The sequence below is a fragment of the Petaurus breviceps genome, unplaced genomic scaffold (assembly GCF_028583685.1).
Source record: "Petaurus breviceps papuanus isolate PSGF00001 unplaced genomic scaffold, PetGlider_PUasm1.0 90444, whole genome shotgun sequence".
Classification (NCBI taxonomy): Eukaryota; Metazoa; Chordata; class Mammalia; order Diprotodontia; family Petauridae; genus Petaurus; species Petaurus breviceps.
The window spans coordinates 124,476-196,564 of record NW_027187256.1 but is presented as its reverse complement, the minus strand read 5'-3'; the positions used below and the strand labels follow the sequence as shown (position 1 = coordinate 196,564).

Genomic DNA, 72,089 nt, shown 5'->3' with positions numbered 1-72,089 from the left:
TCTATCTAAATTAATGTATTCATTCAGTTCCATGCCAATCAAACTACCAAAAAAATATTTTATTAAGCTAGAAAAACAACAAAATTCATCTGAAAGAACAAAGATCAAAAATATCAAAGAGAGTTAATGAAAAATGTGAAGGAAGGTGGTCTAGCAGTACTAGACTTCAAACTGTATATTAAAATAGTAATTATCAAAACAATCTAGTTCTGGCTAAGAAATAGAGTGGTGGATCAGTGGAATAGATTAGGTACACAATACATTGTAGTAAATGATCATATTAATCTAATGTTTGATAAACTCAGTTTCAAGCTTTTGGGACAAGAACTCACCATTTTAAAAAAAAATCTGCTGAGAAAACTATCAGTTTGGCAGAAACTAAGTGTAGACCATCTCACTCTATATGCCAGGATGATGTCAAAATGGTTGTATTCAGATTTAGGCTGATACAATGGGAAAATAAGGGGAGAATGGAATGATTTAACTGTCAGATCTATGGATAAGGGAAGAAATTATCACTAACAAGAGATAGCATCATAAAATGTAAAATGGATGATTTTGATTACATTAAATTAAAAAGGTTTTGTACAAAGAAAATCAATTCAACCAAGATTAGAAGGAAAGTAGAAAATTGGGGGATTTTTTTTACAAATGTCTCTGATAAAGGATTCATTTCTTAAATATATAAAGAACTGAGACACATTTATAAAAATACAAATCATTCCCAAACTACCAAATGCTCAAAGGATATGAACAAGCACTATCCAGATGCAGAAATAAAAGCACCTGTAATCATATTAAAAATTCTCTAAATCAACACTTAATAGAAAAAAATGAAAATTAAGACAACTTTGAGGTATCAATCCATGCCTATTAGACTGGCTAATTTGACAGAAAAAGAAAATGATAAATGTTGGAGGGGATGTGGGAAACTTGGGACTTTAATATACTGTTGGTGGAGTTGTAAACTGATTCAACCATTCTGGAGAGCAATTTGGAACTGTGCTCAAATGGCTATAAAACTCTGCATACCTTTTGACCCAGCAATACCACTACTATGTCAATATCCCAAAGAGATTAAAATAGTGGGTGGGGAGAACTTATTTATATAGCTCTTTTGTGGTGGAAAAGAATTGGAAATTGAGGGAATGTCCATCAATTGAGGAATGGCTGAACAAATTGTGGTACATGATTGTAATGGAATATTATTATGCTATAAGAAATGATGAGCAGGATGTTTTCAGAAAAAGTTGGATTAAGTGAGCTGATGCAGAATGAAGGGAGCAGTAGCAGAACATTGTATACAGTAACAGCAATATTATACAATGACCAATTGTTCGTGTCTTGGCTATTCTCAGCAATACAATGATCAAAGACAATTACAAACGACTCTTACCTCCAGAGAAAAAACTGATAGAGTCTAAATGCAAATAAAGCATACTGTTTTCACTTTATTTTTTCATGGTTTTTTAAATTTTTGGTCTGTTTTCTTTTACAACATGGTTAAAAAAATGTTTTACATGATTGTACACATATAACATATCAAATTGCTTGCTATCTCAGGGAAGGGGGCAGTGGGGAGGAAGAGAAAATGGAACTCAATTTTCTTTTATAATGAATATTAAAATGTTTTTACATGCAATTGGGAAAAATAAAATATTATTTAAAAAAAAGAAAGTTGCAGAGATGCTAACCACCATTTGGAAAGGAATTTTCCTCAAGTGCAATTCTCTATACCAATGAAATCACACGTCAAGTCCTAAGGACAATTTATTAATGCTAGTGAACTTCTGGTGCACAATTATTGCTATGACAGTATCTTTCTAGATATTAAGGAACTTCTACTTAGTTTTGCAAGCAGTACTGATGTTGCAGTTTCTACATCATCGTTATTATTATTAGTTGTACAATAATAATAGGAGCGGTAGAAGTCACAGCAAGAGCACTGACAGTATTCATATCATTGAATCATATGTCTATTATCTCAAGACCACCATAACTACACCTGGAAAATCCCATGACCATGTTTATTTCAGGACAGTGAAATTTTCAGCTATAGCTACTATCAAAGAACATCTAGGAAGTACCCACACCAGCAAGATCACAGATAAGCAGAGTATACCTAGCAAATCTAAGTCAGACAGCTGTCATATGAATGTGTGAATTATTTGTCAACTTTTAATTCTAAGATGACAAAGAAAAATGAAGAAATTTAGAAATTTAAATTCTTGGAAATTTCTTGCTCACAAGATCAAAATTTTATTAAGTGCCTATTATGTGCCAAGCCCTGGGCTGTGTTTGAGATACCAAGAAAGGGAAAAACACAAGACCAAGCTCTCAGTGAGCTCACAGTGTGAGGAGGGAGACAATGTAAACAACTACATACAAACTACTTACAAGATAAAATTGGAGAGAATCATGGAGAGAATACATGAACATTAAGGAGATTAGAGATCACTTTCAAATGGGCGGTGGTTTGTATAGACCACTCATTCAAAAAGTCTGGTAGATATGTGAGGGAGAAAAATGCAACTATAATTGAAGGGGGAAGAAGGGCATAAAGTAGTCTTTATAATTTGAGAGAAACCTGAAAATTAATGGAAAGGGATTGATTATAAAGGAAATTCCCAGAAAAGACTAAAACAAGTCCTTGTTCATTTCAGTCATACATTTAATGACTTGATAACTTTCATATTCCCTCTTCCCTCTTAAGAGTTTACATTTATTTCTTGATTATTTTGGTTGTGCTTGTCTGGTTTTCTTTAGTTCTGCTGTGATGAAACCCTGGAGTAGCATCTTGGATTTCAGGAATAGACATATCATAACTTCATACACAGATAAGGTAAGGTTTTAAATTTGTTCATTCAACCATGCATAATATCATTAAAAGGTTCAAAAATCAAAAGACCTAGATTTTCGTTGCAGTTTTGCCACTAATTTAATTATATGAAGTTGTGCAAGTTATTTTTGTCCAATTGCTTTGTTATAGCTATAGTTAAGTTTCCTTCCAATACAATCATTTTAGGATTCAATGCCTTGAACCAGCAGGCTGAAGCCTAGCATGGTAAATAGCAGTTTGAGTGCCAAAATCAGAGACAGAGCTTCAATGAAAGAGCTATTAAAAATCAAATAATTTAATCATGTTCTTCCTACTGTCAGATTATAAACACCAGGAGTATATCTTATCCAAAAGGAATATATCTAGTTACACATATTTAGATAAACGTATGAATGTGTGGGTATGTGTTCATACACAGGGACACACAGACACAATATATATTGTGAAAGTAGAATTAGCATGAATTAGTAACTAATTAAATATGAGGATGAGAGAGTGAATAGCTAAAATAAATAGCAAAATCTGCACATTGTGAGGAAGAGAATTAGCCTTGCTTCATATATATATATATACATATATATATATTTACTTAGAGTCACATGACTAGTAAGAATTTACATTTGGATTAGAATGCATATTGCAATAACTCTAAATACTAATACCCTGTACTAATGGACCATTTTGCCATAAATACATGTTGATAAGTATGATATGAATAAAAACAATATAAATAAATATATTTGTACATACATGTACAATTCTACATATAATATATGTGTGCATATAATATGTATATGTGGGTATGGTCCCGCCTGCATCACTGCTTTGTTATGGGGGAGGGCCTTTCATAGCTCAATAACAGACAAGTTTGACTTTGGAGTACAAAAGGAAGCATGACAGAGACTAAATAAGTTTTGTCAAGATGATTCACAGGTCATAACAAACTATTTTTTTCAACAGCTCGTAGGGTGACCCTCCACATGGGCATCACCAGATGGATTAAATTGTTTTTTTTTTTTTTTACTGATTTAAACTGGTATGAATGAGTTTGAATTGAATTAAAATGGCTTAAATGAATTTTTACTGGTTTGAATGGGTTTAAAATGAAGTGAAATGGTTTGAACTGATTTTTAGTGGTTTAAACAGGATTAAAATGAATTTAACATGTTTTAACTGGTTTGAACTGTATTAAACTGGTTTTTATTGGTGTAAACTGATTTGAACTATATTTTTTTCTGGCTTTAACTGTACTAGTTTGAATTGGGTTTTACTGGTCTGAGCTAGTTTTAATCTGATTTTAATCAGTTTGAACTGCTTTTTACTGGTTTAAACTGGTTTTAGCCATATGGGAATGTTTTAAACTCTAAATTGTTTTGTACTAGCTTTTACGAATTTGAATTGGTTTAAACAGTTGTTGTTGTTTTTTTCCCACTGGTTTAAACTGTTTGTTTTTTTCCTGTTTTTAACCCTGATGTCAGAAACAATCTAAGGCAAAATTAAAAGGAAGAGCAAATGATGTGCAGGATATCATGCAAACAGCAAAAATGAACTTGGACAGACTTCAAGAGATAGTGAAGGATAGAAAGACTCAGCATGGTATGGTCCATGGGGTCACAAAGAATGGGACACAATTGAACAACACCAACAGAATGTGGTTTTTAGCATGTAAATGCACATGTGTTCAAGTGTATATGGATTTGCACACACATATGTATAGTGCATGTGGAGAAATATATGTATGTAGATAATGCACTTACATTTATATCATCTATCTCTATCTTTACTGCTATCTTTATTTATTCACACTTCATTCTTCCCCTCTCCCATAATACAAGCTCCCACTTTGCAAGCTGAATTAAGTTAGATCCTCATTGTTGACATTTTGTAAGGTTCTGGTAGGATGAGGTTCAGTGACTGCGCTCCCACTTGTGGGACCTTGATGTCCTAAACAAATTAAAAGAATTACTGTCCCTCAGCCAACTCCTATGCCTTTCCATGAGGGTCACATTAACTATCTATCTATCTATCTATCTATCTATCTATCTATCTATCTATCTATCATCTATCTATCTATCTATGAGTCTAATCTATATATCCATCTTTCCTTCATCTATGTATACATAGACATTATGTATCTATATGTACATCTATTTATGCATGTATATTGTACATATTTAATACATATGCATAGGTTTTAGCTCCATGGTCTTCTATAATTAAATATTGCCCACCTCTTTAATTTAATTTGTTCCTTTTGAATAATCAGTCTCTATTTGGAAATTCATGTACCAGAGTAGGGGTGGGTGATGGATACCCTTTTTTTTTCAGAGTGATTAGAAAGGAGAATAGAAGCAATATTGAACTCACTGTATTACAAAAACTCACCTTGGTAAAAGGAGGCAATGAATAATGAGTCCATACCTTCATTCATTCAACAAGTGCTGAGTGCTGGGGATAAAAAAAAAAAAAAACAAGAAAAATAACAGCAACAACAACCATTTCTTGCTCATGAGGATGACCCATTTTGGGAGGGGGTGGAGAAATAGTGGGTACATAGATAAGAAAACATAAAATACACAGAAAGCAGATATAAAGTAATGTTGGGGATGAGGAGGTTGACCAGGAAGAGCTTCAAGTAGGAGTCAGCATACATGTCAGTCCTGATGGTGGCCAGATTTTAGGAAGAATATTGACAACTTGATGAAAAATCAGGGGATCATATTATTCAATGGTTTTAAGTATGTTTAACATGTTTAACCTGGTTTTAAGTATGTTTAACCTAAAGAATGTTTAACCTAAAATATTTAAAGAGATTTCACATAGAAGAGGGAAAGGAATTGTTCTGTTAGATCAAAGAGGGGAAGGGCATAGATATTTATATAACACTTACTACATTCCAGGCACTATGGTAAGCACTTTACAAATATGTTCTCATTTGATCCTCACAAATACCCTCGGAGGCAGATGCAAATATATATTTTACAGTTGAGGAAAGTGAGGCAAAGGGAGATTTAGTGACTTGCCCAAGAGCACAGAGCTGGTAAGCATTTAAGGCTGAATTTCAAATCAGAACCTTCTGATTCCAGGTCCAGTGTTTTATTTATTTATTAACTACCAAGGCACAATGAGTATAAAGTTTATGAGTTATTAATGAAAAAACTGTAATGGTTGCTGAAAGCCCAAAGTGCAGTGGGACAGCTTGGATGCTATACTTTACTTTATATCACTGTAGGTCTAGAGACTAGAAAAAGAGTCAAGGATGTTATAAAAGAGATTCATCTTTTATCCCCATACATAGTAAGTGCTTAGAAGGACTTGTTGAATGAATTATGGAATTTATTAATATCCAGGTACCAGTTGGATTTGATAAAAGCTAAAGTTCAAAATCTACTGCACAAGTACAGGATAGGTTCCATGTGACAACAGTTCATATTAAAAAGAACTTGGATTTTAGTAGACTCTAAACCTGGAGTTAATAACTCCATATAGTATAACATAGCAAGCCAAAGAACTGATATATTTTGATACTGCATCATATGAACAGAAGTGTAGGTTGTATAAAGAGGGAAATGTTAGCCCTGCTGAACTTTCTCACCATTTCTTAGTGTTTTTGAGCATTGGGTTCAATTTGGGAAACAAATAGTAACAATTGTTAAGGGCCCTATATATACACAGCATTCTTCTAGGTGCTGGAGAAGATGCAAGTGACTTGGTCCCTAAGCAGAAGGAGTCTAGAGTCTAGTAAGTGCAAATGATGCCTGAACAATCCCATATGACACAAATATTATGTAATAAGTACATTAGATGATTACAAAACAAAGAATTATGTAAAGTTTGAGAGGGAAATTTATCAAATGGGAATAGGATGCCAGGCAAGGAAAGTTTTTGTTTTCGGTTTTTAGAGAAATTGAAATTTGGTTTAATTTTCAAAATGTGAGCAGAAATTCAAGAGGTCTTGAGAGGGACAGGGGGAAGGAATTTGAGGCCAACAGAACTCTTGGAGAAAGGCATGGACCTAAGAGATTATATCATGTTTTCAAGGGATGAGGAAAGATGCAGTTTGGTTTGTTTGTTAGTGAGTCATATGAGACAAGACTTGGAAAAGTACAGTTTTACTGGACTGTGCAGAGCTGTGAATGGTCAGTGGAGGCACTTGAATAGTTTTGAATGAGGTACATCATGAATACAACTCTGTATAAGACAGATTCTTGCAGTCATAAGAAAAATGGTCCATTGAACGGAAAGACAGTGGAGTCAAGAAGGCCTATAGATTTGCCATTACAGTAGCCTACATATGGGTGTAGATCAGGTCCTCTACCATTGTGGTGCCAATGAAATGAGAAAGGAATGGCATGTCATAATTGAGTTAAAGCTAGAACAGTACTTAGAGGGAATGGAATCCAATGACCTAATTTTAAATTTGAGGAAAATTAAGCTGAAGACATGTCCAGGGTCACACAGATTGTAAATGTATGAGGCACAATTTGAATTCAGGTCATCTTCCTGAGTTCAAATCTACCCTCAGACACCTACTAGCTGTGTGATTCTGGGCAAGTCACTTAACTTTTTTTTTGCCTCAGTTTCATCAGTTGTAAAATGAGTTAGAGAAGGAAATGGCAAACCAGTTTAGTGCAGTTCTTTGCCAAGCATATTCCAAAACGGGGTCACAAAGAGTCACACATGATTGATGTATCATATTCTGTGCCACCTAGCTTCTCCCAAAAGTGGGAGATATGATATGGATGGGGAATTAACAGACTTGGTCATTGATTGAATATAAGAGTTGAGGCCAAATCAAAAGCCCAAGATCACGACAAGGTTACCAAATGGGAGACTAGGTGAATGTTAGTGCCACAGAGAAAGATTGAAAGGCAAGACAGGTCAGAAGGAGAATCCTTACTTACTCTGTGTGTGCTAAACACTAGGGATATAAGGAAAGGTAAACACAGACTCTGACCTTGAGGAGCTCACAATCTAATGAAGGAGACCAGAGTTTCCTCACTAGGTGGCTCCTATACCAATTAGCTGGAAGAGAGTGACCGAGAACTGTGAAAGAATGTGAAAGCATGCCCCATACATATCATTTGGGCAAAATGGAATATTTAGCCTCTCAAAGTGAAAACTTTCAAACAGGATCACTGCTGGATTCTGCAAGATGGGGATTTCCTACTTTGTTATCTCTCCTCTCAAGGGAACCCTCACTTATACATGCCTCTTTCTCACAATTCACACTTCTTCATCCCTAACCATGACCCTACCCCCCACACCTCCACTTCCTAAACTGAGTTAGCCAAGTCCTCATTGTTGTAACATTGTAAAGTACAGACAGTGCCCCCCTTTGGAACATTGATGTTGTAAGATGTTAGCCTTCAAGTAACTACTGCAGCAAACTGCCTTTTAACCTTTGATCCTTACTAATTTTATCATCTCTGCTCATTAGATGACAAGACCTATCCCGTCCTCTAATTCCTTAAAAAGGCTTTCCACTGGGCCTTTGCTCAGACCATGTCTCCTCCTTGCAACCTTCTTGCCTATGTTTTCCACCAATTTAATACTTCTTTGGAAACAATATGTGCAAAGCTCACTTTATTAAGCCTCTTCTATTTAAATGCACCTTTAATCTAGAGGCTTTAATCTAATTTTTTTTTATAAATAGCCATATAGTGTTAGAGTTGAAAAAAATTAGAATTCAGTGAGTTCTGCCCAATAAAATCATTTTATAATAGGAGAATATGTGACATATAATGTTTAAGGGACCTTCCCTAGGTCACAAAACTAATCAGTGACAAGATCGGGCCTAGAACCTGGGCTTCTTGACTTCTAGCCACTTATTCCTTACATATTATTGTGTGTGTATTCCTGTATCTGTATGTGTATGTGTGTGTGTGTGTGTGTGAGAGAGAGAGAGAGAGAGAGAGAGAGAGAGAGAGAGAGAGGAGGAGGAGGAGGAGGAGACAGAGACAGAGATAGAGAGACAGAGAGAACATTTCCCTTTTATGCTATTTTCCACAACAAAATAGATCAGCTCCTATATTTTTTACATTCTCCCCAGTGCCTACAACAGGGCTCAATTTACATTTATTGTACCTGTAACTATTTTGACTCAGTGATAAAGCAGTGAAATTCTCAAGATTATAGCTACATTTACTGGATACAGACAGTAGCACAGTAGGAAAGAACTGAGTGTCAAGGTAGTTGATTCTGACCCATCTCTCCTACTTCTTCAGTTGCCCATTGGACTGTATCCCCTTCTCTGATCTGGAAGATTATAAACATGGGGGAGAGGAAATAGCATCTGATGACCCATAGCTATCAAATGGCACCACAACATCCTTGAAAAATTATTTCTGAAAGATACAGGGGAAGGAGAGGATCGGGAAAGACAGCAGATGGAGATACTTCCCTTGTCAGATTCTCTTGAACAGTAAAAGTATGCTGAAGATTTTTAACATTTTTCTTCTGTTTCTCCAGGACTTCAGAAGGAGATGGTGAATTATCACTCTGGATGGAAGATACTTCAGGAATGACCATGGTCTTTGGTAGCCCCCATAAAGATGTCCTCTTTGAATGACACAGAGTTCCATCCTTCCTTCTTCCTGCTTCTGGGAATCCCAGGGCTGGAAGGTGAACACATCTGGCTTGGCTTCCCCTTCTGTGCCTTATACCTGGTTGCACTTATGGGAAATATCACCATCCTGTATGCAATTCAGACTGAACAAAGCCTCCACCAGCCCATGTTCTACTTCCTGGCCATGTTGTCAGGAATTGACTTGAGTTTGTCTACAGCTACTATCCCCAAGATGCTGGGAATCTTCTGGTTTCACTTGAGGGCTATTGATTTTGGGGCCTGTGTCACCCAGGTGTTCTTCATCCATTTTTTCACGTTCATGGAGAGCGTTGTCCTCTTGGCTATGGCTTTTGACCGCTATGTTGCCATTTGCAACCCCCTCCGCTACAGCATGATCCTTACTCACAAAACCATTGGTTTCATTGCTCTGGTGGTTTTCCTAAGGAGCTTGTGTATGGTAGCTCCTAGTATATTTCTCCTGCTTCGACTCCCTTACTGTGGGCACAGAGTCATCCCCCATACCTACTGTGAGCACATGGGTGTGGCTCGACTGGCCTGTGCCAGCATCAGAGTCAATATCTTTTTTGGCCTGGGAAATATTTCCATATTATTTCTGGATGTGATTCTGATCATGATCTCCTATGCCAGGATACTCCAGGCTGTCTTCCACCTTCCCTCCCGGGATGCTCGACTCAAAGCTCTCAATACTTGCAGCTCCCACATCTGTGTCATCTTGGCCTTCTTCATGCCAGCCTTCTTCTCCTTCCTGACTCATCGTTTTGGCCACAACATCCCCCATTACATCCACATCCTCCTGGCCAATCTCTATGTAGTTGTGCCACCTGCCCTCAACCCTGTCATCTATGGGGTCAGGACCAAGCAGATCCGGGAGAGAGTTTTGAAGATTTTCTATAAAAAAAGAATGATGTGACAGGGACAAGGAAGTCTCAGGGACTTTTTCTCTTCTACCACAGAAAATGAGCCCACTTGGAAACTCAAAGAGGTGATGGGGCATGGTGAATAGAGACCTGGCCTTAGAAATGGGAAGGCTTGGCTTCACATGTCCCTTCTTATCTTTAATCTCTCCCTATGTACTAGCTCATCCTCTCCTGCCTTGAAACACATCCATTTCTCCTATCTTTAAATCCTTATATCTCCTCCCCTCAAATACTCTTCCCTTATTTCCAACTTCCCTATTATTATGGAGAATACTATAAGCTTTCCAGTTGCCCAGACTCACAAGTAGGGTTTTCCTCACTTATTTGTCCCACACACTGCTATGATTGTCACAACATCTTCCCTACATGTCTTTTATCCACCCACATAGCCAACATCCTAGTTCAGGCTCTGCCTACCTCATGCTTTAATAACAGCAATAGCCCTCTGATCAGTCTCCCTTACTCATATGTGTCCCTATTTAAATCCATCCTTCACTGAGCTCCCTATTCATTTTTTTGAAAGTATAGATAGGTAGTATGTATAGATTCAGAATCAACTAACCTGCATTAGAATTCTGACTATAGCTCTTTTTAATCTGTGTGATCTGGGTTTTTGTTTCTTCATATACAAAATGTAGGGGTTGTACGGTACCATTTTGGTGGACATGTCCTCAAGGTGGTAATGCGCAATACCAGTGAGAAAATTTGATATTTCTCTTTGAGTACTATTAAGAAAGGAGGATTATAGTGAATTGTATTAATATTATAGTGATGAGGGATCAATTATCTTGATTTTGATAATTATGTCTTTTGCCTTATGAATTTTTACCTCTAAGACTCATGACTAGGATAATGATTTGATTAGGAGTTTTGTGACTTTGTGGATAGGGTGCTATAATTCATCTAAATGGGCACAGATAACCTTGATTATGGCTTTCTGAGTGTTAAAAAAAACTGTCATTAGACTAAAATGCTGGGATTCAGAAGGAAGAAAGAGACAATTGAGTGAAGAGAATGGCATAAAGGGGGTCCCTAATGGGAAAAGGTGGTCATCAGTGATCACTCTCCTAGGACTCAGCATGGTACCACATGCCATAAGGTGACCTATATATGCATTAGAAGTTTTTAAGCACAGGCTAAATGATTTTCTGTAGATGACTGTCATCTTTTGGTTAGCAATGACCTTAATGTCTTTTGAGTCCCTTTAGAACTCTTAGGATGTAGAAGTGTCTGATACATAAGGTTGTCTTGCTTAGGATAGGATAGGCATGTTCCCTTGGAAAGAAAACATCACAGTGTTTTCTTAAGTCAAAACAGGAGATGAAATCCCCTAAACTATCTAATTGTCCTCCTCCTTCACTTTGACTCTATTACTTCCCCTCCAGCAGTTATAGTGTTAATCATAGAGTTCCTAGGGTCAAAGAAATGTACCCAGACAAGTGGTAGGAGTTGAGTGTGGGGGAGAAGAGCCCCATGTGTGAATGAATACTGGCAGTAATAACATTTCTGTGTCTGGAGACAAGCATTCTCCCATCCCCATATTATAGTCTACCAAGAGACCCAATAAAGTTCCCCAAGGAGTTTCAGCTTTAGGGAAAAAAGCATTCTCTCTCTTCAAAACAAAGGAAATTTTAACCTCAGATACTGGATGAAAGCAGTCAAGTTCTGTCCTTGAAGCAGACACTAAGGTAGGCAAATCTGCTCCAAAACAAAGGATGGTAGAGTGGAGGAATAAAGAGAAAGACAGAGTCTGTATCTAGATCCAGGGTAGGCAATATGGGTCATAGAAGTTTTAGGAAGAATGACTGATGGAATCTCTTCTACTGAAGAGGTATTTAAGAGCAAATATTTTGTTTGCATTAAGCTAATTTGTCTCTATGTTGTGTGTCTCCAATCCTCCAGTAAAATGCAAGGTCCTTTGGAGATTCCTAAGTACCTGTCAAAGTACTTGAAATATTTTAGCACTTAAAAATGTTTGTTATCAAATAATTAGCAAACATAGCCTATAGGCAATGGTAGTCAAAAGGAAAGGATGAAGGGAACTAGGGATGAAAGTCAAGAAAGTGTATCCCCATAAGAGTTACAATCTCTCCCTCACTATTCCCTTATTCTCACATTCCTATCAATATATTCTGGTAGGTAAGAGTTTATTTATAATCCCTAATAATCTTCATTGACTTTTCAATCCCATCTAGTCATTTCATCTATTTCCTTTCTTTCAACTCTAATAAAAATATTTTTTGCCCATTGATTCTACTTCCTCCTTATCCAGCATCATCTTCAATTTTGTTTTACTCTGGCTTCTGTCTCCATCTATCCCCTTACCATCATCCTATCAAAATTGTTCCCTTAAGATCTCTAATGACTCCTAATAAACAAACAGTGGATTTTTCTTAGTCCTCATCCTTCTTGCATTCTGGAGCACTTAACATTACAAGAAATAATCTATAATTCTCCCACTATATACCATCATTTTAGTTTCTAACCTTTTGATGCAGATATACCCTGATGATATGTCTGATGAACATTTAAATTTATTACTCTCTTCTCTTCCTTAGAAATCTCATTCACTTCTACAACTTCAATCATTGATTTTTTTTTCATATTAAGTTCTAAATCTATAATTTCAAGTCTTTATCTCTCTTGAGAGTTCCTGGTCTGCATCTCAAATTGCCTGTAGGATATCTTCCCCTTAATTTCACAGTAGTATCTCAAATTCAACGTGGCAGGCACTGACTCTGGAGTCAGAGGACATGGACTCATATCCTCCATCTTTAACTTACTATCTGTGTGGCCTTGGGTAAGCCACACCTCACTGGGTCTCAGTTTTCTCATCTGTAAGATAAGAGTGTTGTATTAGATAAACCCTAAAATACCTTACAGCTCTAGACCTAGGATCCCTTATTGCTCTAAAATATAAGATCTTATTCACCATACCAAGCTTAATCTCTTTTTGCTTAGGCCTGATCTTTTTTTTTTCTGTTTATGGTAACCCTATTCCTTTTATCTCAAATATTAGAAACCTTCATATTATATTCAATTTTTATCTCTATTACCTTACATATCCAATTATTTACCAATATCTGACAATTCTATCCTTGTAACATCTCTGGTATATGCTCCTGCTTCCCTTTCCTCTTCCATCACCCTAGTATAGACCCAGATTACTCTTTACCTGAATTATTGCAATAGTGATATACCAAATCTTCATCATTTCCCTTTCATCTCTAAGCTATGATATTTCTTGTGCATCAGTACTGGTTATATCACTCTTTAAATCTGAGGTCATTAGTGTCTCCCTAATGACTACAGGGAAAAAAGAGGTTCAAACTCCTTTTTATGGCATTAAGGTTTCTCTGCATCTTACATTACACTATTTGCCCTTCCTATCTCATATCACTTTCCTCCATGCACTCTACACTCCTTACACGTGAACTACTTTATCCCTCTACCAAATCATCCAACATGCCTGTGCTGTTCCTGCTCAGCATCTATTCCCTCCCTCCATCTTATCATGTGTTAAAATTCCAACCTTTCTTAAAAATGCAACTAAAATTCACTCAGGAAACCTTCCTGGTTGTTCATTTGATAATAGTTTTCCATTTTAGATGAAATTTCCATTTGTTTTTAAATTCTCTAAAGTACTTGCTCCTTAATGTATATAGTATGCATTTTCCTCCAATATCAGAGGAAAATAATATGTGTAGAGTGCTTTGGAAACTTTAAAGCACTATAGAAATGTTAGGAACTTATTGCCATTACGACTCCAACTGAGTTGATACTCTCCATTTGAATATACCATGAACATCTTAAACTTAACATGTCCAAAACTGAATTCTTACTTTTCTCCAAAATCTTCCCTTCCCCTTTCCAAACTTCCCTGTTATTTATTTGTCAAGGACACCTCCACACTGCCAGTCACCCAGGTTCACAACCTAGGCATCATCCTCAATTCCTCTCTCTCTCTCTCTCTCTCTCTCTCTCTCTCTCTCTCTCTCTCTCTCACACTCACACTCTCACACTCACTCACTCTCTCACACTCTCACTCTCACTCTCACACACACACTCACACACACACACACACACACACCCTCTGCCATTTCCAATCCATTGCTAAATCTTGTCAATTTTGTCTTTTTAAAATCTCTCATATATACGTTCTCTTCTCTCCTCTGATACTGTCACCACTTTGGTGATTAATTCTTGCCTGCTCTATCACATTGGCCTTCTATTTGGTCCCCCTGCCTTGTTTCTCCTTACTCTGGTCATCATTCACTCAGCTGTCAAAACATCTTCTTACAGCACAGATCTAATCATGTCACCTCTCCCCCCATTCAATAAACTCCAGTGATTCCCTATCCCCACCATGATAAGATACAAAATCCTCTATTTTACATTCAAAGCCTGCTTCCTCCTGATTTTCAGTCTTCTTATAGCTTACTACTTAGCTCCAGAATACACACACATCCTCACATGCACATATATTCTATGATCTAGTGACTCTGACTTCCTTACTGTTTCTCTCACAAGACATTTCACTGACTTTGTCCTTTTGTGCTGGTTGCCCATCACACCTAGAATGCTCTCCTCCTCATTCCTACCTCTGTGTTTCCTTCAGGGCTCAGCTAAAATCCTACTTTCTACAGGAAACTTTTCCTGATAGCCCTTAATATTAGTGTATTCCCTCTTTTGATTATATCCAATATATCCTGTATGTAGTTTATTTGCTCATAATTGTTTGCATGTTGTTTCCCTTGTTAGACTGTGAGCTCCTTCAGATCAAAAATTATCTCTTGCCTTTGTTGGTAGGCCCCTGGCTTAGCAGAGTTCTTGGCAAATAGTAGACACTTTAAAAATGCTTATTAGATAATGAACTGAATATTATTTTTTCATCTATGTCTTATATTCCTCTACTCACTCTTAGGCATGATAATGCAGCCAAAAATAAGATTTGGATCTGGATTGGGAGAATCTGAGTTCCAATCCTAACTCCAGAATAAGTGGAAGCCCTTTAAGGTCAAATAATGTTTCATCCTTGCACCTACAATGCCTAGAAAATGGGGAGGATTTAATAAATGCTTGATGAGTTGAACTGAATTAAACTGTTTGACTCTCTGTTCCTTCCTTCCTATGTGATACTAAGAAAATTTCCTAATGTGTATGGTCTTCAGCTTCCTCATTTAGATGAAAAAGGACAAATGGTCTCTAAAAATGTTTCATTTTACAAAGTCACAGACTGAAAACTTCCTAGGACAGGAGACCTTCCTAGAGTGGGACATCTTCACATTCCTATGATTGATATTTAATTGAGGTACTTTCTTTTCCCCACCCCCCAAGCATGAATGTCTCCAATAGTGCTTATGTTAGCAACTCTTCTGGATCAGGGATGGTGTTTTCCAGTACTTTAAGTACGTATATTCATATAATATCTAATATATGTATATTCAGGTTGCACAGTAGATAGAGAGTTGGACCTAGAGTCAGGAAAATCTGAGTTCAAACCTAGCCTTAGACACTTAAAAATTGTGTGACCCTAGGTATGTCACAGCTTCTGTTTGGCTCAGTTTCCTCATATGTAAAATGGGGATAATAATAGCACCTACCTCCCTGGGTTATTGTGAGGATCAAATGACATAATATTTGTAAAGTGCTTACCACAGTACCTAGCACATAGTAACTGTTACACTAATGTCAGCCTATTTATACATAAACATGTGTATATATGCACGTGAGTATGCCCAAGGTTCCCGAAGAAGATTATGTCAGACGGTCACATATATGTACAGGGCCTGTGGTACATAATGTGGAGGGGAGCCTCTAGATATAAGGTGCTTCCAGTAGAAAGATACTATGCTTCTCCTGCACCAGAGACGATCTCTTTCTTGGGCAGAATGAAATTTGGGATCACCAGGAAATGAGCAGAGTAAGGAGAAAATAATAGAGCATTGAATAGTGCAGTGAAAGAAAGGAGAGTGATGGATCCAGCTGGAGAAAGAACACTGAGCAAGAGATACCAATGCAGGGCAAGTATGAGAACTAGAGACAGCCACCCAATTATCCTTGTACTTGATAGTCACCACCTTTACTGTTATATCCACCATTAAATATAAGAAAATACTGTAGAAGATATAGTCGCTATTTTGGGGAAAACCTGGATACCTTAAGGTATTGATGTCTGATTTCTCCTCATCTCTCCCTTCCAAAAAGTCAAACCAGCCTTATTCCCATCCATTCTTCTCAATGCATATGGCAGCCCATTTTGAGCATAGTAGGATTGATGCCATTTGTCTAGGCTGAAGTTTGCTACTGACTCTTTGTTATCTCTGGGATTCTGCTCAGGAATATGTACAGTCCATTCATTATTGAGCCTGTTCCTCTCACTGCCTCATCTTTTCCCCCATATTCCTTGAGCTAAGGTAACAGAAATGAGCCATTGGCCATCAGTCTTTCAATCACTCTCTATACTACTGGCTAACAGTTTCTGTATATGACTCTGTCCTGAGCTCCCTATTAGGGAAAGATAAAAAGGGAACTAGAAAACTCAATCTTTGTCCTGGAAGAGATGTCCCCCTAATAAGAATACTTACATCAAGATTTTCTCATTTTTGTCAGGTAGGTTTTCTCAGTTCTTCCACTGATAAACATTGAAATCATTCTCTACAATTCATTAAATGGTATCAAATAATTGTTGGGGCAAAAAAAATTAAATTAGCATTGTCATCATCATCAACCTGTGGCCAACTTTGTAATAAGCCTCTCCAAAGTTAGATAAGAGGTTTAGTTGATGGATTGTTAGATTTGAAGTCAGGAAGATCCCAATTCAAATCATACCCTCAAACACTTAGTAGATGTGCAAGTTTCTTAATCTCTCTCAGTATACCTGCTTCCATAGTTGTTGAAAAGATCAAATGACACAGTTGGTAGAAAGTGCTTTCCAAACTTTAAAGTACAATGTAAATGTTAGCTATTAGCTAAGCAATACCTCAGAAAATACATTTAGACTTCCTCATTGTGTCTTCATCCAAGGTCGGTTAGAACTGTCAGATCCCGTCATCCAAGAGCATCGATAAAAACTTAGGTTCACCTCTATACCAGGATGTAACATTGTGTAGGAGTTATTAGAAGTAATAAGAATAATAGGTAAACAATATAGATGTTAATAATAGGCAAAGAAAGCTAAGTACATACACTATGTGAGGGAAGTTCAGTGCCCTAAGAATGGAGAAAGAAATTCTGTCAACTTTTAAAATACCTATTTACTCTTGAATATTAAGAGATGTAGTGAATAGCATATAATATAATAATAATATATGTGTAATAATAATGCTTATAATAATATACATATTATATTAATATATTTTGTAGAATACAAGTGTACAGTAATAACTCATATTTTCATAAAGATTTCAAGAAAATGCTTTCCACACAACAGCCCTATGAAGTAATTAGTATAAATAATTTTATTCAGGATGAGGAAACTGAAGATCATGGAAGTTAAATAAGTTGTCTACTGCCAAGAAACTACTATGAATTTAAAAAAAAGATTTGATCCCAGCTCTTCAGATTGCAAAATCTGGAGAAGGAACATTAGGTTTGCAGTCAAAATATTTACATTTGAACTCTGTCTCTGATACTTATATTATTTGGAAAACTCTCAAAAATTAATTTAACTTGTCTTAAACTCATGTTCTCCATCTGTAAAATGAACAATAACCAAATTTTTTCATTCAATACCACATTGAGTTGTTGTGAAGGAAAACATTTTGTAAACAATAATGTATTATGTGAATGTAAGTTATTATTATTATTATTTATTATTGACTGAAGCTTATGTATTTTGTGTCTCTCCAGGTACTGGTTGCCAGAAGGCCTTGGAAGAGAGGCAAGCCCTCCTGCTTTCCCGTGGGCGATTATTACTGCCCATCAGTATGTCTTTTATGAATGACACTGAATTCCATCCCTCATCATTTCTCCTGCTAGGGATCCCAGGACTGGAAGGAATACACATCTGGATTGCCTTTCCCTTCTGTCTTGTATATTTGATTGCACTTGTGGGGAATGTCATTATCTTATTAGTAATCAAAACTGAACGGAGTCTCCACCAACCCATGTTCTACTTCTTAGCCATGCTGTCAATGATTGACTTGGGTTTGTCAACATCCACCATTCCCAAGATGCTGGGCATCTTCTGGTTCAGCTTGAGGGAAATAAGTTTTGCTAGTTGTCTCCTCCAGATGTTCTTCATTCACATGTTTACAGGCATGGAGACAGTACTTTTGGTAGCCATGGCCTATGACCGCTTTGTGGCCATCTGCAATCCCCTCCAATATACTATGATTCTCACCAACAAAACAATTATCATATTAGCCTCAGTTGTTGTCGGAAGGAATCTAATCCTGGTTACCCCATTTGTATTTCTCATTCTGCGACTGCCATTCTGTGGGCATCATATCATTCCCCACACCTATTGTGAACACATGGGCCTTGCTCGATTGGCCTGTGCAAGCATCAGGGTCAATATCATTTACGGGTTGATGGTGATTTCTAACATAATAGTGGATGTGATCCTGATAGCTGCTTCCTATATGCTCATCCTCCGTGCTGTCTTTAGGCTCCCTTCTCGTGATGCCCGGCTCAAGGCTCTCAACACTTGTGGCTCCCATGTCTGTGTAATGCTGTGCTTCTACACACCTGCATTTTTCTCCTTTATGACGCACCGGTTTGGCCGGAACATCCCCCGATACATTCACATCCTCTTGGCTAATCTATATGTGGTTGTCCCACCTGCACTCAACCCCATCATCTATGGAGTTAGGACTAAGCAAATACGAGAGCGCGTTCTGAAGATCTTTGTTCAGAAAGAGTAACTTCTATACAGGGAATGGAAGATACTTTCCCCTATGTGCTCTCTTTATCTCAGTGGTTTTCTTTATCATCTCATAAGACCCAAGACACCATAGGGTAGTTACTGACTCAGAGTTTTATGGGAATAACACTGAAGGCTAAATAAGCCAATACCCTGCTCCTCAGTTAAAGAATTTTGGAAAGAGATGGATTCTCTGGGGACAGCTAGGGTGCACAGGTTAAATGGCAGGGGGTTAGAGAATGATAACTTTCTTATTCTGTTTCCCAGCTTCTTATCTCCTGTTTTCACCTGTATAGAATTTGCAACTGGAACGCTCCTTCTAACTTTAAGTCCATCTCATTTCAGGTCCATTCTCCTAAAATGAGAAGCCCAAAAAGATAACCAGCAATTTTGCGTTGGAGAAGCAAGTAGGATGTAGGTCTCATGACTCCCTGTGCAATTCTCTTTCCACTATAGTCCATACTACTTTATCTTCCTTTCCCTTCATGCTTTTTTTTTTACAGTGGTCCATCTGTCTTGATGCTACCTCCCTCTAGTTACAGATGTCTTCATATTCGCAAATAAATTGATATCATTTTTATGAATCTAAAACCCAAGTTCAGATTCAGACAGATGTCAAAATGGAATTTCTATTAAATAGTTCACTGACATTACAGAGCTCTACAATTCCAAGTTTTCAGACTACATTTCTGAAGCAAGCAGCTAGCACAGTGGCTAGACAGAGTATTTGACTTGCAACAGGGGAAGTTAGTTCAAATCCTGCCTTAGACATTTATTAAATTTGTAATCCTAATTTAGCCAATTTCTGGCACTCTTACACATGTTTCCTTATGTGCGAAATGAAGCGATTGGAATCTATGGCCCATTAGGTCCCTTCCAGCTCTAAATCTATAATCATTCAACCTATACCAGTTTCAGATGAAGTTCCTACATTGGTCTTCAAATTCTATTCCCAGAATTAGCTAAGGATATTGACTGAACCACAACAGTATCCTCTTTGTCCCATCCCCTCCACATTATGATCTGGTGGCTGGCTGGGACAAACAACAAAAAATCAGAAAGATCATTGCCACTAGGATGTCCCCAGTAATACCCTGATGTCAATAACCAAAAGGTAGGAGGAAAAGGCTAGAACTTATCCAACGTATGATACCTACTTTAAAGTCTGTGAAGGTTGTCATTTGAAAAATTGATTAGATTTATTTTGCTTCTCTCTGAGAATTAAATTAGGAATAAAAGATAAAATCTATGAAAAAAGCAGATTATAATTAGATAAAATGCAAAACCATAATAACCAACAGAGCTTCCAGAAATTGAAATGGGATATCCCAGAAAATATTAGAGATTTTTAAGTAGAGGAAAATGATTAGGAATATTTGTGGAAGTGATTCTTGCTTGTATATATGGATCACACTAGACGACCTCTCAGATTCATTTGTCTAGAGGCAACTAGGTAGTATAGAGGATAGAGTACTGCCTCTAGAGTCAGGAAGACCTGAGTTTAACTCCACCTTCAGACCCTTACTAACTGTGTGACCCTGGGCAAGTCATTTAGCATCTCTGTGCCTCAGTTTCCTCAACTGTAGTAATTTGGGATAATATTAACCTCTATCTCACAAAGTTCTTAGGAGAATCAAATAAGGTATTTGTAAAGCAATTAGCATAACGTCTGCCTCATAGAAGACACTTAATAAATGCATCTTCCTTTTCCCCTTTTGTTTTGAACCCTGAAAGTTTATTACTCTATATCTCTATGAATAGATGAAAAAAAGCATATTAAAATGGACACTACCAGAAATTACTATAGTCAAGGTCATGCAGTAGAGGTATCAAATACATAACATCACTGATACCAAATAATGGATCAGGGAGATTCAGGGAAAAAAATAACTGAAGATGTAATCAGTTACCAAAGTAACTCAATGGGGGGACATAGAGGAGAAGGTAGAATAAAAGTACTATAGGTCTCTTTAGCCACAGACAACAGATTACCTCAATTATTTTCAGTTCCTTTTAGAGCAGGATAAACTTTGCTGTGATGTCTACAATCTTGCTTCCTTGTGTGAATAAAGGGGCATGGAGACTAGAGTAAGAAGTACCTCAGAATACAGACCTGCAAATTGTGAGGCCCAGAACACAAAGATATAGAGGAAAAGTAGCAATGTGGAAAGGGAAGTGACATCTATACTGCCAAGACCAGAGAATAAAAGGATAAATCATCTACTGTCCACATAACATGCTAAGTCCCAACCAGAGGTGGGGCAGAGGGGGGAAGGAAAGAGACACAGGTAGGGATATAGAAGGAAGGACTACAGAGTAGCAACCACTTAAGAAAGTTTTCTGTTCAAAAACTTTCCAAACTGGCATAACCTTCATAGCTAATTGATCAATTGTAGAGGGCCCAGAGGGCAGAACTAGATGTGAGGGGAGAAAGTCCCAGAGAAGTATATTTCACTTCAATATAAAAATGGCTTCTTAACAATCATAAATGATTAAAAATGGCACAGGCTGTTGTTAGACAGTGTGCTCCCATTGCTGGTATTTGTCAAGTGGAGCCCAAGTAATCACTTGTCTGGAGTATTATTAGAAAGGACGTTTGTTCAGATATGAGTTGGGCTAGATGATCTCTGAGGTCCCTTCCAACTTTCAGATTCTATGAATCTGTCATTTTATCTACAATTTTTATATGTCTTGTAGCAATTAGTATCATATTTCACTCATTCCATATGAACTAATTATAAAGTTATATGTTATTGATAATAAAAATTAGATTTATTACTCAAGAAAATACTTATTACTATATTTTCTCAAATTTCTTTCAAGAGAAAAGAGATGAGACTAAATCAGATGTCACCTCTGTTGTTAACAATGGCTGCCTTTAAGAACTCAGTCTACTGAAAAAAAGGAACTAGTATCATTTCACCTATCAATACTTAACCTTCCATTTCCTCCAATCTACCTTCTGGATAGCTCCATCTGAGTTTTTCACTATTTTCTCAAATCCAACATGTCCCAAACACCTCCGTCTCTTTCCCCAAACCTACTCCTACTTCCATTTTCTCTGTTTCTGTGACTAACACCATCATCCTCCAGGTGACCAGGGCTTGAAGATGTGGAGTCATGTTGAACTCTTACTTCTTCTTCACACCCACCTCCACATTCATTCACTTGTCAACTCGTATTAAATCTAACTATATAACATATTTGCCATTCATTCTCTTCTCTCCACTCCCATTGATACCATTGCAATTCAGACCTCGTTATCACATTTGAATTATGATAATACCCTTAGACACAATTTCCCTATCTCTTCCCTCCAATCTATATTTAAGCTTCCTAAGCTTTGCTCTGAGAATGTTGCTCTCCTAGTCAAAAGTCTTGAAAAGTTCCTGATTACCTGCAGGACAAAGCAGAATTACCTTACTCTAGCATTCAAGAGCTTCTATGTTTTGGTTTCAATCCACCTTTCTAGGCTTCCTTCATCCTACTTTCTTACCTTCAATTTATGTTCCAGTCGGTTTGACTGCTTGAGTACATGTATTTCTTGACCAGAATAATAGAACTCCTATTCTAGCTGACAAATATTAATATTACAAATCCTAATGTTCCCAAGGATATGTTTGACTTCTCCTATGCATTTTTCCCATTCAGATGTATTATATGTATTTTTCTCATGTTTTATTCTCCTACTAAATTTTAAGCTCCTTTAATGCAGACACTATGTTTTTGTAGCACCTGGGGTGACCACAAAGGCTACCTAGGACAAAATTATCCCAAGTTCAAGGTATTGTGTAAGTGGACATATGCAAAAATCATAGATCATGAGCCCTCAGCAATGTGTTTACCTTCACAAGTCAGCCAGAGGACATTTAATTGAAAAGCGAAGGTATTTAAGGAAATAGGAATGTGGAATAGGAAAAGTAGAAATAAAGCATTTCCCTTGTATTTGAGGTACACTGTCTCATAAATATGTGCAGCATCACTGCTGCATATAAGAGTGTACAGAACAGGCATGCTAGCCCATGGAACCTCCCATTTCTTGTTTGGCACAGCGAGTTCCCTGAGGAAAGGTTGCTTGGAATCAGGGTAGGCATTTTCCATCTATCTCAAAGGAACTATTTTGCTCCGTACCAGGACAAGGCATCTTTCACCTCCTGCTGCCAGTTCAATTAGCCCAAATGGGACATGGAGAATTTGAGTGTAAAGCAGAGCAACCCTCCCTTTGACTTTAGACCTTCCATTTTTCCTGCTCTTGTCCTTTGAGAGCACCCTTCACTTAATGATGAACTTTCTCACACCTTATCATACCCTTCACATCCTAGTAACTCAGAACTCTTATAGATCATCATCCAAACTCATTCCATACTTCTTAATTTCTCATTTCCATCCCCCTCTTTTCTCTCACCCGTAACTTTCCACCTACCTTTTCCATTGAGCCTTCTCCCAATGCCTGTTCTGTAGGCAACAAACTTCCCTTTATCTTGAATCTATTCCTCTCCCACTACTTCCATATACTAGCTCTTACTGAAACCTGGCTTTAACCTGATGATACAGCCTCCTTGGACACCCCTTCCAGTACTGATTGCACCTTTTCTCATTCTTCTCAACTCACTGGTCAAGGCAAGGGAATTGGAATATTCCTAGCCACTTCCAGGTTCTCCCCGTTACTCAGTAACCTCTCTTTCTTTGAGATTCATGCTACTGCCCATCCATATCCTCTACCCAATTGAAATCCTGGTAGCTATTGTCTATAGACCTCCAGGTCACTCCTCTTCCCTCCTCAATGAGTTTGATACCTAACTTACAATTTTTCTTTCCTACCCTCATATTAGGGTACTTCAACATACATATTGATTCTCGTTTAAACACCTTAAATACTTAGTTCCTCAAGCTACGCACCTCCCAGGAGCTACTCCTCCACTCCACCTCAGACAAAAACAAAGGTGCTTATGCCCTTGATCTTCTCATCACACACAAATATACCGCCTTCATGTTTAAGAATTCCGAAATCCGGGGGCGGCCAGGTAGCACAGCGAGTAAGAGCACCGGCTCCAGTGTCAGGATTGACCTGGAGATCGAATCCCGGGCTCAGATACTTAGCACCCACCCAGAAACACCCGGCCGTGTAACCTTGCGCAAGTTACTTAACCCCGAATGCTTAAAAAAAAAAAAAAAAAGAATTCTGAAATCCCCTTATTTGAATAAAATATACCCATTTTGATTCCTTGGTAAACCAATTAAACTCAACACTGTCTTCCTCTCTTGAACCCTCATCATACTGCTAAGTACAGCCAGATATGTCTCAGTCTTGGATCACTACTACTATTCATTGCTTTTATACCTACACACATGCTACTGAATGAAAGGGGAGAAAAGTGTGTGACTGTATTGACTAGGTCCACTACAAATTTATGCTACATAAGCTCCATTGGGCTTTACTACTGTTAGGCAATCCTACTATAGCTCATTTATCAACTTGTTATCCCATTCTCCATAGTGATTCTTCCAAATATTTTCATCCCTTCTCAAATTTCCCATGGTTTTCACTCCCTCCTACTCTTTTAGCTGAGAAATTTGCTCCATATTTTACCAAAAAATATTGAGACCATTTACTGCGAACCCTCTTTCCTCTCCCCTTTCTGGTCTCCTATCACTCAGGTACTTTCTACCATTTTCTCCTCCTTTACCCCTGTTTCACATTATGAAAAGGCGTTTTTCCTACCAAGGCTTTCCCCTCTATTTGTTCAGGCACTCTCATTCCATCCCATCTCTCCAACAGACTGTTCCTGTGTCATCCCCACTCTTTCATTTAGTTTCCATCTCTCCCCTTCTACTGGCTCATTTTCTGCTGCTTACAAACATGTCCATATCTCCCACATCCTGAAAAAGAAAACCTTCACTTTATTCTTCCATTCCTGCTAACTATGGTCCTATATTTTTCTGTTCTTTGTGGCTAAATTTTGTGTGTCTTGATTACTGCAATAACCTGCTGGTGAGTTTTCTTGCCTCGAGTCTTTCCCCACTCCAATCCATTCTCCATTCAGTTACTACAATGATTTTCCTAAAACTCCAGTGTGATCATGTCACCTCCCTACTCAATAAACCCCAGTGGCTCCCTATTGCCTCTAGGGACAAATACAAAATACCATGTTGGTCATGCAAAGCCCTTTATAACATAGTTCCCTTCTCCTTTACCAGTTTTCTTACTTCTTACTCCCTGCCACATACTCTTCGATCAGTGACACTGGGCTCCAGTGACACTGGCCTCTTGACTATTCCACAAACAAGACACTCCATATGTCTCAGTTCCAGGCATTTTCTCTGGCTTCTCCTCATACCTGTAGTGGTCTTCCTCCTCCACTCTGACTACTGAACTCCCTGGCTTCCTTTCAGGCCCAACTAAAATCTCACTTTCTGTAGGAAGCCTTTCCTAACCCCTCTTATTTCCAGTACTTCCTCTTTTTAAATTATTTCTTATGTATCTTGTATAGAGCTTGCTTTGAACATATTTGTTTACATATTATCTCCCCAATTAAACTGTGAACTCCTTGAGGGCAAAGACTGCCTTTTGCCTCCTTTTGTATCACCAGCATTTAGCACAGTTCCTGACACATAGTAGGTGCATAATAAATGTTTACTAATTGATTGCATATCTAAGGAATGTTTGTAAAGGAGCGCCATTGGCTTACATGCATGTCCTGAGCACATGTTGGATGGGTAACTCTATTCTCAGAGATACATGATCTACAATGTCACCTTGTATTTGGAAAAATCTTTAGTCACCAGGACCCTCCACTTCTTTCCTTTCATTCTCTTCTTACCTCTTCAATCTCAGGTCTTATCTTACCATTCCACTTAAACTTCTTTCTCCGTAGTTATCAGTGATCTGTTAAGTGTCCAAATCCAATGACTTTTTGCTAATCTTCATCTTCTTAACCTCTCTGCAGCATTGAATACTTGATGGCCTTCTCCTTAGATATACTCTTTTCTCTCACTTTTTATGGCACTGTTCTCTCTTGGTTCTCCTACATGTTTGTCCGATCAGTCTTTTTTTTATTTATAGCATTGCCTTTAATGGTGGGTCATCCCCAAGTTTAAAGTCTGAATCCTCTGTTTTGTTCATATAGTACTGTACTCGGTGACCACATCAACTGCCATGGGTTCATCAACCATCTCTATGAAAGAATTCCCAGATTTTTATGTCCACCTCTCTTGAGCTTTACTTGTACATGACCAATTGCATTTTAAAGTCCATTTCTGCTGTAAATTGGGTTAATTGAGTCAGTTAATTGCCCTGGACATTATCTGATTAATGGGGTCTCAGATTTGCTAATCACTCCCTATAAGCACTCTGAGTTGAGTCAGACAAAGCCTTAGGTTGGCCCTTCACCATAACTTTCAATTCAGACCCAGCTTATAAGAGACAGCAGTTTTGAGGTATACCAGGAAGGATCCCATGAGCACTGGTGACCTTAGCTCTTTGGCAAAATACAACCAGACTAGTCCTGAAACTTATGGCAGGAAGACAGCACATAGCCCCTAAACCAATTAGTGAGTGGTAAGCCCCAGGTAGATCCAAGAGTTGGCAGGGGGAGCTCAGAACCCCTGTGACAAGGGTGAACCTCTAGGCAAAGCACAATTGGTGGAGTTCTAAACTGATCCAACCATTCTGGAGAGCAATTTGGTACCATGCCCAAAGGGCTATAAAAAGGCATACCCTTTAATCTAGCAGTACCATTACTAGCTCTGTATCCCAAAGACATCCAAGAAAAGGGAAAAGAACTTATTTGTACAAAAATATTTATAGAAGTTTTTTTTGTGGTGGCTTAGGAATAGGAAATCAAAGGAATGCCTATCAATTGGGGAATGGCTAAACAAACTGTTTTATATGATTGTAATAGAATATTATTGTGCTATAAGAGTTGACAAGAAGGATGATTTCATAAAAACCTGGAAAAATTTACACGAACTGATGCATAGTGAAGTGAATAGAACCAAGAGAATGTTGTACATAGTAACAACAATATTGTTCGATGAAGAGCTGTGAATGGCTATTCTCAGCAATACAATGGTCCAAGACAATCCCAAAGGACTAATGAAGCGTACTATCTCCCTGCAGAGAAGGAACTGATATTGACTGAACTATGCTTCCTTCACCCCTACCTCCTATAGGAGTAAGTGGCAGCCTGGTAGTGGTGGGGAGGGAAGAAAGAAATTTGGAGGTGATTTCCATTGTTCTTGTTGTATTATTGTTAATCTTGATTTTCAAATAAGTTTCAAATGTTTAAGATGTTAATATGCACATTTGAATGCTTTCCTAATATCTTTGAATTTTAATTATCCAGAGTCCATTCCATAGATTGGAAAACTGTCAGAATCAGGGAAGAAAGGCACCTTTCTAATCATTCAGACTCTTCACATCCTCATTCACAGGAGCTCTGGTTCTTCCATGTGTTATTCAGGGTAGAAACATAATTGACTAAATTGGAGCATATATCCCCAGCTGCATGGAAGTTCCTTGAGTTCATTCCTTTAAGGAAATTCCTTGAAGTTCATTCATTATCAACACTGATCTCCACCCATCCTTTATCACCATTTACCACAGCTGCTCTGAGAAGCATGGGAAATTGTTGTTGGTTTTTTTTTTCCCCTGAGCCCTGGAGACAAATTAAAGGGAGGGGAGGGATAGGAGGGAAATGTGTGTCTCAGTCTGGTGCCTCCTGGGGCCCTTGTTCAGGGACATATTTTCATACCATTTTGCTCACCCCTGTAACCAGAGTCTTCAGAGGAGCAGGCTCAGAATATCTCTCTCTAACCCAATCCAGGTCCCTGTGTATCCTGAGGCCACTACCAGTATAAATCTTCTCTCCCATGATCATGGTGAGGATTAACACAGACTTTGGACAGTGTTATAGAGGTTTGTTACTAAAAGAAGATTCCAGGTTTGGAAAAAAGTTGGTTGGTAAGTTAAATTTTGGTTAGAATCTGACTGGGAAATCTACATACACAGTGGTAGCAATAGAGAGGGGGTAGATTGGCTTTAAGACAATTGAATCCCAGTAACAGATCTTGGATTTTGAAGAATGGGAGATCCCTATGACTTGAGGGAGTGGTCAGAAGAGATTAACAGGGTCTATTCTAAGAGAATCAAACATTAATGAAAATAGCTTCCACATTACAAAGACAAGCAAAAACACAAACACGCAGAAACACATCCATTTAGGAGAATAGGATCATAGATGAATAGCTAGAAGGTACATAAAAGAATGTTGACTCTACCCCTCTCATTTTATAGATAAGGAAACTGAGGATCAGGGAAGGTAAGTGAATTTTCCAGGGTCACAGGGTAGTAAGCATCAGGGGCAGTATTTGAACACAGATCTTCTGACCCCAGAGCCAAGGATTTTTCTAATATTTCATTCTGCCAGTATGTATACACATACAAATCTAAAGAGATGTACCTGAGTACATACCCACATGCACAGAAGCAGAGACATACACAAATGTATATTCAAAAAACTACATTTATATGCAGTCTTGAATGAATTCATAACCACAAACACATACATGAACCATGCTCTACATGGACACACAGACCCAAGGGAAGCTATTAAGGTTAATGTCTGCTAACAGTTGTAAGGTCTTCTCTGATTTACTCCTTTCCTTTCCCACGTCTAGGATATAGAGACTCAGAATGGAAATGTTTATGATTTCACATTATCAGAATCATGGGTTTTAGCTGCCCTTAAGAGGGCAAGGGATCCTTGGTCATGCTCTGACTGCGGGCACTTTGGGGAGCAGCTGAGAACTGTGAACAGCATGGGCATCTTCAGAGGCAGGAGGAGGCTTGGCAAGAACTTCATTTAAAGGAGGGATGATATGGTAAAAGAAAAGAACATGAGAATAATTGAGTTTGGGAGTTTCTTCTGCCTATTATCTAAGTGACCCTGGAAAACTCACTTCACCTCAAACTTGAGTCCTATCATTTGTTCACAATGGAATTAATAATCTCTGCCTCAAGAGTCAATATACCTAGTGGATAAGTAACCAGTCTTGAAGTCAGGAAGATGTCAGTTCAAACTTTTCTCTCACATATATTGGCTGTGTGACCTTGCATAAGTGACTTAACCTCTCAGTCCCCGGGAACTCTCTAAGACTTCAGGTTGAAGAGAAGGTACCAACCTGCTTTGGGAAAGGGAGCTTCTTCACTGGGCATCCTCTATACCAAAGAAATCATAAGTGCAGTCACATCTCCACCTCCCTGGATTTTGGTAAGAATAATATGAAATAGTAGATGTGAAAGGGCTTTGTAAAGGATAAAGGTCTACATGAATGTAATGTGTTATTATTATACCTATGGGGATTATGTTTATGGATAAAGAGTAAAAAATAGACATACAAGAGAGAATTTAGGAAGAAATTCAGTCTATCTAGGGAATTAATGAATATATCAGTGAAGGGAAACACAAGAGAAGGTTGAAGGGGGAGCCACAAACAACTTTCCACACCAGTAGATATGGAAACTGAAGAACTGTTTCCAAGGCCTGCTACTATAGGTTTGTATTCTTTTCAGAGGAACTCTCAATATAAGTATATGTTACACAAAAGGAGATTAGAATCTTCCAAATCAGACTTGGAAGAAACTTCAAAGACTGTCTAGTCCAACCCACACTTGAACAAGAATGTTCTCTGCAATATAACCAACAAATGGCTATCCAAGTTTTACTTGAAGACCCCTAGGGATCTACCTAACACCTCTATAGGCACATTCTCCTATGTGAGAAAGTGAACAGGCTTGAAGAATAAGCTTCTCTGTGGTCTGACTTAATAGAGATACTAGGGATTTTATGAATATGATGGATAAAAGATTATAAAGGGGAACTAGAAACTAAAAAAAAGTTTCTGAATAGGCATACAATGTAAACCAAGAGAAACTGAGGTGAGGAGATTGATCAATGGAGGAATAAGGCACAGAGGACAAAGGGAAGGAGGAGAAACTGAGTCACTGAACCTATACCATAGGTATAAGGCTTCTTTTATATAGGAGGTTTTCTTATTGAATTCCTTTCAAAACCCTTTGAACACAGTAAGGTTCTAAAGGGACATACATCTTCTTTCTCTACTATGTATTCTATTATCTCCCTCTATTTTACATGGCAGCTGCTGGTCCAGTAAATTGGTCACTGAGCTTGGAGTCAGGAAGAACTGGATCTAAATCCAGCTTTAGACACTTAGTAGGTGTGTGGCCTTGAGCAATTCACTTAACCTCTTTTTTTAACCTCAATTTATTAAGCTGTAAAATGAAGATAATAATAACACACATCTTGTGGGGTTATTGTGAGGATCAAATGAGATGTTTCTTTAAAAAAAACTCTTAGCACAGTGTAGCCCTCCATCCATTAAAGCATGATACCTCTCATCTTTTTTAACAGCATCCTCAGATTTAATTTAGTCCCATGACTTGAATGAACTGAATCCAGGGATTTTAATAGGACTGAAAAGTGTGATTATTTATTATTGTTAATGCCCTTTAAAATTTCTAGAAAAAAAGAAAAGTGATCAAGAATTGAAAGTGGGCAAACATCCTATTTTTAATATTTTAATATTTAATATTTTTCTTTTTAAAATGGGAGAGGAGAATTCTGCAAACAATAAACCAATAAGCATGTTGTTTCCTAGAAAAAAATCTAAAGTCACATACTAAGTGGTTAACTTGTGAGTATTAATACAGTAAAGAAGCCAAGGAGGCAAAATTATGGGAGTGGCAAGGTAGCAGCTAAGGGTAATGTGACCAAAAAATATACCACTTTTCCCTTGCAAGCTAAAACTTTCTGCAACAAGGAAAGTAAAGTTGGGAAAAATAGGGTTATGGTCTAGTATATCTAATTATGTGATATTCTTCTGGTGTTGCAGAACTACTACTCTTGGATGAAAGAAGGTAAAGTGAGATAGGTAAGTCTACCATATGGCGATTTAGTGTATAGTTTTGATTCCTCTGTGTGTGTATGTGTGTGTTTGTGTCTGTGTGTGTTGTTACATACAGGATTAGAAGATCAAAAGTCTAGAGCTGGAAGGTTTCTCAGAGGCTATTGCAACTCACTTTACAGATAAGGAAACAGAGGCTCAGGAAGGTCAAATGATTTGATCATGGCCAAGTAGATATTAGATATAAGGGTCAGAAGTTGAATGCCAGTACTCAGGAATACAGAGTCACTACTCTTTTATTATGCCACATTTAAAAGGGAGGGCATAACACTTATGTTTTAGTCCTACCCATCCAGTTTCTTTCATCACACACCCAAGCCTAAATCCACTACATTTTCCAGTTGTTATATCTCTTAAATGTAACCCATCGACTTCTTGCTGCCCTTTCCCCAAATTCACATGCCAAAACTTCTTTAGTCCATATTATATGCATATACTTATCAGGACACCTCCATTGTACACAAGGGGGTCCACCAGCAATACATGGTTCATGTGTTCATCCATAACGCCCATCCATAAATGGAACCAAAATGCACAAGTAACTTTGATATACAAATTATCTCCTCCTCTCTCTCCACTAGGGCCACTATTACCTTCAACTCTTGTACTCTTCCAAACCAGTCACAAGTTGGAAAATTAGGAATTTCAACTACTATGGCACATTGAGGACTTTTTCTCCCCAATTTTTAAAAACATTTTAATTTAAAGTTTTGAGTTCAAAGTTCTATCCCCTCCCCCTTCAACACCTCCCCACTTCTGAAGACATCAAGTAATACATACACAATTATGTAAAATATTTCCATATTAGTCATTTTGTACAAGAAGACTTGAAGAAGAGGAAAAAATGAAAGAGTGAAAAATAGCATGTTTCAGTCTGTATTCTGTCAATATCAGTTCTTTCTCTGAGGTGGATAGTACACTTTTTCATTAGTCTTGGGGATTATCTGTGATTATTATATTGCTGAAAATAGCAGAGACATTCACAGTTCTTCATTGAACAATATTGCTGTTACTGTGTACAAAATTCTCTTGGTTATGTTCACTTTACTATGTATTAGTTCATGCAATTTTTTTAGGTTTTGGTAGTGAATTCATCCCCTTGATAGTAGTAATGTGGTTTTCTTCTTTCCTTTTTTTAAAAATCAATTTCACCAATGATTTATCTGTTTTATTGGATTTTTAAAATAAAACTAGCTTCTAGTTTTATTTATGAGTTCAATTGTTTTCTTACTTTCAATTTTATTAATCTCTCTTTTGATTTTTAGGATTTTCAATTTGGTGTTTAATTGGGGATATTTAATTTGTTCTCTTTCTTTTATTTTTATGTCTAATTCATTAATCTGTTTTTTCTCTATTTTATTTATGTAACCAATTAGAGACATAAATTTCCCCTAAGTGCTACTTTGGATGTATCCCATAAATTTTGTTATTTTGTTTCATTGTTGTTGTTTTCTTTGATGAAATTATTGATTGTTTCAATGACTTGTTTTTTGAACCATTTTTTTTAGGATTAGGGTATTTAATTTCCAATTATTTTTAATCTGTCTTTTCATTGTACATGATACAATGTAATTTTTCTTGCATTATAATCTGAAAAGCATATGTTTACTATTTCCACTTTTCTACATTTGTTTGTGAGGTTTTTATATCCTAATGCATGGTCAATTTTTGTATAGGTGCCATGTACTGCTGAGAAAAGGTGTATTCCTTTCTATTCCCATTTAGTTTTCTCCAGAGATCAATCATATTTAACTTCAGAATCCTATCCTAGGCATGATGGGGAATATCCCAACTCAGAAAGATTATAATACTGGCCTTCAAGTAGTTAATTAGATAACCTGATACATGGTTGGCCTGTACTCTAATGTAATTTAGCAAGGCTGGGATGAAGGTTGTCAGGGTGCTATGGTTCTATGCTTCATTGCCTGCTTAAGTCCATCTAACTTTCCTTCCCCAGGTTTCCTTCTCTGGGTTATGGAAGGAGAGAATAGGATTTGTATCTCTTCAGAAAAGATTCAGAATGGTGTAGGTGGCTCAGGGAAGCCTTACAAGGAGACAGAGTCCTCCAGCAACCAGCAAGGACCACGGGAATGGGACCTTCTAACAATACTGAATTTCACCCCATTTCTTTTCTACTGCTTGGAATTCCAGGACTGGAAGATATTCACATCTGGATTGGCTTCCCCTTTTGTGCTGTATATTTGATTGCTCTTATCGGAAACACAACTGTCCTATTTGTAATACGTACTGAGAGGAGCCTCCACCAGCCCATGTTCTATTTCTTGGCTATGCTGGCTTCTATTGACCTAGGCCTATCCACAGCTACTATTCCCAAGATGCTGGGCATATTCTGGTTCAACTTGAGGGAGATCATGTTTGGGGCCTGCCTTACCCAGATGTATGCCATACACATGTGCACAGGCCTAGAATCTGTGGTGCTCACAGTCATGGCCATTGACCGCTTTGTGGCCATCTGCAATCCTCTAAGATACACCATGATCCTCACCAACAAAGTGGTGGCCAATTTGGGAATAATGATTTTAGTGAGATCTTTAGTTTTTGTGACACCATTCATATTTCTTGTCCTGAGACTTCCATTCTGTGGTTCCCGAATCATTCCCCACACCTATTGTGAGCACATGGGCCTAGCTCGTCTGGCCTGTACAAGTATTAAGATCAACATTATCTATGGTCTTGTGGCTTTCTCTGTAGGCTATTTAGACCTTACTGTGATTGGTTTTTCCTACATCCAAATCCTAAGGGCTGTTTTCCGCCTCCCCTCTCATGATGCCAGAATCAAAGCTCTGAGCACTTGTGGTTCCCATGTATGTGTCATACTGGCCTTCTACACTCCAGCCCTCTTTTCTTTTATGACACACCGGTTTGGCCACAACATCCCTGTTTATATCCACATCCTTCTAGCCAATTTATATGTGGTTGTCCCACCTGCCCTCAACCCTGTCATCTATGGGGTTCGGACAAAGCAGATCCGAGAGCGAGTACTAAGGATCCTTAACCCCAAAGTTTCTTAACCCCCAGGATTAGGATGCTTTCTCTTCTCATCCAAAACATGGGGATTGAGAACTCTTGTTCATAATGTACCTGAAAGTTTTGAGGACAATTAAAATAGTCAATTTTATCCCCTTTTCACATTCTTTTAATTACTCTCTCCTTCCATCATACATACACATCACTCCCTCTACACACCTACCTCCCCCATGCTTTGCTACTACAATTTCTCTCCAGAAATGCAGAAGACATTGATCTGAGAAGATTATCTAAATCAGTAGTCAAACTCAAATAGAAATGGGGATCGCCAAACTGAATATAAGGATCAGTGCACACCATATATGGACTTAGAAAACCACATATATTTAGATTTTAATATATAATTTAAATAAATATTTATTTTGTTAAATATTTCCCAATTATATTTTGATCTGGTTCAGGGTACCCTCAGGAATGTTGTGGGTCAAATGTAGGCCACAGACCATTTATTTGAAACCTCTTGTCTAGACTACAATAAAGAGAATTTTAAACCATTCATGTATTACTTCCATTTGTTACACAGAGCTTTTGTGTAATGAGATTTCGAAAAATGTTGTTTTCATTCTATCAACCTGAATGCTTTATTACAAGCCAAGATTCTTGGTATTTTTATGATTATCTAGGATTCAGGTTATGTAAAAATCATGTGGTTAAAGTACAATATCCATTACTGCAATATGATCATTGTCTTAAGCTTTAGCTTTGACCAAGCGTGGTCAGTTTACCCATAGTGGCATAAAACTTTATGAAATTAGTCAGGACCAATAATTCTGATCAGATTCTTAGCACTCATATCACTAAGAGGCTCTACTAATTGACTTTATATGAAAAGAAATAATTTATCTAAATGTAATTTAATTTATGTAAATCTAAAGAGAGTCTGTATTGTAGTGCCACAGTACCTTGTCATTCATACTGTCCATTCTATTTTTATCTGTGAACTTATATTAAGCCGTGAGTTTCCAGATTTTCAGATAAGGAAAAACTAGGATGGTAACTAACACGCAGAATGACAGATTTGGGATTCAAAAAGGTCTCATTAGGCTACAACAATAGTCTAATATTATAAAACGAGATTTAGTGAGATCAGTGTAAAACCTTTAATCCTGAAATTGGGTTCTAAAAGTCAATTGTACAAGTACAGAAGGCATGATATGCAAGAGTTCATGAGGAAAATTCCTGGTAAGAAGACACTTTTTTTCAGAAAGTCCTCTCTCATGGATTCCCATATGCCAGCCAAATTGAAATATTCTCTGATTCCAGAATTCATATCATTCTTTCTATTACCTCTATGCCACACATGTGGCACATATCACCCCATTCCATACAGGCAACCCCATTACCTAGAATGCTCTGAAGTAATTCTCTCTCTCTCTCTCTCTCTCTCTCTCTCTCTCTCTCTCTCTCTCTCTCTCTCTCTCTCTCTCTCTCTCTCCTCTTTCTCCTCCTTCTTTTTCTTTTCCTCCTCCTCCCCCTTTTTTTTTCTGTCCCTTTTGAAATTGCCTTATATTTTTTTTCCTGTGTACATTTTGTATATACTCAGAGGACTTTGAACTTCTCATGATCAGGAACTATTTCAATGTTTTTCTTATTCTTAGCACCAAGGACTGTGCCTGGCATAGAGTGGGTGCTAAATAAAGAAGTTTTGAATTGAGCTTTACTGTGCTATCATGTAACTTATCTTTCTCCATTTTGTATATCTAATTATGTGAGAAACTTTCTCAAATGTTTTAGCAAAACTAGGTGTACTGTGGTGGTGGCCTTTCTCTGATCTACCAGTCTCATCAGTCTTCGAAAACAAACCAAAACAAACAAAAAAACAAATGAGGTTAGTCAGGCATGACTAACCACACATACATGGCAAATTGTAGCGATTATTGCTCCCTGTTTTAGTTCTCCAAAATTATGGCTTTAATATTCTATTCTAAACCACTAAGGAATCTAATTCGAATTAACCATTTTATACTTTGATGGTTCTATTTTCTTTCCATTCACAAAAAAGGAATAGCATTTGACCATTTCTGTTCTTTCATTTCTCCTATTATCCAGAGATTATGAAAGATCATGGAATTTGAAACTCAACATTTTTAAAAATGAATGAAAAATTTAAATGTAATTGGGAAATATTTACTGAAAAATATTTTTAAAATACATCTAAAAGATCATGGTTAGAGCTTTTACAATAATTCCTATACGTTCTTTCAGGTCTCTGGTATATAGTGTCATATACTGAAATGAACTTACTAAGGGCAGAGAGGTGCTTTCCAACATAATTATAGCTATTCATAGCTTCACCAACAGTTCATCAATATGCCTACTTTCCCATAGCCCCTCCAAAATTTGTGATTTCTTTTCAGTCCTCCTGGAAATATGATGATTCGAGATAGAAATTTATTGTTGTTTTAATTTATATTTCCCTAATTATTATTATTCTCTAATTATTAGAGTATTGGAGCATTTTTCATATGGTTTTGATGGCTTGAATTTTTTCCTTTAAGAACAATGTATCTTCATGCTTTGATAATTTATCAATTGGAAAATGGCTCTTATTTTTATAAATTTGAAAGAGTTTCTAACATATCTTGGAAATTAGAGCTTTATCAGATAATTATTTCCCCAGTTCATTATTTTTTTCCTGCTCTTAATTGGATTGGATTTGTTTGTGCAAAATTTTTAATTGCATATAATCAAATTATGCATTTTTCTCTACATTATACCCCACTACATCCCTTATTTGCTAACAAATTCTTCCCCTCTCCAGAGATCTGAAATGTAATTTCTTCATTTTTCCTTTACATTTTTATGTTGTGAGCCTTTATCATGTCATGTACCCAGTTTTCCCCAAAAACTCAGATAGTAAGTCCTTCCCTCTTCGGGTTTATCAAACATTATGTTACTAAGTTTGTTTGTTCCCATTTATTGTACAATGAATCAGTTCTACTGAAAAACCTCTATATTTTGACTGGTACAAAATTATATTAATGACTGTGTTATGCTTTGATGACTGATTTCTAGCATAGTTTGAAAACTGCTAGGCCATCTTCCATCCCAGTTGAATACTCATTTTTCCTGAGATTCTTGACCTATTCTGCTCAATATTCTTAGATCTCAAAATCTTTTTGGATCCTTACTCTGTCATTCATTGTGCTACCTATACCTCCTACCTCTGTGTCATCTGAAAATTTGATAGGAATATTATCTATGCATTTATCTATGACTTTATGTCATTGATTTAAAATGTTAAACACTGAAGTGTCAACCACTGATCTTGGGATGATTCACTATCTTGGGATGATTCACTAGAGACATCCTTTTATACTGACATTGAATCATTAACATCTACTCTTTGAGTCCAGATATACAACTAGTTTTGAAACATTCTGAATTTATTGTATTGTACTTTATTATCTAATCCATACCTTTCCATCTATTTCAAAAGGCTAGCATAAGATACTTTATCAAAATCTTTGCTAAAATTATTATATCCAGAGATATCCATCAACTATGTACACTATATCTTCTCTTCTACCAGTCTAGAAAACCTGTGAAAAAGGAAATGTAGTTTGTTTGGTTTGTTCTTAACAAAGTCATATTGGTTCTTTCTAGATGTCTGCAAACCATCTCTTTAATGAGCTGTTGTTCTCTAATATTCCTGGGAATGCAACTCATATCCATTGATAGTTTGTAGGCTTTGGTTTCTTCTACTTATTTTTGGTGGGGAAGGAGTTAATAAAGATAATATTTGCCTTTCTCCAATCTTTTGTCAACTCTACCATTTCCTGTGATCATTCAAACTACTTACAGTAGTTCAATAATTACAGTGATCTTAGCAATCATACAGCCAGTTCTTTTGGGACTTGACTGTATGGTTTATCTTGGACAGATGATGTGAATTCATCTCAGATAATTAGTGCTCTCTTACTATCTCCTTTTTAGCCTTGAGTATCAACTTCCTGTTAGGCATGTTTGTCGTGTCCTCTTGAGTTTATAGTTTCCTCCCCTTTGAAGAGAAAACAGAATCAAAATAAAAGTTAGCCAGTGTTTCCTTCTCTCTGTTATTATGATGGAACTATTTCAAGGAAAAGTCTTATCACTCCTTTAATTCTCTTTTCTTTCAATTTAACTAAAACACTTCCATTTTGATCATCTTAGCTTCCTTTACCAGTACCAGTTCATTCTGAAGATGAGCATTTCTGACATTATCTTTACTGGACCATATCACATTATTATTTTTATCATCTGTTACTTTGCATTGTTTCCCTCTTCTGCAAATTTCTTTTTAAAATTGGTGAGTTCCTTTTGTATATACATCAGTCTCTTCTGACAAATCTCATTTTCCTTCTTCATTAGACTTGTTTTCTATTGTCTTTAGAAGTCAGTTTTTGAGCATATCCTATCCCTTTTGGTCTGACTGGCATACAGTAAGCACTCAATATATTCTCATTTACTCTCTTCATCATCTTTTCCTCCTCCTCCTACTTCTTATTTCTTTTTGTTTTTCTCTCACTCTTGCCTCTCATCTCTGCCTCTGTCTCTTTGTCTCCATCTCTCTCTGTCTCCCTGTCATTGTGTCTGTTTCTGTCTCTGTCTCTGTCTCTAGCTTTTTTTTCTCTCCCTCCCTCCATTTTCTTTTCCCTCATTCTCTCTGTAATGAATTCTGTCAGAATAGGGAGCTCCTGGAGATGAAGTTCGTCTACCAATACAGATTATAATCTCCTCAATTTGGAGTTACCTGGAGCACCAAGAGGTTTTTTCCCAATTTATTATTTACATATTTTTAGCATTCATTAAAAAATTTTTAAGATCCTAATTTTCCCTCTAATTCACAACCCTCCCTACCCATTATGAAGGCAAGAAATGTGACATAATTTTCACATGAGAAATCATGTAAAACATCTTCATATAAGCCATGGTGAAAAAAGCATGATGAAGCGGGGAAAAATTAGACTCCAAAAGTTCTTTCTCTGGAATTGGATAACATTCTTCATCATTAAGTACTTCATGATTGTCATGGATCATCAAAAGAGCCAAATCATTCAGTTCACCATCATACATTACAGGTGTTGCTATGTAGAATGTTCTCCTGGTTCTGCTCACTTCACTTTGCCTCAATTTATGTCTTTCCCTGGTCATTTCTTTTTTTTTTTGTCTTTATTAATTTGTTGGTTTACTTTTAGTTTACAAGATTCACTTCTATAATTCCTTGAGTTTCAAATTTTCTCCCCCTCCGTGTCCTTCTCTTCCTTCTTCCCTCCCCCCACCCCCGCCATGGCAGCATGCAATCAAGTATAGGATCTGCAAATACGTTCACATTAGACATTAGTCACATTGTAAAGAAGGATTGTATCAGATGGAATGAACAATGGGAAAGAGGAAACAAAACCAAACAAGAAAAAGAAAGAGAGCAAGTAGTTTGCTTCATTCTGCTTTCAAACCCTGTTCTTTCTACTTCTTTCTCTGAACATAGACATCTCTCTTCATCATGAGTTTTTTGGAGTTGTCTTATAACCCTGCATTACTGAGAAGAGTCTGCTCTATCAAAGTTGGTCATCACACATGCGTTGCGTCTGTAATTGTGTATAAATTTCTCCTGGTTCTGTTTTTCTCATTCAGCATCAGTTTGTATAAGCCTCTCCAGGTAAATATGAAGTCCCTCTGCTCCTCGTTTCTTATAGCACAATAGTATTTCATTACATTCATATACCACAGCTTGTTTAGTCATTCCCCAATTGACAGGCATACCCCTAATTTCCAATTCTTTGTTACCACAAAAAGAGCTGCTATAAATATTTTTGTACATATGGGTCTTCCTCCCACTTCTATGATCTCTAGAAGTGGTATTGCTGGGTCAAAGGGTATGAAATTATTTATAGCCCTTTAGGCATAGTTCCAGATTGCTCTCCAGAATGTTTGAATCACTTCACAACTCCACCAGCAATGCATCAGTGTTCCAATTTTTCCACATCCTATCCAGCATTTGTCATTTTCCTATTTTGCAATCTTAGTCAATCTGACTGGCGAGATGTGGTACCTCAGAGTTGTTTTGATTTGCATTTCTCTAATCAATAGTGATTTAGAGCATTTCTTCATGTGCCTATAGATATCTTTAATTTCTTTCTCTGAAAACGACCTGTTCATATCCTTTGACCATTTATCAATTGGGGAATGACTTGTATTCTTATATATTTGACTCAATTCTCTGTATATTTTAGAAATGAGGCCTTTATCAGAGACATTGGTTGTAAAAATTCTTTCCCAGTTTTCCACTTCCCTCTTAATCTTGGTTACATTGGCTTTGTTTGTACAGAAACTTTTCAATTTAATGTAATCAAAATTATCCATTTTGCAATTAGTCATTTGTCATTTCTTATAGCATGGTACTATCCCATCACAATCATGTACCACAACTTGTTCAGTCATTACTCAATAGACTGGCATCCCCTCAATTTCAATGGTTTTTGCCAACACAAAAAGATTTTCTATAAATATTTTTGTACATATAGGTCCTTTTCCTTTCTCATTGATTTATTTGGGGTACAGATCATGTAATGGCATTGCAATAGGTAGTACAATGGATAGAGTGCTGGTTCTGGAGTCATGAAGACTCATCTTCCTGAGTCATCTAGCCTCAGAAAACTTACTAGTTGTGTGACCTTGGGCAAGTCACTTAACCCTTTCTTCAGTTTTCTCATCAGTAAAATGAGCTGGAGAAAGAAATGGCAAACAATTCCAGTATATTTGCCAAGATAATAAAAAAATGGGGACACAAAAAGTGAGACACAACTGAAATGACTAGATAACAGCAACAAGTGGTATTGCTAAGCCAAAGTACATACACAATTTTACATCATTTGGACATAGTTTTAAATTGCTCTTCAGAATGGTGGGATCAATTCACAACTCCACCAACAATGCATTAGTGTCTACTTTTTCCATACCCCCTCCAACATTTGTCATTTCTTCTGTCATATTAGCCAATCTGATATGTGTGAGATAGTACTTAAAACTTGTTTTAACGTGAATTTCTCTAATCAATTGTGATTTAGAGAATTTTATTTTGATATAATATAATTTGATATATTATGATATAAATAGCTTTGATTTCATCTTCTGAAAACTACCTGTTCATATACTTCAATATTTTATCGGTTGGGGAATAACTCCTATCCTTATAAGTTTGATTCAGTTCTCTATATATTTATGAAATGAAGCCTTTATCAAAGAAACTTGTTGTAAAAAAATTCCCTAGTTTTCTGTTTTTCTTCTAATCTCTACTACATTGGTTTTGTTTCTGCAAAACCTTTTTAATTTAATGTAATCAAAATTACTCATTTTACATCCCATGATCCTCTCTATCTCTTATTTGGTCATAAATTCTTCCCTAATCCATAGATCTGACCAGTAATTTTTTTTCTCCCAATTTCCTTATGATATCAACTTTAAAGTATAAATCACATACCCATTTTGACATTATATTGGCATACAGCATAAGATGTGCTATGCCTAGGTTCTTCCAAACTGCTTTCCAATTTTACTGCAATTTTTGTCAAATTGTGAGTTTTTATCCCTAAATCTTGGATCTTTGCATTTATCAAATACTAGATTACTGTGGCCATTTACTTCTACGTACTGTGTACCTAATCTATTCCACTGATCCACCACTGTTTCTCAGACAGTACATGATTGTTTTGGTGAGTATCACTACATGATAAATCTTATAATCTGGTACTACTATACCACCTTCTTTCACATATTTTTCATTGATTTCTTATCCTTTTGTTCTTCCAGATGAATTTTGCTATTGTTTTTTTTGAGCTCTGTAAAATGATTGCTTGGTAATTTGATTGGTATGGCACTGAATAAGTAAATTAATTTAGGTAGAACTGTAATTTTTTTCCCCTGAAAGATTATACTCAGTTTTGCTGGGTAGGTGATTCTTGGTTTTAATCCTAGTTCCTTCAACCTCTAGAATATCATATTCTAAGCCATCCAATCCCTTAATGTAGAAGCTGCTAAAGCTTGTGTTATCCTGATTGTGTTTCCACAACACTTGAATTGTTTCTTTCTGGCTGCTTATAATATTTTCTCCTTGACCTGGGAACTCTGGAATTTGGCTATAATATTTCTAAGAGGTTTCCTTTTGGGATCTCTTTCAGGAAGTGATTGGTGTATTCTTTCAATTTCTATTTTACCCTCTGGCTCTAGAATATCAGGACAGTTTTCCTCGATAATTTCTTGAAAGATGATGTCTAGGCTATTTTTTATCATGGTTTTCAGATAATCAAATAATTTTTATATTATCTCTCCTGGATCCATTTTCCAGGTCAGATGTTTTTCCAATGAGATATATCTCACTGTTTTCTATTTTTTCATTCTTTTGGTTCTGTTTTATAATTTCTTGACTTCTCATAGAATCATTAATTTCCATTTGCTCCATTCTAATTTTTTTTTTAATTTTATGGACATCTCTAATTAACTGGCTGGCTAGTAACCAGAATTTTTAAAAAATTTGCAATAGTCCCTAGGGTTAGGAGAAAAAAGCTGAGATCCCAGTAGCTGCAGTTCAACGTAGAAACCAGCAGATGACAGCAGAGTAGCTTGGTGGAGATGCCAGGAGGGAGTATCAGAGGCCATGATGTAAAAAGAACAGAGCAGCAGAAGACCCCAGTTCAGTGGAGAAAGAAGACCACAGCCTAATGGCATCACTAGGAGGCCCCCAGCGCGGTGGGGGGAGGGGGGTAAGAGCGGGAGGTTGGGTCTCTCAGAAATCATCGTCGTCGCAGATGTCCAGGTACACATCGAAGGCCTGCCGGTTACAGTTCCCATCAGGCGTGAAGACATACTTGTGGAAAGTGCCGTCCACGCAAATGGCAATGACGGAATTGACATTCTTGGAGGTGTTCCGGCCAAAAGCACAGATGCAGGCGGACTCGGCGGGGATGGTGAAGCTGGCCAGTCTCCACTGCGAGTCCACTTACTGGCCGATCATGGGGCCCACCTTGCCCACTCGCGCCAGGGCCGACCTTCGGTTGAGCCTGGTGTCCTTGAGGGCGAAGACGTGAACGGTGCCCTTGTCACTGGAGGCGCAGAGGAAGGAGGAGTCGTGGCTGAAGTTGATGCAATAGAGGGTGGCCAGGTCGGTGCCACGCCTCAGCTCCACCAGCTTCTCCTTGGTCTGCGTGTCGAAGAAGCGGATGAGAGTGCCCTTCTGCGAGGCTGACGCCACCACGGTGTCGGGCTGATTGAGGGATACGCGGGCCACCTCTCTGTGGTGTGCGTTGATGGTGAAGGGCGGCGACGACGTGCCAGGCTTGGTGCTGGCCAGGTCCACGAGCTGCAGGATGCCGCACTTGTGGCCCGGGAATACCAGGAGCTGCTTCTCCAGGCTGGGGCAGAGGTCGCACAGGCCCTTGGGGTTGTCGCGGGTGTCGAACTCGAAAAGCTTTCTGCGGGTCGTTGGGGAATGAGTAGACGTAGATGCGATCCCGCAGAACGATGACGATCTTGTCGTGCCGCATGCGCACGGCCAGGGCGGGCTTGGTGAAGGTGAACTCGAGCACCAGCTTGTCTTGGCAGTCTCGGCCCTCGCGGGCGTCGTCCCAAACCAGCACTGAGATCTCCGAGAACTTGGGGCTGCCACTGCCGCCCACGATGGCCAGCAGGTTGGAGCGGTGGAGCATCTCCACCAGCGCTATGCTGCCCACCTGCTCGTGATCCAGGTGTCCCTTCTCCATCAGGGGCTCCACGTTGTCGATCCGGACCCCCGTCTCCATGGCACAACAGAAACAACTCTGGTCCTGGTTGAAGCGCAGGCTGGTCATCCCGCGGAGCTGCGGCTTCTGAGCCATAGCGAAGTTCCGGCTAGGGGAGAGCCGGGGGAGGAGTTACAAGAACCGAGTCCCGCTGAGGCGAGACGAGACTGCCCTCCATTCTAATTTTTAAGGAATTGTTTTCTTCAGTGAATTTTTGGACTTCTCTGTTGGCCAATTCTGTTTTTGAAGGCGTTTTTCTCATCTTTGACTTTTTGGATCTCTTTTGTCATTTCGGTTGGTCTATTTTTAAGGTGTTATGCTCTTCAGTATTTTGGGGGTCTCCTTTAGCAAGCTGTTGATGCATTTTTCATGATTTTTTTTTGCATCACTTTCATTTTTCTTCCCAATTTTTCCTTTACTTCTCTTAGTTGATTTTCAAAATCCTTTTGAGCTCTTCTATGACCTGCAACCAATTCATGTTTTTCTTGGAGGCTTTGTTGTTTTCTTCTGGTTGTATGTTTTGATCTTCCTTGTCACCAAAGTAAGATTCTATAGTCTGAGATTTTTTCACACTGCTCATTTTCACAAGCCAAATACTTGAATTTTTAACTCTCTGTTAATTTAGGATTCTGCTTCCAGTGTAGAGGATGTACTGTCCCAAGGTTCAGGGGACTTTTGCAGCTATTTTTAGAGATACTTCAAGGGACCTGTATATTTTCAGTTCTTCCAAAGGGGTATCATAGGAGATGTGTTTACTCCTTTTCTGGTCCCTGCTCTGGTCTGTGAGTGACCACAAACACTCTTTTCTGCCTTGGAACTGTGAAGAGGATTCTCTCTCTACCACAACCACAATATCCACCACACCAGAGCTCCTCCTCACCCCAGAACCACCACCCAGCACTACGACCCAGATTCAAGCAGGGCAAAGCAAGAGAGTCCTGCCTCAGAGCCAGCAAAGAGTTCCCTGCAATCCCCCTCTGATCAGCCACTTGATCCTCACACAATCTATGGGCCAAGAGTTCCAGAAGTAGCCACTGCTGCTGTTGTTGCTGGTGCTGCTGCTACTGCAGCCACCTCCCCAGGGCTGGGGCTGGACCACACTCCTCTCTCACTCAGGTCCAAACAGACCTTTCCCACTGACCTTCTAAGTTGTCTTAGGCATTTGTGGGTTGAGAAGTCTGGAAACTGCCACAGATGCCAATGATTCAGTCCCCTGAGGCCTACTCCAACCATGTCTGTGTCAGCATGGCCCATACTAAACTGCACTCCTCTCACAGCCTGGTGCAATAGACTTTCCTGTTGACCTTCCAGATTGTGTTGGGCTGGAAATTTGTTTCACTCTGTCATTTTGTGGATTCTGCAACATTAGAATTTGTTTACAGTCATTTTTTACAAGTATTTGGAGGGGGTTGGGAGAGAGCTCAAGCAAGTCCTTGCTTTACTCCACCATCTTGGCTCCATCCCTTGATTTCTTTTTCATGTCTCTGTGCTTTTAGCTAGCATTTTTAGCACAATATTAAATAATAGTGATGGTAATGGATGTCATTGTTTTACCTCTGATCATATGGGAGAAAGTTTCTAGCTTATCCCCATTACAGACAATGCGTACTGGTGGAAATTTCCACTTTTTTTTATGCTCCATAGTGTTTTTAAAAGGAATAAGTATTGTATTTTGTCAGAAAGGTTTTCTGCATCTATAAGATAATCACATAATTTTTTTGTTTTTATTATTGATATGGTCAATTATAACAATATATTTCCTAATATTGAAACAGCACTGCATTCCTGGTATATAATGGTCATAATATATGATCTTTGTGATATATTACTGTAATTTTCTTGCTAATGTTTTATTTAAAATTTTCACAGGATATTGGTCTTTAGTTTTCTTTCTCTGTTTTGCTCTTCCTGGTTTAGGTATTATATTTGTGTCATAAAAGGAACTTTTTAGGATGCCTTCTTTGCCTATTTTTCCAAATAGTTTGCATAATATTTGAACAAATTTTTATTTAAAACCTTGGGAGAGTTCATTTGTGAATCTGTCTGGTCTTGGGGTTTTTTTTTAGGGAGCTAATTGAAGGCTTGTTCATTTTTTCTTTCTAAGATATGGTTATCTAAGTATTCTATTTCTTCTGTTAATCTGGACAATGTATATTTTTATAAATATTCATGGACTTCACTTGGATTGTCATTCAGATATGCTGGCATAAAATTGCACAAAAGAACTTCTTGCAATTGCTTTAATTTCATCTTCACTGGTGGTGCATTCACTCTTTATTTTTAATATTGGTAATTGTAATCTCCTTCAGACCAGTTCTCTGAGCCTCAGGTTCTGTTGGCTAAAAGCTCTGAAAGCTGTTGCTTCTGCTATTGGGGCTGCCTCCAAAACCTGTTGCTGATGTTGCATGTACTGCACTCCAGGCAGATCACCACTCCTTTAACAGACCTTCACTTCTGATCTCCTAAGTTGTCTTGGGTTGGAAAAATATCTTACCCCAACCTTTTGCTGGATATACCACACCAGAATTTGATTTGAGTTTTGTTTGTTTTATAAAGTTGTTTGGAGGAGAATGTTAGGAGAGGTCAGCCGAGGCTCTACCCCTAACACTTATAACTTAAATGATTTAGGGTCACAAAGTCATGTGGCAGAAGTAGGAGCTGAATTCATGTCTTCCTGTGTCTGAGACTAATTCTCTATGGTTTGTTTCCTCTCACAGTTCACTTAATGCAGACTTAAGCTATGTTTCATTTTTTGCCCACATTGTCATATTGTTGACTCATACCAAGCTTACAGTCTCCTAATATCCCCAAGTCTCTTGTACTTTAGCTTAGTCAATCAACCCAGAAGGATTAAGAAATTCTTGGCTATATACCAGATAGTCTGCTATGTGCTCTTCATACAAAGACTAAAATAAGAACAGTGACTCAGGGAGCATGCATTTCTTCAGGGAAAACAACCCAATTATCTAACCAGTCTCACTTAACCTGCATTCATGCACATTGTGAAAATGGGTTAATGCATAAAACTGAAAAACTTCTTCAGTTATACATTTTTTTAAAAGATAAGAACTTAATATAAATTCTAGCACAGTTTAAAATATGTTACATGGCTGAGAAATACATAAATAATACTATAAAAAGTTGGAAGTACCTTGTTGCTTGACCTGCTCTCAAGTTCCAGGCTTGCCAAAGTCAATGACTAAGGTAACAAAGTGTCTTTGATGACTAGGGAAGAAAGTGACATTGGGGATGGGCCATGGTAGAAGTAGTGTGTGTGTGTGTGTGTGTGCATAGCAGCAAGCACCCTAGCATACCCAGGATGGCTGTTAGTACAGGTTCTTCAATTTGCTTTTCAAAAGCAAAGCAACTCAAAATGGGTCTTACTTTAATCAATCAAGCATAAGAGAATACAAACAGAAATTACAAGCAGACAGAGACAGATCAGCAGGCAGGGTATCCCACTGTCTGACCATTACATCCATACCTAGTTAGTTACCAGAGAAGGAAGCACCAATATCTGGGTTTTCAAAGCCAGGGGCTCAACAGCTGACCAGAGTCTCATCTGGCCAAATTACGCAACTCTTCCCAAAGTGAGCCACAGAGCAAAACCTCACATGAAGGTATATATAACCCTCTCCTGGGTCAGAGACCATCAAACCCTCTTGAATCACTGCCCAATCATGAAGTAACAAGGTGTGGGCATTCCTGAAAAACAAGCCTCCCTCTACAGGCTCCAGGTGAGTACATTCAGCCTATTAGGGTACAGAGTATATTCTCAAATCAAGGAAGGTTCTCAGAGTCACGTAAGCCTGTCAAAGGGTCAAGGAGCAGGGAAGATCTTCAGATTCTAATTCCCATAACAGTGTGTGTATGTGTGTGTGTGTGTGTCTGTGTATCTGTGTGTGTGTGTTTGGGTGGGTGTGGATGTGGGTGTGTGCAGTGGTGGGAGGTGGCCTGCAAAAGTGGGGACTAACCTTTATCATCCCACAATTTTATCCTACTATATAAAATGATATATGATAAATATGCCACTTTACCTTGAAAAAGACCTGAAATTTTATTATGCATATGGGTATGGTAAGGATTGTAGCTTGTAAATTATTTGAAGTAGTGCAGCTTTCTGCATTCTTGCTATTTCTAGAGGGTGTAAGCTAACATTAACAAATGGAAAATCTGGTTTATGTTTTGATTTTTAATATATAAATCTCATTGGCACAAATTTGCATTTTCAAAGCATTTATAGCAAAACTGACTCTAAAACAAAGCCAATCTTTTCATTCATTTCTTCTCTTGGAAAACATTTTTCATAAAATATATATTGATGCTATTTATGTTATACATGTAATGAAATTTTAAATGAGTTAATAAATATTTTGAAATTTTATTTGTTTTCATTTCTAACATGGTAAATATTGATAGATATAATCCATGTAAACAAAAGTTATTTGTGTTCCTCAATAATTGTTGAATGTGAAAGGATCCTAAAACCAAAGCATTGAAGAACTATTGTCCTAGACATTTCAAATTTTGATCAGTAGTCTTTCCTTGTGTTCTCTTGGTGTCCTTCCAAAGAAAGTGAGATAATCCAGGGGCAAATGTTATGGAATGAAAAATGTTTATTAAGTACTTACTCTGAACCAAGCATTGTGCTTAGTGCTGGGGATATAAATACAAAACCAGATAAAGATAAGATAATTTACTTGGAGTCAGGAAGACCTGGGTTTGAATCCCACTTCAAGTTGTAGAATTCTGCAATGTCACTTAAGTTCTCTGAGGCTCAGTTTTCTCTTTAAAATGGTGGGGTTGGACGTGATAGCCTCAGTAATTCTTTCCAAAGCTATTTTTGAATCCCTGGCCCCTCCAAGTCATTTGACCTTTCTGAGCCTCAGATCCTTTTATAAAATGAAAGGGTTGCATTTAATAATCTCTAAGGTCCTTTCCAGCTCCAACATATGAGCTTGGGACCATAGCTTACAAGTGTCCGATTAGTCCAATCACTATCTCTAAATAAATCATAGAAAAATGGCAGCGGGGCAGAGCCAAGATGACGGAGTAGAAACAGGAATTCTGTGTGGCTCCCATTTGCACCTCCTCCAATACATGTAAGAAATGACTCTAAACAAATTTTAGAGCTACAGAACCCACAAAGTGACAGAGAGAAACAAAACTCCCATTGAAGACAGCCTGACAGGCCAGCAGGAAGTGTCCAGCTCAGGGTACTAGGAGCCAAGCCCAGCCCCACCTGAGTATGAGTCTTTAGCCTCAGGGTGGCCCAACCAGCCACAGCTAGAGGGACATTGGGAAAGTGGAACACCAGCAGCTGTGGTGGTTTCCAGAATTATAAACCCATATATGCCAAAGACAAAGTGAGAGGTCAATGGGAACAGGGAGTCCGGGAGTGTGGTCTGGCCTCTGCCCCAGAGGGAGAAGTGGCTGAGGTGTGGCAGCCACAGCTGCTTGGCTGCTTCAGAGTTCCTGGCCTGAAAATTGTAGGGGGACCAAGTGACCAGTCTGAGGGATAATTGCTCTTGCTTTTACCTGCTTGGATCTGGATCCCTGTCCTGGGTGGAGGTCCTGGGGTGTGTGGCCAGTGTGCCAGAGCCAGGGGAGGCTTCTGAGACTGCACCCAACTAATAGCTCCAGCAGCTGTGAAAACCCCAGCAATTTGGGACAAAGCTCTCCTCTCTGAAAGCAGTTCTGCTGTGGCAAAAAGCTCAAGAGTCAAGTGGTTGAGTGGCACCATGAGCAAGCAGGGGAAGCAAGGCAAGCACAGCAGTCCGACTTTGGATTCCTTTTTGGGGGACAAAAAGGATCAAGGCATGGAGCAGGAAGAAGACAATGAAGTCAGAACTCCTGTACCAAAAGCTTCCAAGAAAAATATGAATTGGTTACAGGCCATGGAGAAGCTTAAGAAGGATTTTGAAAACCAAATAAGAGAAGTGGAGGAAAAATTGGGAAAGAAATGAGAATCATGCAAGAAAATCATGAAAAGAGAGTCAACAACCTGACTGAAGAAAATAACACCTTAAAAAATAAACTAACTCAAATAGCAAAAGAGGCTCAAAAAGGCAATGAGGAGAAGAATGCCTTAAGGAGTCAAATGTGCCAGATGGAAAAAGAATATCAAAAGCTCAATGAAGAGAATCATTCCTTCAGAATTAGATTGGAGGAAATGGAAGCTAGTGACTTTATGAGAAATCAAGATGCTATTGAACAGATCCAAACAAATGAAAAAATAGAAGGCAATGTGAAATATCTCATTGGAAAAACCACTGACCTGGAAAATAGATCCAAGAGAGAGAATTTAAAAATTATTGGAGTACCTGAAAGCCATAATCAAAAAATTGGAATTCAAATTTCTTCAAGAAATTCTCAAGGAAAATTGCCCTGAGGCAATTGGCCCAAAGGGCAAAATAGAGTTTAAAAGAATCCACTAATCACCTCCTGAAAAAGATCCCCAAAAGAAAACTCCTAGGAATATTATAGCCAGGTTTCAGAGTTCCCAGATCAAGGAGAAAATATTACAAGCAGCCAGGAAGAAACAATTTGAATATTGTGGAAACACAATCAGGATAACACAGGATCTGGCAGCTTCTACACTGAGGGACTGAAGGGTTTAGAATGTGATATTTCAGAGGTCAAAGGAGCTGCCATTAAAACCAAGAATCACCTACCCAGCAAAACTGAGTATCATGTTTCAGGGGTAAATATTTCCATCCAATGCAGTAGAGGACTTTCAAACATTCATGATGAAAAACCCAGAGCTGAATAGAAAATTTGACATTCAGATACAAGAAGCAAGAGAAGCATGAGAAGGTAAAGAGGGAAAATAATTCATAAGGAACTTATCAAAGTTGACCTATTTACATTCCTACATGGAAAAAATTATAATTGTAACATGAAACTTTTCTCAGTATGAGAATAGTTGAAGGGAATATAAACACACACACACATATATGTACATATATATAGGTGTGTGTACATACATGTATATGTCTCTATAGGAGGGTATATGGGCATATGGATACATATGTGAGTGTGTATATATGTACAGGTATACATAGACAGAGGGCCCAGGACCAGTTGAATAGGAAGGGATGATACTTAAAAGGTGAAATTGACAGGTGAGAGAGAAATATAATGAGAGGAGATGGGGAGAGACAGAATGGGGTAAATTATCCCATATAGAAGAGGCAAGGGAAAACTGTTACAATGGAGGGGAAGAACAGGAAGGCAAAAGGGAATGAGTCAACCTTACTCTCATTGAATTTGGCTTAGAGAGGGAATGACATACACACTAAATAGGGTATTCACCCCACAGAAGAGTAGGGGGAAAAGGTATGAGAGGGGGGTTGATGGAGGGGAGGGCAGGTTGGGGGAGAGGGAATTAGGAAGCACACACTTTTGAAAAGGGACATGGTCGAAGTAGAGAACAGAACAAGTGGGGGGCGGGATAGGATGGAGGGAAATAGAGTCTTTCACAATTTATCCACTATGGAAAGGTTTTGTATAGCTACACATGTACAACCTATATTGAACTGCTTATCTTACAAGTAAGGGTGGGTGAGAAGGGAAGAAGGGAATGAATATGGAATTCAAAGTTTTTTTTTGGCGGGGGGGTTTCCTTCCTTTTGGAGGGCAATTGGGGTTAAGTAACTTGCTCAAGGTTATATGGCTAGTTTTTTTTGTGTTAAGTGTCTGAGGCCAGAACCGAACTCAGGTCCTCCCAACTCTGGGGCTGGCACTTTACTCACTGCACCACCTAGCCACCCAAGGAATTCAAAGTTTCAAAATAAAATGTTTAAAAAGTATATATTATTATTTTTTTTTTCATGCAACTGGGAAATAAGATATAATCTTTTAATTTTTCAGTCATTTGGGAATCACCAAAGTCAAATTTTTCTGTAACCTACTTTTGAGTTTGGAGGAACCTTTGATCCTGTGATATTTGCATCACTTTATTTTATGTGCCTATAAGCTTCCACAAAGGCTATACAGATGGTCAAGGTGTACAGGTATCAATTTCAAGCTGTCTGATGACCATATCTTGCTAATACTCAAATACGCTGGAGTTCTTTCCAATCAACTTGAATGTTACAGAGACATTCATCAGACAAAGTAGATCAGTAGTATCAACTTCCTTTCTTCTGACTTCATCATTCAACTGAAACATCTTTCTCCAGCATTAAAAATGATCTCTTACTTGCCCCATTGAATGACTTTCTCAGTCCTGATCCTCCTTGAACTCAGCAGCATTTGACATTGTCAAATACTTTCTCTTTCTGGAAAATCCTTCCACTCCAGCATTTAATGACACTGCTCTCTGTTGGTTGTACTTCTATCTGTCTGTGCCTCAGTTGCCTTTACTAACACTTCAGGAATATTACACAAACTAACTGTCGCTTTGTCTTGAGCCTGTTTGTCTTTTCATTCCATACCATCATACTTGATGATTTCATCTGCTCCCCTGGGTTAACTTGTCATCTCTCTGCAGATGATTCCCATATCTATATATGAAGTCCAAGTTGCTCTTCTGAGTTACACTTACACATCTCCATCTCCCTCTTGAATATGTCAATTGTCCCAATGGATTCCTTAACATCCCCTCCCCCCAAAGAGTTGCCCCTTCCAAACTTTCCTATTGCTTTCAAGGGTACCGTCATTCTGCCAGTCACCCATGGTTGTACCCTCATTCTCAACTCCTTGCTCTTCACTCACATATTAAAACCATTGTTAAATTTTGTCATTCATACCTTCACAACATCCCTTGTATATGAATTCTCTTCCCTCACCCAGCCACAACCAGCAGCATCCCAGCTCAGACCCTCATTTGTCTCTTACCTGGACTACTATGATAGTCTTTTGAGTATTCTTTCCCCAGTTCAATTTAGCCTTTACTTACTTTCCCAGGTGATTTTTCTGTACGACATCTGACCATGTCACTAAGATGCTCAATAGACTCTGATTAACTTGAGGATCAAATCTAAAATATTCATTTTATCATTTAAAGCTCTTCATAATCTGACCCCTCATTGCCTTTCCAGCCTTCTTATATTTGCTTCCCTCCACACAATCTAGAGTCTAATTAGATTGGTCTCTTGTGTTCCTTGAACATAACACTTAATCTCCTCTCTCCGTACCCTTGCACTGACTGATGACCAAGCTTAGAATGTTACACTTTCTCAAATGCCTCTCTTAATATCTTTGGCTTTCTTCAAAGCTCAGTCCAAATCCTATCTTCTGCAATTGGTTTTTCATGCTTCCCCAGATATTAATGTCTTCCAGATTACTTTACTCTACATTATACATATTTGTATTTATCTAGTTATTTACATGTTATCTCATTATTGAACTGCATGTCTTGAGAACAGGAATTATTTCCCCTTTGTATTTTCGGAGACTGGTATACAGTAAGTGCTTAATAAATACTTATTGCCTGACTTGCTGATGGGTCAACTGACTCTATTCATGATCTTATCTTCCTTTCCTGAAGGCAGTCTGATTCTGCTCACTTTCTGAAAACTTATAACTGATTCTCTTCTTGAGTGTACTCAGTAAAAGTAACTAAAAGTAACCTAGTCTACAATTGCAGCTGAAGATAGTTTTTCCTGTTTAGCATCTTTGTTTTGCTTTCTCAGCATTTTATCACCATTTTATCATTTATCATTCTTAAACTCATCTGCCTCCATGATATTTTACCTTTTCAAAAAGAACAGTTTTGAATATAGGCAGCTGGATGGTATAGAAGATAAGGGGATCTGGATCTAGAGTGAGGAAGATCTGAGTTCCAATCTAACCTCAAACCCTGCCTAACTTTGTGAACCTGGGCAAGTCACTTAGACTCCATCTGCTAAAAAATTGTCATAGATTGCAATTAGAATTGCAATGCTAATATGATAATGCTAATGTTGCCTGACACATAGTAGGCACTTAGTAGAAATGTTTTCCCTCCCTCCTTTTATAACTCATCTTTGAGATCAAGCGTGATAATTATCAATTTGTAGAATTCAGTTTTGTTTTGTACTGTTTTTTGTTTGTTGTTTAAATGCTACAGTAACTGTGGACATTATTTTCCTGGTTCTACTTACTTCATTTTGAATCAGTTTATGTCTCCTCCACCCCTTTGATTCATATTTATGGCTTCTTATGATGAAATAACATTTTAATGCCTTCATGTGCCACCGTTTATTTAGTCATTCTTCAATCTTTGGATATCAACTGTGTTTCTGGTTCTTTGCTAATACAAAAAGTGGAAACTACCAGTCTGATCCCAGATTTCAAAAGTTCATTGCTTAATTGAGGAAGTACCGATACTATTTTATGAAAATTCCCAATCTGTTGGAGAATATACAAGGTCACGGACATGAGACTGAGTTCAGGAAGAAACATGGAAGACTTCCCTAGTGACAACATGAGCTGGGGAAACAAGCACAAGAAACTTCTATAAAAAGACAAGATTTGGAAAGGCAGATTGAGCTAAGGATAACACAGATTTCTTTTTTTTTTTAATTTTAATTTAAGTGCTTTATTAACTGCTGATTTACATCATTCGTTTCCGCCAGATTTTGAGTTACAAATTTTCTCCCCGTTTTTCCCCCACCCATCCCCCCAAAACAGCAGTCCCACAGGATATCCCCACCTCCAATCTGCTCTCTCCCATATTTTCTCCCATACCCGTTTCAACTTTTCCAGTGGATCTCTATGCCTCAGTGCCTGTATATCTTTTTTCTTAACTACATGTAAGATGGTATTAATAATAGTATACACACACACACACACACACACACACACACATATATATATATATATATATATATATATTTGAATATTTGATTTTAAAACTTTCAATTCCAGATTCATTCCCTTCCCCCCCCTGCCACCCACCCCCACTGGGGGGACAAGAAGTTCAGTATAGGTTGTACATGTGTGGCTAATGCAAAACAATAACATAGTAGATGTATTGTAAAAACTATTTTTCCCTCCCTCCTATCCCACCTCCCACTTGTTCTATTCTCTACTTTGATCCTGTCCCTTTTCAAAAGTGGGTGCTTCCAACTTCCCTCCCCCCCAGCCTGCCTTCCCTTCCATCATCCCCCCTCACATCCCCTTCCCCCCCTATTCTCTGGAGGGTGAGATCCCCTATTTAGTGTGTATTTCCCTCCCTTCTCAAGCCAGATTCAATAGGAATAAGGTTGACCTATTCCCTTTTGCCTTCCTATTCTTCCCCTCCATTGTAACCACAGATTTCTTGATATCAAATCCAGCACTCCCTATATCTTACTTTCTCTAATTCAATTTAATTCAATTACAACAATTAATATGTGACGTATGCCAACGATTCAACAAGGATCTGAGGATACAGTCTTTGGCCTTAAGGAACCTACATTTTACTGACTCTGATAAGGAAACCATTTTCCCCTGTGTTATTGAAAACCTTAAGTTTGCCAAAAATACTAGGGTACAAAAGCAATATGACCTTTAATTTATGATTGCTCAACTGGCAACAAATTGAAATATGACTGTATAACTATCAACACCTCTCATGAGTGGACAGAGCCTCTACATTCATTTTAATAGTTCTCTCAGTCTGATGGGGAAGTACTTCCTCACCCTCAGAGTGATCCCACTGTAATAGAGACACAATCCATCACTTTTTGGGAGCCCACATCCAGTGATGGTGGCAGAGTCTCCACCCCCTGGAAATTCCCAACTTCATAGGAGATAGAAGCCCCTTTCTCAGTGACTTTCTAGTCTTATGAGTATGATGTCCTTACTAACACATTTCCCTATCTATTAATCAATCAATAAGAATTTGAGTAGCATTATATTGTAACCACCCTTCTAGATTCTGGGGCCACAAAAGACAAAAATGAAGGAATTTCTGACTCCCAAGGTGCTTATACTAAATTAGAAACTAGTGAAAATGGCATAATTTGAACAGTTATGATGCCTATGGTACGTCCATTGAATGTATTCATGGCAAGTATGCATATTAGTGAAAGATGACTTGACAAATAGGTTGTAGAATCAAGGAAAGGCTCTAACAGGAAGTGGGTTCACTTCCTCCATTTGCAACTACAACTGCAATCCATGGAGATTTTCCTTTCAGATTCCCCAGTGGAGTTCAAACTGACCAGACAAATCTTCCCCAACTGTGAAAAGGTTAACTATAATTGTGCACCATCTCTTTGAAGGCAACCATCAACCAAAGAATTAACTCCTAGTTCTATTCCCAGTGGGTCTAATGTACCAGAGGGCTTGTGTGTGTTGGCTGGGGTCCAGCATGAGCAAAAGACAGGGGAAATGCAAGTGAGAAACTCTAATATAAATATTCTCATAGACTTGCCTCACAGAGCAGCCTCTGGTTTGGTAAGTCAGTGCTTGAACTGTGTTCTTTACCAGTCTCTCCATTTTTCCTCTATCCTCATGACTCACCATGAACCTTTAGAATGCCACCTTTCCTTAAGTGACAAAACCTATTCTTAATTCAAAGTCCAAAGCAATATTTTCCCTCTGCTGTTGTAATTATCTTTCACTCTTCTGTTTCTTTCCCTTCTTCCCTTACTTTCCTCCTTCCTCCTTTTCCCCAGTTTTCCATTTCACCCCTTGTTTTTATCTCCAGCTTGCTTAAGTTTCTTCCTTATTTCATTTTTCTTCTTACCTTCCTACTACCTTTTTACTCTTATTCCTTTTACTTTTTACTCTTTTCTTTCATTTCCCTCCTTTTATCCTTTATTTCTTCAATCTCTTCCAGTTTTTCTTCTTTCTATCATTTTCCCTGGTTTCTTTTTTCTTCTCTCCAATCTCCTTTCTCCAGTCTTTTTTGGCTATACTTCATCATTCTAATTCTTTCCTTTTTTCTCTTTCCTCTGCTTTCCTCATTACCTTTAGCAGATCACAACCTGGATCCTTAGGAAATCTGTTCATTAACTTACTTTCACCTCCCAGATGTTATTGGAAGTGACAGTGCTAGTGGAAGGTACTGTCACAGGGTACACATAACATCCAGATGAGTGAGCAAAGAAGATAATTCCCAGATAAGGGAAAAACATGATTAAGATGTGATGGCAGAAAAAAATAGATAATTGACAAAGAAAAGAAAACAGACCAATTTGGATGTAGCATTGAGTGTAAGCAAGGAACTCATATGAGATAAAGATGATAGAGGTCGATGATGTTAGATTTTGGAAGACCACTAATTTCAGGTAAAGGATTTTGAGTTTTATTTAATATACAGCAGGAAGCTATGAAAACTGACAACAGAAGTGTTACCATATGTAGGCATAAGAAAGCCTCAGTTGTTCACTAGCATGAAGGATGGATTGGAGTGGGGAGAAGTTGAAGTTATGAAAGTCTGTTAGGAGATTATTACAATACTACAGGCAGATAAAAGTAAGACTCAATGCTCATGGAATGCTTGTCAAATAGAAAAGGAGTGAATGAAAACAAGAGATGTCTCTAAGACCCATTTCAGCTCTAAATTTATAATACTCTGGTCAGGCCTCCTTAGTTGCCCCAAAGTCCTCCCTTTACTCTTCTACCGTGTCCAGTTATTATCACATCTGGCTCCTTCACAGTCATTCTTGAACAAATCATTTGTATACACTTAGTGCCTTCATTTGTTTAACATCCACCCCCTTCTCAACCTCTTGATATCATACTTTTATTTCCACCAATTTATTAAACTCCTTCTCCCCAAAGGTTGCTAGCAACTTGCTAATTATCAAGTCCAATGACTTTTTTCTTTTTTTTTTTTAAAGCAATCGGGGTTAAGTAACTTGCTCAAGGTTACACGGCCAGGTGTTTCTGGGTGGGTGCTAAGTGTCTGAGCCCGGGATTCGATCTCCAGGTCTTCTCAACACTGGAGCCGGTGCTCTTACTCGCTGTGCTACCTGGCCGCCCCCCATGACTTTTTTCAGTCCTTATCTTCCTTGTCCTCTCTGTGTCATTTGACACCCTTCACTACCTCCTCTTTCTAAATAATCTCTCCTCTTCTAACTTCTGAGATAATATCCTTTTCTGGTTCTGCTACCTCTCTAGACTCTTTATCTATTGCCTTCTCTGTCTCCTTTTCCTGACCCCATTAGGTGAAGGTGGCTATGATTCAAGGTTCTGCCCTCTATGTATGCCCTCTCCTGAGTCACTCCCATGGTATCAACAGTCATCTTTCTATACAAATGTAATGGATTCTTATCTTTAATTTTCTTTAATTATGCCCTATCAAGTATCTTTTCCATGGAATTCAACTTTAAGTGAACTGAACTGGGATCTTTCCAAATAAAAGAGAGAGAGAAAGGGAGGTACACTTACAGTTCCTGGGTTGCAGCTGGAGATACGGTCTCCAGAGTCTCTCTCTCTAAGAAGAAAAAAGGGAAGGGGATGGTGTTACTTGTTTCTATGTAATTATCAAAATCTAAGCTTTGAATATATGTTTTTTTTTCCCTTCCAGGTCAGGCTATCAACAAGAAATACACCATAGTTTGACAGGATGCTCCACCCCAATAATACTCGTACCCACTCCTCCTCCTTCCTGCTGGTTGGTATTCCAGGGTTGGAAGATGCCCATATATGGATTGGCTTCCCTTTTGGTTATGTGTATTTGATTGCACTTTTAGGAAACTGCACAATACTGTTTGTGATACAAACTGAGAAGAGTCTTCACCAGCCCATGTTCTATTTTCTGGCTATGTTAGCTACTATTGACCTTGGCCTGTCAACAGCCACCATCCCCAAGATGCTGGGAATATTCTGGTTTCATATGAGAGAAATCAGCTTGGCAGGCTGTGTTGCCCAGATGTTCTTTGCTCATAACTTCACCACTATGGAGTCAGCAGTGCTTTTGGCCATGGCCTTTGATCGTTATGTGGCCATCTGCCACCCTTTCAAATATACCACCATCTTGACCAACAAGACCATTGGGGCAATTGCAGGGGCCATCATACTGAAGTCCCTGACTTTCATGCTTCCCTTGATTTATCTTGTCTTGAGGTTACCATTCTGTGATTCCCATCTCATTCCTCACACCTATTGTGAACACATGGGCATTGCCAAGCTGGCCTGTTCCAGCATCAAAATCAACATTATCTATGGCTTGGTTGTCATTTGCATAGTATTTATAGATGTGATTCTGATTGGAGTTTCCTATATCAGGATCCTCCAGGCTGTCTTTCGCCTCCCATCCCGAGATGCTCGACTGAAAGCCATGAACACTTGTGGCTCCCACATCTGTGTTATGTTGGCTTTCTATAGCCCAGCTCTATTTTCCTTCCTCACTCATAGGTTTGGCCAGAATGTACCCCACTACATTCACATCCTCTTGGCCAATCTATATGTTGTGGTCCCACCTGCCCTCAACCCTATTATCTATGGTGTCAGAACCAAGCAGATTAGAGATCGTGTCCTCCAAATCTTCATTACAAAATGAACCATATCCACTGTGTTGGGCTTCACTGAACTGGGGTGAAAAGTTCCATTCTTACCTGCAAAGGGTCAAGATAAAAACAGGGCTCTCTAAGAGCAGTGAAGGTCTAATGCAAGAGTAAGCATGCTGGTCTCATATTTTCTTCATGTTGTTTCTGCCATATAATCATATTTCATGATTACCTGTAAGAAAAAAATTGAATTTTTTCAAGATGTTTGTAATATTATTAGAATATATAGATACAGAGAAATAAGTAAGATAGAACTTTTAGATTCCCATTTTGCCAAAGAAATCTGTGACTATATTTTTTTTTACTATTCCACTTCTTTTAGCAATTGCCTATACTGCTGAGGATATATGAATCACAAATACACTGGAAAAAGATAGGTGGCACAATGGATACAATTGAAATCAGCAAAATCTGAGTTCAAATCCTGCCTCATACACTTACTAGGTATGGAACCATATGCAAACCACTTAAACTTTCTCATCCTCAGTTTCTTCATCTGTAAAATGGGGGATAATAATAGCACCTACCTCAGAAGTTTGTGAAAATCAAATGGGAATGAACTGATGCAAAGTGAAGTGAGCAGAACTAGGAAAACAATTTATACAATAACCACAATATTGTAAAGATAAACAACATTAGAAGATTCTGATCATCAAAATGGCCAACCCGATTTCAGAGGACTCATGATGAAACATATGAAATGTGCTATGCTCAAGATAGAGACATGATAGACTCAGAGTGCTGATTGAATTATGGTTTTGGGGGGGTGCATAATTAATGCACTAATTTGTTTTCTTGGCCTACATGTATTTGTAAAAGTTAGAGGAAGGCAACGCAGGAGAGAAAGAATTTGGAATTGAAAATAAAATTAATGAAAAAACAAAAAAGGAAAATCAAATGGGATAAAATGGACAAAGTGCTTGGGAAACCTTAAATTTCTATGTAAATGCTAGTTTATACTAGAGGGTCATAGACAGAGAGTCAATAGGCTACTTAGAGGTTATTGAAATAAACCACTTCATTTTTACAGATGAGGAAACTAAGGGACAGAGAATTTAAGTCATTTGTTGAGGGTCACATAGTAAGTTTCTCAGGTAGGCTTCAAATTCAGGTATTTCTGACTCTAAGTCACATGCTTTATCCAGTATGCCACCTATCTGCCTATATTACTATTATTGTTATCTACTGAGTAGGAGAAATAGCTTAATTAAATTCTCATTTCCTTTCCAAACACTTCTTAGGGAGGGATAATTGGAAGATATAGTCTTCATGGTATTTTTTATCTGGAAAGGATATTGGAAAGATCAAGAGAGTCAGAAATGAAGAGTTCATAGATCAGAAGGTCAAGGATGATTACCATGCAACTTGAGAACAATTAGACCTACATAGGCCAAAGCTGATTCCTCCCCTTGATTTAATTGGCCCCTTGATTTTGATCATGGCCTAATGGATAGAATCCATTAGACTGAGTTAACAGGATCTGAGTTCTTACTATTCATATGAACATGGGCGAGTCAATCAGCCATTTTTGGCCTCAGTTCCTCATCTATAAAATGAGGGAGTTATACTCAAAGACCTCAAAGGTTTCTTCTAATTTTAAATTTATGATGTTTTGTTCCTACGCAGTGGTAACAGTAGCAAAAAAAAAAAAAAACCAAGGAACCTACGCAAGAATGAGCCTGCTTCGTACATTGGTATAGTTTATCTCCTCTTGTAATTGTTCTAACCATCTAGAATATTGCCTGCATATAGAGGAAAAACATGGGGGTAAAGAGGAGAAGATAGTTTTGTACAATGGAAAGAATATTGATTTGGTACCTATCAGCATAGAGCTGCAAAAGGACCACAGGATATGGAATGAGAGGACTTAGGTGAAAGTTGTTCTTTGAATGTTATTATCTTTATGACTTTGGCAAGTCATGTAACTTTCCTGGGCCTCAGTTTTCTATGGTGTCTATCCAAGTGTCATTCTACCTCTAAATCTGTGATACTGTGGTCTGACTTATAATCCTGGCTGTGACACTACAGGAAGTCTCATCTTCAAATCTGCTTTAGACACCCATTGTGTGACCATGGGCAAGATACTTTTCTTCTTTCACCCTCTGCTTCCTCTTCAGTAAAGTGGAGATAAAACACCAGCCTACAGTATTGTGGTGAAGATTAAATAACATGACATGTATAATACTTTGCAAAGTTTAAGGTGCAATGTAAATGTCAGTTATTTTCGTTATCATCACCACCACCATCATCGGTCCACAGACATTTAGTCATTTAATTGTTTCCCAGGCATGGGGTAGAATAGTCACCCTCCAGGCATCTGACTTGAAAGGATTCCTGACATAGCAAATGTCAAAATAGAGTGCTGGACTTGGGGTCAGAATGACTTAAGTTCAAATATAGCCTCAGACATTTATTAGCTCTGTAAGCCTAGGGAAGTCACTTTATCTTTTTCTGCCTCACTTTCCTCAATTGTGAAATGGGAATAGCAATAACATCTGCCTCCCATGATTGTTGTGGGGATCAAATGAGCTAATGTTTGTAAAACACTTAACACAGTCTCTAGAATATAGTCAGCACTTCATAAATGGTTGTTTCCTTCCTTTCCTCCTGTCAACACTCCTTTGGTAAGAAAGGGGATGAAATATTGAGAAATAGGATATGGCCCCTATGTCAATATGCCTGGGAAGGAGCCAAGATTTCATGGGTGTTTGGCAGTAAAGGTGATTAATAAAAGCACAAAGAATCTCATTCCATCTATTTTCTCTGTTAGGGGATCATCTATCCTACCATTTTTTTTGTTCTCTGAAGCCATCCCTCCCAAGGGAGTGTTAATAATGGGTAATTCTACTATATTGAGGAAAAAGAAAATAAACAATCACTCTATGGCAAATAAAATTTTATCTCAGAGGCTATTCTCCTTACATTTCTCTCCTAGTAGGATCAGAGACTTGGGGATTGGCCTGTGCTCCACATTTCAGACCTCAGGGGACCATAGTATGAAGACATCATCCTAGGGGAGCTGTAATTCCAGTATAAACTTTAGTAGCTTTGGATGAGTAAGGCACAAAGTTCAGTGAGGCAGGGAGAGAATGATTGCTACCTCCTGGGAGACCTGCCTGTGTTGTGCTGGGTGAATCTGATCTAGTTTTAGTTTGAGATCCAGGGACAAGTGTGAAATTATGTTTGTAAAATTATGTAAAACATGCTTTGGAGATCTGTCCTTCCCTCTTTCTACATAACCTTTTCTATCATTTCACTATTGTACTTCTGCCTCCAAAGGCAGACAGAATCAAGCAGATAGGGATGCATATGACAAACTCATGCCTACCAAAGTATCAGGAACTAAATATGTTATTGACACCAACCCCTAAAGGAATTTTAATGTTAAATGAAGATCCTATGGGTTGAAATAGATCACCTCTAAGATCCTTTCCTTTTCTGAGATTTTGTGATTAGCAATCTGGAAAAGGCAATATCAATACAAAGAACTAGGAAGCAGTATATGATAGAGGAAAGATTGCTGAGCTTAGAATCACAGCATCTAAATTATAATTCACATATTTATTGTCTCTGCAACCTTGGACAAATCACTTAACTCCTCTCAGTTTTCTCACCACTAAAATGAAAAGATCAGATGAAATGATCTCTAAGGCCTGTTCTGCTTCTAGTACTAAGGTATTGGTGAGGGAGATGTTTTATATCTGAAGCATATTCCCTTCTTATGTCCCCCTTATCTTCCTTTGAGGTTCAGTGAAGGTGCTCCTTCCTCCCTGGTGCCTTCTCTGACACCTTATCTGAAAGCCTTCTTTCTCTCCTCAAATATCACCAGAGGACTTTGGATCTCTTCCCCCATAGCTTCCTACTTTAGATTATCTTATGTTAATACTGTATTTTTCAACCTCATTCACCCCCCAGTCTTTCTCTTGTAAAATGTAAGTTCTTTGAGGACAGTGACTACTTCTTTTTATCTTTGTGTCACTAAAGCTTAGTATGGAGCCTTGCAAATAACAAATAAATAAATCTGTGTTAAACAAATAGGAAATTAGTTGAATTTTATGGTGGTGGTAGACTAGAATAAAGTCAACCCTGCAGATGAAAAGGATTTTGGCTTTGGTTTAGTCTTATCTTTCAATTTGGGGATTATCAGGATTGACATGTGGGAGCTGGATCTCAGGGGTTAGTGCTGCAGGATGAGAATGGGTGGGACTGGACATTCAGGGACAAGAACTTAGAGTAGGCTTAGAGTTGGGATGGACAGATGATAGTGTCCTTTGTTATTTTGATGTGGCCCGTATGCATATATTTGTAGCAATAGCTGGAGAGACTAGAGAGGAGTCTCAGCTAGGGTAATTTTAGACTACTTGCTGAGAAATTTTCTTTACTAGAAAAAGAAATTCATTTGATCAATTCTCCATCTCCCTGAAATTTTGAATTTTGTTTTATTTCTCTGATATTTTCTATATAGATTGTCTCCTTTTTCTCTTCCCTTTTGCTTAGAACTTTCTAGGATGTAGTGTTCTTTTCTCTCCCCTTATTTATCTCATTCCTTCTTTTTTCTTTAAGAGGCCACTCTTTTCCTCATTGCTCATTAAGTCTTAATCACTGAATCTGTGCTGCCTCAGTCAAACTGAGACCTGTTAAAGACCTTAACTCGAAAAAGCCAAGGTCCCCCACTACATCCTGTACCATCTCCAGTTATCTTGATCCATACCTGTCCACTGGATCCACGTGGCTCCAGAGGAGAAAGTGAGGCTGGTAACTTTGCCCAGCCCTCCCTCACTTAAATCCAATTTACTTGCATGTTATGTCATCACCTCCCTACTGGCATGGTCCTCTTTGAGAAAAAAAGGGGAAAGAGCAGCTGCGTTTTATTTAATTTGCTAGTTCTGCTCTATTCATGACACTTTGCTCATTCTTCTGCCTCCTCACTTCTAAAACTCTCCTCTACTCAGCTTCTATTCTGACAAAAGCTCTGGCCAGCCTACTATATTGTTTCCCTCTGCTTGTTCATCCCTCTCCCCAAAATAAATGGGTTTTGGACTGACAATTCATCCACCCGTGGGGTGAAAGACCAGGAGCAATTTGTTAAGGAATGTTCTTTCAGACAATAGCTCTTCAATCTCAACTTTGTATAATCACAGCGTTTAGCACAGTGATAGACATATAGCAGGTACTTATTGAGTGCTTATTGACTGGATGCATCTTGGGGCCCTACTTAAAGTCACTTTGTCAAACTAGGTGAGTGGAAAGTTTACTAGAATTGGAGTCAGAGAACTAGGATGTGAATTTGTTGTTGCTGTTCAGTAATTGTTCAGTTGTGTCCTACTCTTTCTGACCCCATTTGGGGGTTTCTTGGCAGAAATACTGTAGTGTTTTGTCATTTCCTTCTCCAGGTCATTTTACAGATGAGGAAATTTTTGCAAACAGGGCTAACTGACTTGCCCAGAGTGCTATAGCTAGTAAGTGTCTGAAGTTGGCTTTGCACTTAGGTCCTCCTGACTCTAGGGCCAGTGAGATTCTTCTATTTTAAATTAGTAGTACCAGGCTAGAGGTAAGCAGGAAGTACCTGAAGTATGGTGCCATTGTCTCATTTGCCAGATTATAAATTGTGGATCTTTCAGATCTTTTTCTTAGGAGCTTAATAAAGTAGAATGGAAGAGTCAGCAACTTTTTGGAGAGTCTTCTGTCTTGGGGTCTGGATTTAATTACCATTTCTATGCAAGTGATTCCTCATCCAAATTTCTCTCCCAAGTCCTTGTCTTGCATCACCAACTTCCTATGATAAATTCTAACCTGAATATCCCCTCAGCATCTCAAAATCAACATATGCCAAACAGACCTCATTCTCTTTCCCACAAAATCCATATATTTTTGAAATTCCCTATTTCTGTGTAAGATATAAATACCCTTCCAGTCACTCAAATTTGCAACCTCAGTGTGATCATCAACTCTCCACTACTGAGTCACCCTACCTATCCAGTAAATTAACAAGTCTACCTTCTTGACATCTTCTACCTTCATGACATCTCACTATATTCTCAATACTCCCAAGACCACCTCTTTCACTTAGCCCCTGATCATGTCTCACCTGTATTACTTTAATAGGTGCCTCTTTAGACTGCCTAACCCAAATCTTCCTTCTCTCACATCCATTCTTCACAGAGCTACCAAAATACTTTTCCTCCAATCTGTAATGGACACTGAGATATAACAGGACAGCTAGGCCAATTATAATTTGATAAGAGTGTTTATTAACCGGTCGGGGCTGCCTCTCAGACCAAAAGATAGCCACGAGCTTTCTGTTAGACATAATTTTATAGACAATGTGATTGCAGGCAACAGAATATGTTTCTAAGGGGTTATCATTGTTTCCATTGAAGCGAAGCTTTCTCAGTATTATTCTTATCGAAGCAAAAGATTCTCAGTATTATTCCTATTGAAACAAAGCCTTAGTATTATTTCTACTGAAGCTAAACAGACCTGAATCCGTGGGAATCTGTGGCATGTTTTAGCAACACAGGTGAAACATTTCTTTACTATTGGAGCCTATTAGGTGGTTTTCCTTCTAGCAGGTTTAAGGGGGCTCTAGTGTATAATTTCTGGTGGGAACTTCAGTACCCATCTCGCTCAGTGTTCTACACCATGTCATCTCAGCTGCTCTCAACCCCATTGTCTATGGGGTCCAGACCCAGGAGATCAGGCAAGGAATCCTGAAGTTAAAAAGGAAGGATATGTGAAAAGGGGATTAAGGAAGATCTATTATATTTAAAAGATAAAAGCAGTACAGGTGCAAGAAAAAATCTAAATAAAGGATTTCAACTCCAATCCTAGCTCTACCCAAAGTGAGGTCCCCTAAGAAGCAAAGATTAGTCTTTCATCAAATTCTTACTATTTTTCATTAACCAATTCTTATCTTTCCTTGAGTCTCCCATAACTCTTTCTCTTAAATACATCTTACCAAACAGGACCAAAAGTAAATCTAAGCATCTTCAAGGAAATCTTTCAAGGGAGAGAATTCAGTTCTACATCAGACTACTAGTAAATAGAATTTCACTAGCCATAGTTAGAATTGTGAAGAATTTATTTCTTTCAAAATTTTCTGATCACATCAGGGATATGAAGAATTTAAATTTTTGAAAACTTGAAAATTTCAACAGGTTTTTAACTGAAAATCACAAAGGGAGTAGGCAATTACCCACATTAAACTGCTAAGCCCAAATAGCAAAGATAAAGGTAGATACAATAGCACTGTAGTGAAGGAAATGAACAGTAGTCAGGAGATACCAATTAGAAAGATGACTGTAATAATATTCATGTTCTGTTATTGATGCATCAATGTTTTTTTAAGTAAATTAAATATTTTAACTGAAGGAGGTAAATGCCACCTCATAATTATTATTAAGACCCAGGTGGAGTATGATTCATTACTGAAATAAGACAATGTAAGGATATAACTTATTCAAAAAGAACAAATCAGATAAAAGTGGGGAGGGGGAATCCATGCATAATAAGGGGAAGCACTATGGAGATACCAAGAAGAGGATTAAGGGGAAGAGAAACAAGTGTTATTGTAGTGAGTTTTATTGTTGACCATGGAGCCAAAAAGACAAAATAAAGGTTTATAGAATTAGAATCACAAACTAATACTCAGAAAGGATATAGTCATTTTAAGAGGCTTTCAAAATCAAGAAAAACTTCAAGTTATTTTTGTATTATAAATAGAAAAGTTAAGAAATTATTCATTTATCTTGCTAAAATAACATATTTTAAGGAGGTTATCATTGTTATTTAGGGAGATTACATGCCCATTGGGAAATGGGGTTTCAAATATTCCATGAAAGGCTAGCTAGGATAAAAAAAACCACAGAATTTGAGACTTGGATGGAACTTTAGTGACCACCAAGTCCAGCTAATACATAAAAATGTACCTACCATAATACCTCACCATTTTTAAAAATCAATAATAAATTTGTACTTTTGCAACTTCCACTTCTTATTCAGGGTTCAGCGCTCTGAGTCTATAGAGTAAGTCAACTTCCCTCTTCATATGACAGTCCTTCAAATATATATTTAAAAATAGCTGTTATGTCCCCTCACCCCTCAGGTCTTCTTTTCTCTGGGCTAAATGTTCCCAGGTCCTTCAATTGATTCTCATATGTCATGAACTCAAGGCCCTCTACCATCCCGGTGGCCTGCCTTTGAACACTTTCCAGTTTAATAACATACTTCTCAAACTGTGGTACTAAGAGCTTTGCCTCTTGATCCCAGATTCTACAGGGAAATTTGGATAGGATAGAAACCTGTCTATAATTAAATTCTGATGACACAAATGGATATAATTCCAATGAGGAAAAAAAATGGGAAACTGATTAAAAAAACTAATGTAACTTTATAGGAAACTTAATGACCAAATCCAATTTTAAAACATATCAATAAAAGTTGGAAGCAAGGCAGATAACTGTTGATAAAAACAAGGATGATGCAGACAAAAATAATATGAGGAATGCTATAGATTCCAAAGTAAAAGTAACAAAACATGTTAAAGTTGATCATTAGTTGATTTTTTTTAAATTGGAGAAATAGTTTATGAGCAGCTAAAAGGAGAACAAGTAATCACTCCAAGCTAACATGGGTTCATTAAAATACTGTTAAGGGATTGTAATTATGATAGTAGGAGTAATTCTATTTCTTTTTGTCACAGGATTATTAAACTCATTAATTCATTTGTTTATTTATGTGTTTATTCATCCATTTATTCCTTTGCTCATTTGTTAATAAATTTATTGATTTAGATTTTTTAGTCATTTTAAGAATTCCATAAAAATAATATACCTGTACTTCAGACTGTGAAAAATGTTAGGAAGACACTTAAAATCTCTCAAAAAAAAATCTTGTCAACAAGATGGAAAGATAGTGACTAAATTACAATGCAGTTCAGTCATTGCAGACCTGGACAGTGGCCATGATGTAATAAAATGCAACGGGAAGCAGCATGGTACAATAAAAAGTGTTGGATCTGGAACCAGAGGAGATGAAGAAATCCTGGCTCTGCTGATTACTAGCTCTGAGACTTTGGCCAAGACTCAATTCCCTTCAATTTCTTCATCTATCAAATGAGAAGACTGGAATCCATGACTTCAAATGTTCCCTTCCAACCCCAAATCTATGATTTTATGACTTTAAGGGCTGTCATGTTGAAATGATATTAAATTATTTCTGCTTGGCCCCAGAGGTAGCAATGGTCCCACTGAGAACAATGAGCAGTAGTTCTGGATTTCAGGATAATGTAATTAAAACTTTCTGATTGTGAGACCTATATGAAGGTAAGACAGACTGCCTCAGAAGGTATTTTTCTATTTGTGGTGTTCTTTGAGTGTTAAGTGGATGACTGCATGGCAAAGACCCTGTAGAGGGGATGCCTGCAAGGTAGAACTAAATTCACAAGTTGCTTCTCTTTCTGACACTTTATTACTACATTTTATCACTTATATCAGAGTGACCTGAAGTGAAGAATCTTTGTCCAGGTAAGGGAAATAGAAGAGCAAGTGGTAGTGGGAATAGTGACCCACAGTGATTCTATCTTGTGACTCAATTCTGGGGTTAGTTCAGTTTCCTTTCTATTAAGTTATTGGTCTAGTCTAATTTCTGTCTTGTGATAAAACTTTATCAATTGTGGGAATTAATAGAAAACTTTATTGCATTGTTCGAACCTAGTCTTGCATTACTGGGAAACTGGACAACCTCTACCTGCTGCTTTAGAGACCTAGCTTATGCTAACTGGAAACCCAAAAAGATCTGAAAACAGATGCAAGGAGCTTTCTCACAATTATACAGCTCAAGCAATCCATATGTTTTATGTAAAAACTGATCTCTTACTGATCAGTTGCTGTTCCTATGTTCCTTTGATTGAATATGTATCTCTTGAAAGGGAGTAGGACACCTCTTTTTACTCTGATTTCAGGAAATTGCATCTGTTTATTCTCTTCATCCCAACTTAACAAGTTCCTAATTTTTCCTCCAATTAAAATCATATTTCATCATCTTGTATCCTGCTAAATTGTTTTTTTAATTAATTGGTTTTATTTGATTAATTATTTTTAACACATAAAAATCTGTCTCCCCTTGTAATCAGGGTCCAGCGCCAAAGCTGAGAGGGCTTGGTCCCAATTTGTTAGGCAATTGATATGTATTGCTTAGTAAAGTGGTGTGCTCAGAAACTTGAACCTTTGTTTCCTCAGTCATTTCATCTTTCACCTACTAGACAATCCTAAGACTTACCTATCCATAAGTCAATCCATTTATACATACATTCCATCAAAGAAAGACCCAGATCCATATATAAACATATTACCAGCACAAACTAGGAGAGTTTTAAAGCTATTCTTTTTAAAAATTTCATTGGTTTGGGGAATTATGAAATGATAAAACACAATCTACCAATGCAGGTAGACACCTTCTATGCAACTTAGACCATTAGACAGCTGCCTGGGGCACTGAAAGGTTGCCCAAAGCCACTGTTAGGATGTGAAATTTGAACCAAGTCTTTCCATTTCTGAGGTCAGCTCTCTAATTCACCATGCCACATCACCTCTTTGAGTTTTCAAGTGGGCTCATTTTCTGTGGTAGAATGAAAAAAAAAAGTCCCTGAGACTTCCTTGTCTCTTCCATGTCATTCTTTTTTATAGAAAATCTTCAAAACTCTCTCCCGGATCTGCTTGGTCCTGACCCCATAGATGACAGGATTGAGGGCAGGCGGCACAACTACATAGAGATTGGCCAGGAGGATGTGGATGTAATGGGGGATGTTGTGGCCAAAACGATGAGTAAGGAAGGAAAATAGAGCTGGCATGAAGAAGGCCAAGATGACACAGATGTGGGAGCTGCAAGTATTGAGAGCTTTGAGTCGAGCATCCCGGGAGGGGAGGTGGAAGACAGCCTGGAGTATCCTGGCATAGGAGATGATGATCAGAATCACATCCAAAATTAATATAGAAATATTTCCCAGGCCAAAAAAGATATTGACTCTGATGCTGGCACAAGCCAGTCGAGCCACACCCATGTGCTCACAGTAAGTATGGGGGATGACTCTGTGCCCACAGTAAGGCAGTCGAAGCAGGAGAAATACAATGGGAACTATCATACACAAGCTCCTTAGGAAAACCACCAGAGCAATGAAACCAATGGTTTTGTGAGTAAGGATCATGCTGTAGCGGAGGGGGTTACAAATGGCAACATAGCGGTCAAAAGCCATAGCCAAGAGGACAATGCTCTCCATGACTGTGAAAAAATGGATGAAGAACACCTGGGTGACACAGGCCCCAAAATCAATAGCCCTCAAGTGAAACCAGAAGATTCCCAGCATCTTGGGGATGGTAGCTGTAGACAAACTCAAGTCAATTCCTGACAACATGGCCAGGAAGTAGAACATGGGCTGGTGGAGGCTTCGTTCAGTCTGAATTGCATACAGGATGGTAATATTTCCCATGAGTGCAACCAGGTATAAGGCACAGAAGGGGAAGCCAAGCCAGATGTGTTCACCTTCCAGCCCTGGGATTCCCAGAAGCAGGAAGAAGGAAGGATGGAACTCTGTGTCATTTAAAGACGACATCTTTATGGGGGCTACCAAAGACCATGGTCATTCCTGAAGTATCTTCCATCCAGAGTGATAATTCACCATCTCCTTCTGAAGTCCTGGAGAAACAGAAGAAAAATGTTAAAAATCTTCAGCATACTTTTACTGTTCAAGAGAATCTGACAAGGGAAGTATCTCCATCTGCTGTCTTTCCCGATCCTCTCCTTCCCCTGTATCTATCAGAAATAATTCTTCAAGGATGTGGTGCCATTTGATAGCTATGGGTCATAAGCTGCTAATTCCTCTCCTTCCCCATAGTTGTAGCCTTCCAGATCAGAGAAGGGGATACAGTGAATGGGCAACTGAGAAAGTATAGAAGGTGAATCAGAATCACGTCCCTTAACACACTCAGTTTTTTTCTATTGTGCTACAGTCTATATCCAGTCTAAGTAAATGTAGGTATAGTCTTGGGTATTTAACTACTTTATCCGTGAGTCAAAATACTTTCAGGCATATTGGATGCAACTTGAGCACTGTTGTAGACACTGGGAAGAATGCAAAAGAAATAGAAGACCTCATCGATTCTGTTGTGGAAAATAGCATAAAAAGGGAAATGCTCCCTCTGTCTCTGTCTTTCTCATACATACACATACACATACACATATAGAAATACACACACAATAATGTAGTGTAAGGAATAAGGGGCTATCAGTCAAGAGACATTGCTGCTAGGCCTGATAAGCTTTGTGACCTAGGGAAAGTCACTTACATATTATATATCACAGTTTTCCTTGCTATAAAATGATTGGGTGGAACTCCCTGACCTCTAAATTTTGTTTCAACTCTGACATTATATGGTTATTTGTAAAACAAATTAAAGGCACTATAGCAGGGGTGAGGAACCTTTGTCCTCAAGTCCACATGTGACCTTCTAAGTCCTTGTGTGCAGCCTTTTGACTGAGTCCAAGTTTTACAGGACAAATCATTTTATTAATGGAATTTGTTCTGTGAAATTTGGATTCAGTGAAAGGGCCATACTTGAGGACCTAGAGGGCCACATGTGACCTCAAGGCCACAGGTTCCCCACCCC

At 38.1% G+C, this 72,089-nt stretch overlaps 4 protein-coding genes and 2 pseudogenes across 4 annotated transcripts; 4 read left to right on the top strand and 2 right to left on the bottom strand.

Annotated features, from left to right (window-relative positions):
• Positions 1–9,324: 9,324 nt before the first annotated feature.
• On the top strand, positions 9,325–10,479 carry LOC138177571 (olfactory receptor 52E8-like; annotated as a pseudogene).
• Positions 10,480–18,261: 7,782 nt separating this feature from the next.
• LOC138177570 (olfactory receptor 52E4) lies at positions 18,262–19,212 on the top strand. Its single transcript, XM_069108788.1, has one exon. The coding sequence runs from the start codon at positions 18,274–18,276 to the stop codon at positions 19,210–19,212; it is 939 nt and encodes a 312-aa protein (XP_068964889.1). The 5' UTR covers positions 18,262–18,273.
• A 13,936-nt stretch (positions 19,213–33,148) lies between these two features.
• Positions 33,149–34,475, top strand: LOC138177568 (olfactory receptor 52E5-like). The gene has a single exon (XM_069108787.1). The coding sequence runs from the start codon at positions 33,287–33,289 to the stop codon at positions 34,226–34,228; it is 942 nt and encodes a 313-aa protein (XP_068964888.1). The 5' UTR covers positions 33,149–33,286; the 3' UTR covers positions 34,229–34,475.
• An 8,530-nt stretch (positions 34,476–43,005) lies between these two features.
• LOC138177567 (WD repeat domain phosphoinositide-interacting protein 4 pseudogene) lies at positions 43,006–44,106 on the bottom strand (annotated as a pseudogene).
• Positions 44,107–58,484: 14,378 nt separating this feature from the next.
• Positions 58,485–59,420, top strand: LOC138177566 (olfactory receptor 52E8-like). Its single transcript, XM_069108786.1, has one exon. The coding sequence runs from the start codon at positions 58,485–58,487 to the stop codon at positions 59,418–59,420; it is 936 nt and encodes a 311-aa protein (XP_068964887.1).
• A 10,676-nt stretch (positions 59,421–70,096) lies between these two features.
• Positions 70,097–71,104, bottom strand: LOC138177565 (olfactory receptor 52E8-like). The gene has a single exon (XM_069108785.1). It carries the CDS (start codon positions 71,033–71,035, stop codon positions 70,097–70,099), a length of 939 nt encoding a protein of 312 aa, XP_068964886.1. The 5' UTR covers positions 71,036–71,104.
• Between the last annotated feature and the right edge of the window lie 985 nt (positions 71,105–72,089).

Coding starts and splice junctions, on each gene's coding strand:
- LOC138177570 (XM_069108788.1), top strand. CDS start 18,274: ATGTCTTTTATGAATGACACTGAATTCCATCCCTCATCATTTCTCCTG.
- LOC138177568 (XM_069108787.1), top strand. CDS start 33,287: ATGGGACCTTCTAACAATACTGAATTTCACCCCATTTCTTTTCTACTG.
- LOC138177566 (XM_069108786.1), top strand. CDS start 58,485: ATGCTCCACCCCAATAATACTCGTACCCACTCCTCCTCCTTCCTGCTG.
- LOC138177565 (XM_069108785.1), bottom strand. CDS start 71,035: ATGTCGTCTTTAAATGACACAGAGTTCCATCCTTCCTTCTTCCTGCTT.